At 37.4% G+C, this 71,090-nt stretch overlaps 7 protein-coding genes and 1 non-coding gene across 8 annotated transcripts; 6 read left to right on the top strand and 2 right to left on the bottom strand.

Annotated features, from left to right (window-relative positions):
* The first annotated feature begins 20,792 nt into the window (after window positions 1-20,792).
* On the top strand, window positions 20,793-22,975 carry LOC149012704 (trimethyltridecatetraene synthase-like). Its single transcript, XM_089160072.1, has 2 exons — window positions 20,793-21,973; window positions 22,102-22,975. Exons 1-2 carry the CDS (start codon window positions 21,068-21,070, stop codon window positions 22,729-22,731), a joined length of 1,536 nt encoding a protein of 511 aa, XP_089016198.1. The 5' UTR covers window positions 20,793-21,067; the 3' UTR covers window positions 22,732-22,975.
* Window positions 22,976-42,543: 19,568 nt separating this feature from the next.
* Window positions 42,544-44,749, top strand: LOC149012703 (beta-1,2-xylosyltransferase XYXT1-like). The gene is made up of 3 exons (XM_089160183.1): window positions 42,544-42,693; window positions 42,889-43,377; window positions 43,464-44,749. The coding sequence occupies exons 1-3, from the start codon at window positions 42,552-42,554 to the stop codon at window positions 44,636-44,638; spliced, it is 1,806 nt and encodes a 601-aa protein (XP_089016309.1). The 5' UTR covers window positions 42,544-42,551; the 3' UTR covers window positions 44,639-44,749.
* A 1,808-nt stretch (window positions 44,750-46,557) lies between these two features.
* Window positions 46,558-48,807, top strand: LOC149012702 (beta-1,2-xylosyltransferase XYXT1-like). Its single transcript, XM_089158885.1, has 4 exons — window positions 46,558-46,912; window positions 47,016-47,117; window positions 47,275-47,373; window positions 47,461-48,807. The coding sequence occupies exons 1-4, from the start codon at window positions 46,765-46,767 to the stop codon at window positions 48,645-48,647; spliced, it is 1,536 nt and encodes a 511-aa protein (XP_089015011.1). The 5' UTR covers window positions 46,558-46,764; the 3' UTR covers window positions 48,648-48,807.
* A 2,116-nt stretch (window positions 48,808-50,923) lies between these two features.
* LOC149012701 (alpha-1,3-arabinosyltransferase XAT3-like) lies at window positions 50,924-53,024 on the top strand. The gene is made up of 3 exons (XM_089160123.1): window positions 50,924-51,351; window positions 51,475-51,573; window positions 51,704-53,024. Exons 1-3 carry the CDS (start codon window positions 51,225-51,227, stop codon window positions 52,882-52,884), a joined length of 1,407 nt encoding a protein of 468 aa, XP_089016249.1. The 5' UTR covers window positions 50,924-51,224; the 3' UTR covers window positions 52,885-53,024.
* Window positions 53,025-53,050: 26 nt separating this feature from the next.
* On the top strand, window positions 53,051-53,122 carry TRNAC-GCA (transfer RNA cysteine (anticodon GCA)). The gene has a single exon. It is a non-coding gene; the product is annotated as a tRNA-Cys (tRNA).
* A 2,089-nt stretch (window positions 53,123-55,211) lies between these two features.
* On the bottom strand, window positions 55,212-56,931 carry LOC149012699 (ultraviolet-B receptor UVR8-like). The gene has a single exon (XM_089160122.1). It carries the CDS (start codon window positions 56,853-56,855, stop codon window positions 55,398-55,400), a length of 1,458 nt encoding a protein of 485 aa, XP_089016248.1. The 5' UTR covers window positions 56,856-56,931; the 3' UTR covers window positions 55,212-55,397.
* Window positions 56,932-58,973: 2,042 nt separating this feature from the next.
* LOC149012698 (uncharacterized) lies at window positions 58,974-59,809 on the bottom strand. Its single transcript, XM_089157649.1, has 2 exons — window positions 59,260-59,809; window positions 58,974-59,062 (listed from the first exon to the last, which is right to left on the bottom strand). Exons 1-2 carry the CDS (start codon window positions 59,807-59,809, stop codon window positions 58,974-58,976), a joined length of 639 nt encoding a protein of 212 aa, XP_089013775.1.
* Window positions 59,810-66,680: 6,871 nt separating this feature from the next.
* Window positions 66,681-70,654, top strand: LOC149012697 (pentatricopeptide repeat-containing protein At5g66520-like). Its single transcript, XM_089158952.1, has 2 exons — window positions 66,681-68,257; window positions 68,914-70,654. Exons 1-2 carry the CDS (start codon window positions 66,711-66,713, stop codon window positions 69,419-69,421), a joined length of 2,055 nt encoding a protein of 684 aa, XP_089015078.1. The 5' UTR covers window positions 66,681-66,710; the 3' UTR covers window positions 69,422-70,654.
* Window positions 70,655-71,090: the final 436 nt, after the last annotated feature.

Below are 71,090 nucleotides of genomic sequence, written 5' to 3'. Positions count from 1 at the left end.
TGTCCACAGTTAATTAAGAGTACTACTGTAACTTGACAAAAGGGTAAATAAGTAAAGAGATAAGTATAAGGGTATTTTGGAGTTTTTGAAAAAATATAAAGATGCCACATCATCAGTTAACTAACGGAACTTAATGGTAGGGGGGCAATAGTAATTATAGACAAAGTTGAAGGTTGGATTAGTAATTTTGAAATGTACAGGGGATACAGTAGTAATAAAATCAAAGTACAGGGGGCCAATAGTAATTATCCTAACAATAAAACCTTTTTAAATTATAACTTGTGCCATGATTGATTGTCTTGAAATTGGGAATTTGTTTTGTGAGAATGTTAAAAAAAGTTTCCTTTCTATGAAATCCGTCTCTTTTTTGAGTTGGTATTTAGTTGATATGCAAAAGAAATACCTCTCGATAAATATAATCATATTTAATCAACATTCTAATACTTGATAAATATTTATTTAATTTAAACAAACTTTGTACATTCAATTGGACATTCATACTTAATTCTTCTAATTGTCTCTTATAAGTATTAGAATGATTATTTGATCTTTGAACTCATGCTCAATTTTTCTGATAGTCTATTCTAACTAACTAGTAGTAATATGATGATTCAAACAATATTTAATGTTAAACTATATAACAGGTTGCGGTTTGGGTTCGGATTGGTGCGGGCTCTACCACCCTCAACCCAAACACAGCCTATTATGGCTCAGTTCGGGCTATAACGGGCTAGTTTGATTCGGTTTTAACGGTTCAGATTGTAAATTAACACCCCACTTGGCCACTTCTTTAGGCACTTGTGGCAATATTGTGGGTTCACATGGTCTATAATTCTCACCCTTTGCAATTTCTTGTAATTCATATATAGAATTGTGATACGTGACAGTTAATAATCTAATGTTCAAAGTTAGAACCCAATTAAGACCTAAATCTGATAAATCCCTAAAATTAACTCTAAGAAAAGAGGAGACACCAAATTAGAAGAAATTTTAGAAATTCATTAGATTCAATTTTTAATTGGGTTTTGATTGTAACCATTGGATTATCGACTGAAACGTGTCACAATCTTAAATATGAATTACAGGCAATGCAAAGGATAGGAATTGTATAAGATGTGGCATATCGCTGACTTAATTAGTGAAGATAGCCATTTCTGAAATCTGGTTTTTAGTTATGATATTATGGACTTAGCTAGCTGAGATCCTCAGAAGAAACTCCAAAGAACCCACACCACAGTCTCCACCAGACAAAGAAGAGAGCTGCTACTACCGGTGCCACTTGGCCAGCCGGTGTTGAACAAATACAAAAGTGTCCCAAGTTGGGGAAGCCTGCCACTGTTTAAAAAACCCTTCTCGCCCACCTTTCCTTGTTTGTCGAAAGGTATCATTTTCATAAGATAAAGACAAGCAGGTTTTTGACTAAATCACATTTTGGATTTTGATAAGGGTATTTTAGAAATTAAAAAAATATATAAACAGTGATTTAATGGTCTTCGCAAAAATGGATTGGACTAATGTATCCAATGAAAATCCAACAGTGGGGTGTCTTTGTTTCTCAAACATAAAGTGAGTTGTTGTTGCTTGTAAGCCTCCATTTTGAAGTGTCCATGCAATTTGCTATTTTTTCCCCAAAATTTTACATTGCAATACTTTTTCTAAAGCCAAAATTGGGTTGGTCTCTGTTATTTTAAATATTACAGCTAGATCGTTTAAGACATTATAAATTTGTAGTATGACCAAATTACTCCTTAAATGTGTGTTAAAATGACTCAAATTCTCTTCAATTTAAATATTATTTTCAAAGTTGATTGCTAAACTTAAAATTACAAATTTACCCATATATCCAATTCTCAAATAACTATACAAGTGGTGAAGGAGGTTCCTTCAACTTGCTGAAAATCACCCACCACTGCCCCATTGCGAGGAACCACTCACCACAAAAAATTAAAAAAATTAATAAAAAGGAGTTTCTTACGTGTAATTTACTTAAGTTAGGGTGAAATTCTTGTTACTTCCTTTAAGTGGATTATATTACATGTAACTCAATCTAATAATGTGTAAATGTGTTTCTAGAACAGTGCTTCAAAGGAGGTCATGGGTGGAACCTCCAAGTCTATCACACCTTGCACCTTCCCTTGGACCTGTAGACCTTAATCACTATTACTGGTCAACAATGACCCAAAAAGAAAAAAAAAACACCCACTGCCACTGACTAAGATGGACGCGTAATATTAGATTAAGGGAGTCAATAAGAGATTTTTTTTAATATTCTTTGTAAACCATTCAAATCAAATAGGGGTGTCAATAAAAACCTATTGACCTGGCTCGACCCGATTTTTTCAATCCGAAGGGTGGGCTTGGGTTACAAAATAATGAGCCCTGATAGGGTTGAGTTTGGTTCGAGTTTTACCATCAAGCCAACCTAGCCCAGCCCAACCTGACCCTATGTTAGTTAAGTTTAACTCTAAGTTATAGTAAAGCTATTTAATATCATAAGAATCTAACATTGCAACATTACTTAGCAAAACACACCTATTGCAACAAAGAGGATTATGGGTTTGATTTTCCTTGGTGATAATAGTATTTATTTTGTTTTCCACTAAAACTTAGTGTCAATGTCAGGTTAATCAAGGCTAACCCCACCTTATCAAGGTTAATTAGGGCAGGTCCTGTTAGGGTTGGATTAAGATTGGAGATTTTCAAACTTTGATAGGGTTGAGTTGGGCTTGGTTTCAATTCAGGCTTTAAGGTAAGGTTAGAGTTCAAGATTAGCCCAACCCAACGGATCCGTTGACATCCCTAACATCAAGCTTGAATGTTTTCTAAAACGTGTGTTTTTTTGGATACATGATGCTAACATGAAACATAATTAATTCTTTTGCAAGCACAAACTGAAAAAAACTCAGGTAATATAAAAATCAATAGGATTTCCTTGAAAAGCACACGCATTCCAAGAAGTTCTTTCTGGGTTTTTGTTGTAGATGATCCCCAAATGCCTCAAAGAAAATCACAGATTTTCACATTGATAAATCAAGAATTTGACATAGATTTTTGGGTGGGTTTGGAGTTAGAATTGTTTCCTCGGGCAGATTTATTTATTTATTTATTTATTTATTTATTTATTATTATTATTATTATTATTATTATTATTATTATTATTATTATTATTATTATTATTATTATTATTATTATTATTATTATTATTATTATTATTATTATTATTATTATTAAGATTTTGGTGGTGGTTTTGGGTGGTAGGGTCGGTAGTAGATGATTTTTAATACGAAAGTTTTCTACCCGGTCGGGTCAAACCGGCCGGGGCTCCGCATACCATACAGTCGGGACAAGAACCAACCAACGTGATCAAGGCGTAATGTACGCTGGACCAATATGGTAACCGTTCTCAATTAAGAAGGTCAATTCAGTTACTGATCGAGCGAGACCAACAACATGGAGGCATAATCCCAGGAGAAACAGCAGCCTCCGCTGGATAAACTTACCAAATATATAAAAGGTAACACTTACAATATAAGAAAAAGAACATACCCTTCCGTAATCATCCAATACATTCTGAACATAATCTTGTGTAATCCTTGCACAGGACCTTAATCTGTTCACTGTCTGACTTAGCCATCGGAGGAGGTTGCCCGGTATTCTAGCCGGCCTACATCTAACCCTTTTTGCAGAACTCATCGTCTTCGACATGAGGGGAGGTTTAGTCGAAAACAGCATCCATATAATTGTAACACATCAATTTCTAATGAGAAGAAAGGGGCAAAATTTCTTTACTCACCTAAATTTTTAGATAATTTTATAATTTTATTTATTTTAATTTAAAATAAAGTATTATGATTATTTTATATCTGATGATGTTAGTGTTAGTTTGAGAAGAACTAGACATAATATTTGTAATAATAGAAACCCAATCTAATTTTAACCCCAAGATAAGTGACTACAATGTAAAAATTTCTCTTTTCTTTTCTAGACTAAGATTTGCCTCCATGAGCTTACGTGCACCTTATAACCATTTAATATACAACAAAGCTTTGCATTGACCCAACGAAAATTCAAATCCTTAACCTCATATTATGAGGGCTTGTTTAACTGAATAAATTTAGTGATTCTAATCCAATGGTTCCTAAAAAGATTCTCTCTCCATTACATGCTACATGACCCACCAGCCAATCTCTCATGTTCCATGCACTTCTCGTCCAAAATTCAAAAATCTAGACGAATTCAATTTCTATTACGTTTCAGGAAGAAGGTAGAAGACTTTGTCTGTGCTATAAGGAGTCAATAGAAACTTATAATCACAAAGAACAAAAAATGAAAATCACCTTCAAATCAATCAATTTTATTTTCTCGATCATATAATAAGTGATACACGAGACTCTCATGGTTCCATGACAAGAAAGTATCATAAAGCATACAGGATTTCTCATCAATTTGACACGGTGGCCGGTTAGCTAATCATCTAATGTTTTTCTAGAAAATACTAAAGAAGCTTGGTTTTTACCTTAACAAGTCCAGATTGACATGGGTTGGTTCTATTTTAGATCAGCTTGGTCCAAACTTAGGCCAGTTGGAGTCAATTTCAAGGTTTAAATGAAATAAACGAGCTTGGTGACGACACCTCTAATCTAGAGATGTACTTCCTATGTGAAACACCAAAATCATATCGTGGATATTATATTTTATAGGAATAACTGTTGATGTCTCCTTATACTATAGTTTAATTACTAATCGAACCTTGCTCTTTATGAAATTATTATCTGCCCCTTATTTCTAAGGGTGTTAAGAGATTATTAAGTTTGAGTATATAATGTTCATTTTGCCATTTATTAGAGTCATGAAGCCAAATATAATATTACTTTCATTAAGAAAAACTATGTGAAATACCAAGTTTACCCTTATATGTTCTAGTAATTCAATTTCAAAACTTCAGATCCTAATGAGATGACATAAAGGATAAATAAATAACTACAAGCCTTAGGATTATTTTGAGTTTTCTTGAAAACTACAGATATACTACATCATCAATTAACTATGAACTTAATAAAAAAAATGCATTAGTAATTTTAAGAAATTTCTAGGATTGAATTAGTAATTTCATAAATATTTAAGAGATAAGATAGACATTTTTATTTTCCTTTTCTTAATATGTGCACAAACCTGGAAGGCTATGTGCCTTGCCACAAAATTTGGAGCCAATACTAGTAAAGCTGGAAATATTGGAAGCCATTCCAGTTGATAAATGTTACATCTTTAATTGCCGAAGCCTTCAAGAATTACGTATGGCTTCTCTGGAGGAATTACGACTTTCCCACTGTAATAGAGATAATAAATTTGGAGTCATAAAAAGGTCAGGATAATGATGGTTCTGAAGACCAAAAACCCAGTTGTGAAATCAGAAATTGCTAAAGAAAATAAAGAGAGAGAAGTTATTAAGCTATTACAAATAGCTTTCAGGCTTTACAAGGATCTGAATCCACTGTTTATTATTTGCAGGAACACACTATTCAGCTGCGACACTAATAGTCTGAAAATCTCCACCACCAATGTTGGGAGAAACAGTGATGACCTTGGCAATTAAACCTGCTGCATTACTTAATTTCCAGACCCTCAAGATTGAAAACATGAATATAATGAAAAGTAATGATCGGTAACGAAAAGATTTGGGTGCAAAAAGAAGATGGTGGTTGACAGGAAGAGATGCTAGAAGTGAGTGATATCTTAAGGAACCTAGTTCTTCCAAGATATATGATAGCTTCAAAGTTTGGGAACGTTCAATCTTTAAAGGGTCAAAAAGATTAATCTTTACTGAAGGAAGTATATGAACTTCATAATCTCATTGATGAATACATACTATGTTTAACATAAGAAGGTATAAAATATCAAATTGGGATGCTGTCCATCTGCTGTTGTTGGGAATCATTTTCATCAACCCAGTATCTTCTGGGTTTTATTGTAGGGTCTAAACAAGTCTAAATGAACTAACAATAACAGACACAGGGCCATGTTCAGAATTTTCAAGATCATCAAGAAGGACTAATTATGGGTGTCTAATTATTAAAAGAAGTTCTAGGAGCCTTCTCTGAGGCAGGATCGAGCATTGTCTGGTATTTTGAGGGCTAAATTAAGTTTTCCCTTGTTTTGTTGTTGTCTGGTATTTTGAGGACTAAAGTTTCTCCATTATTTTGTTATTGTAAATGCATACCATTTAGTTTGGAAGGGGTCAAAACCAAGTAGGGCTATAACTCAATTTTCTTCTTCCTCTTCCTTACAGTAAAACTACCACAGAGGTTGACTATGGGACTTACCCTTTGGGCAAATCTTGGTCTTATACATGTATGTATGTTTTCTCCATTTTTCATATTTTTGCTATAGAGTCTTTTTAATCCAAAAAAAATTAATCCAAGCCAAGGAACGAAATATCGCCCGCTTCGCTACCCAGCAAAACCGGTGCCGAAATCTTTGTAATATTTCGCCCCCCAGTTTCGGGGGTATTTTTGGTCATTTTGAACTCAAATTTGATGTCTATCCTAATTTGATGCAAATATGTAGTAAATTTGAATTATTTCCTATAAATATTTCCATTTAAATTCTCCTGCCTAGCCACATTTAACATGTAACCTTCTGAGGCCTAAATCATTCAGACATACTTGGAATGATTAGAAGAATCTATTACAAAAACCCTTCATAATTTAAATTGTTTCTATAAATTATTTTATGTATATATTCTTTCCTAACCACATTTGGCATGTTGACTTTTGATGACTAAATCACTAGGATATAGTTGGTAAGATTGCTAATTAATCTTGAAGATTTTGCTATAAAATGTCTTTCTATCCAGAAATTATTCTATGTAGATTCTCCTCCTAATTATTTTTAGCACATTACCCTTTGAGTCTTGAATCATTGAGATAGAATTGGTAAGATTGGGATAGAATCGCGAGAGAAATCGCCTAAAAAGTGCAAGAATAACAAAAAAAAAAAAAAGATATTTTTCGATAATATCGCGATATATCGCGAGAAATCGGCAATATCCTGCTATATCGAATCTCACCAGGTGTTTCGGTTCGCTGAGAACCGAAACCACTGAATTTCGGCGATTTTCCCTTCCATGATCCAAGTCGAGATCCTCTAACCATGAGGATAGAGGACTATGGTCCACTAGGGCTGCAACTGGGCCGGGCTTTTGCAATCCCAAGCCCAGCCCTATATGGTATAATTTGAGCCCATTCCCGCCCTGGCCCTAGTTCAGGGCCAATAATTATTGTCCCTGGCCCTAAGCCCTACAGGGCCAAGCCAAGCCCATTCCCGCCCTAATTGGCCCTAATTGGGCCGGGTCGGGATGGGTTGGCCCTGATTCCCTGATTGGCCCTGTCCCTGGCCCTAATTGGCCATGTCCTTATCCCTGACTTTGATTGGCCCTATCCTTGGCCCTAATTGGCCCTGTCCCTGGCCCTGATTGGCCCTGTCCTTGGCCTTAATTGGCCCTGTCCCTGTCCCTGATTGGCCCTGGCCCTGATTGGCCCAGGCCCTAATTGGCCTTGTCCCTAGCTTTAATTGGCCATATCTTTGGTCGTAAATATCAAATGAAAGACAAGTAGTAATTAAAATACATATTAAAGTAATTAAATACTTAAATTCCAAACTCAATTCTGGAAAATAAAATATTAAAGATGTTAACAAATAATCAAAAACTTAGATTCAATATGTATTTAACTATTTATACCCATTTAGATTTTAGAGAAATAGAGAAATCCAAATTTCTAGGGTTTTTTAATTTGCTCTCTCTCTCTCTCTCTCTCTCTCTCTCTCTTATTCTGTTTTTTCCTTTGATTTTTTTCAGCAGCAAAGAGTTAAAATTATTCATAAAATAGAATAAGTAGAAAGAAGAATTGTAATTAAATTTTGGCATATTTGAAAGTCAAGTCAATTATAGAGAATGTCACACAAACTCTTTTTGTAAACTTAGAAACATCAGAGATTCATAATTCAAAAGGAATCTGATAAATGAAAATTTTATCTTCAAAGTCAAGAATTTAAGCCGTAGGTAGGTATGTTTTCATTCACAACTGTTCAATAAATTGATATCTTTATTCAATACAAAAAAAATCATATTCAAAACCTTGTTAACAAGTAAATCGACAATAATTTAGTATTCAACAAAAAAAAAAGTATTTTTTTCATAGTTAAAGAAAATGATGTTTAGTTACAAACATAGCTATATGTTTTTAATAATTTTTTTTTGAAATATCACAGTAGATTTATTAGATATTCATGATGAGAAGTTGGGGTATAGATTTGTTAGATATTAATTCTTTATGTAATAGTTTTTATTATTTATAATATATTATCTCGCCTTAGTCAAAAAACAAAATTCATATTTTATTGAACTAAAAATGACTTTGTTGGACAAATAAAAATTACTTTAAAAATAATATAAAAAGTGAATTTATAGTCTAATATGATCAAAGTGACTAAATATCAAAATCAAGACTCATATCAATGTTAGTATGAAGATCAGGGTAAAAATCTAGTACTGTAGTACATGATCATCGTCAAATTAATATTAAGATTAGAGCCAAAATTAGGGTCAGGATCAGGGCCAAAATCAAATAGATGCTTATTACATTGGTAATGAGGTTATAGTTTATTTTTATTAATTTTCTACAAAACATGATCATGTTTTTAAAATTTGACACGTGTCAGTATCCACCTATATGTATTACAACTAATTCCTCTCCATGTGGGTGGAGGGTCCAGAGTCTTTAGACTCAAATCAGGGCCAGAATCAGGGCCAAAATCAGGGCTAGGATCAGGGCCTGGGTCAGGGCCAAAATCAGGGCTTGGGTTAGGGTTAAAAATCAGGGACTGGCCGGGATGGGCTGGGCGGGCCAAAGAGTAATCCCAGGCCCGCCCTTGGCCCTAGTTCAGGGCCAGAATATTTTGGCCCTAACCCGCCCTTAGAGCCAAAATCTTTAGCCCAAGCCCTATTCGGGCTTAGGGCGGGCTTAGGGCGGGACAGGGCCGCCAGGGCCAAACTTGCACCCCTATGGTCCACCTTGACTTTTTCTTTTAGTCATCTTTAGACCCATCACAAGGACTAGGGCCCATAAGCACAAATTGGTGGGGGTTAAGGTTGGGAGGGAAAGGTAAAGAGGGATGGATGTTTGAACCCAAGACCTCCTTGAACTAATTGCTTGTACCTATAAGGTTGCCAATATTGTCCTATAAACACATCACATAATTAATCCACTTGTTAGTGTTCAAAAGTAACTTTTTCCTATGAGAAAAACATATTACCACTCAAATAATCCAACCATGTTACTATAAGAAAGGAATATAAGTTCTTCTAATGAATCTTTTAAACTCTATCCTTAGTTCGCCAAATTCTTATTATCAGGTGGAATATTGACATTGATTACCAGCCCAATCGTGGATGGATAGAGACAAAACTAAGGATTAACAGAAAAACCTAGATTTTTTTTCCCCATTATTAACAAAGATAAGCTTGACTAATCTAATTGGTATTTATCAATTAATCCATTCCAAAGCTAAATATGTTAATATCATAATTTCATCATTAGAAGCTAAATAATATATAGAGTAAATTACACGGCACCTGCTATATTTGGGGCAAAATTCTTTACCACCCACTATTGCCTCATAGATTACATGGTACTCATATGTAAATTACAAGTTACTCACAGTTAATTTTATATTTAAAATGAATAATAAAATTATCTAAATGCCCTTCCTTTTATTTAAAGCATTTAAAATTTTAATTTTAAATTACATAAATACCCTCTGGGTAAAAAATGACGATAATAATCCCAATTTTATTAAGCAAATGACACTAATATCCTCTCTATAAATTTACTGATTCAGAAGTTGAAGTCAAATTACGAAAATGCCCTCCCTTAAGCAAAATTACTAAAATAACCCTTTACCTTAACAAGGCCCTAATACCCCAAGCATACCCCGTCTCTCTCGCTTTGCAACTCATCTTCTCCGTCACCTTAGCCACTCTCGCAGTACCATCTTCTTGGGCTATAACACTTATTCTATTACACTCCACCCAGCCATATCTGGTCATACTTGAATACCCATGCTGTGAGATGATACACTACAAGACCAAGGTTCAATGTCAAATCCATACTACCATACAACGTAACATAATCAAAGGACAAGAATAAATAAAAGCATAGAGTACTAATCAAGAAATCAAAATGTTATTACAATTATACAATTATCCATGAATTAAAGTTAAAATCATTATCTAAAGTTAATCAAATCTAATCATTAGAATTTAAAGTAAAGAATTGTTTGTAGCGGAATTCTAAGTTCTTTGATGGAAGACGACATCATCTCTCCTCTAAAGGTGTAAAGGCAAAAACTTAACATAAGGCTACAAGGGATGCTATTGTCTCGAAAGACATTGTCGGATCTTCATTGGTACCTAGCTCCATGAGAGTCCACCTCCTCGCAAGTCGCTCCCTCATAGTACTCTGCCAACGACGGATCCTCCATTTGAATGGAGTCCTCATAACCTGTAACAAGATCTAAAAACATATGTATACAAGGAGTGAATTCAATAGCACTCAATGAGGTCAACTCTACTACATATCAAGCATCATTCAAAATTCTCCAAAACAAACATATATGAATATAATTATAAGATGAATAATTAAATGAATATGCAATCATGCTTCTAACTCTAATCATGAAGTCTCTATGGTAGAACGCATTAAGCTATACATCAGCCTCTTCTGGGCGGTCTCAATCACTCTCCCTCAACAAGAGACGTCTATTGGGTTCTCCACGGTTGTTGGGTCAAGTCACATCAATCTATAGTTGGGGAATAGGTCACCTCTCTCTCACATTACCATTTGGCATGAGAACCAGCTCGTGTCAAGAAAACTCTAGGCCTAATGCATAGTCAGATGGTCACATACTACATATGGTCTGGATATCATTGCTCAACGAGAGGCATCTGTTAATCTGATATCCTTTTCCACTAGAAATGGGATCATCAACGGGAAGCATCTGGTTGATTCCATTTCTCAACCACACATGTATAGTCCGACGCTCTCGTGGCTTCTCCATTGAAATAGCACATCGCGCTGGAAGTGACACGAGCCCAAATTCTATACATATTCAACTTTACCATCTCATGATAGTAGTGGGCTTGCTTGATGCTCATATGACCCAGCCACTGACATCACGGGTTAACTGACATCAGTATCCCTGCTGGAAGGTAGTAGCACTCATGGGGTTACCTAGCCAACATAACTAGACACCTAGTATCCATGTACTTAGGTCTAAGTGCATATATGTATAGAGTCACCAGAGTAATAAGCGAACCCACAATCCTAGTTGCCACATAAGTACAAGAGGACAAAGTCCTGCAATCAAATCCACACATGCACATCATTCTCATATAACAATTCATGAAATTTGAAAATATAAACAAATATAAAATAACATTACATTTCGTTTGCGCAAAGTTCCACACAATTTATAATAGAGTACACGATAATAATATGAATGAGAATTCAAAAAACACCACAATTACACAAGATATGGTTAAGTATTTTCCTTACATTTTCAAGTTAATAAAGCTCTTCGAAGTCCCAAAAAGTTCACCAAAGATTGTGCAATTAGATCCAAAATAACCCTAGTTACATGAAAAAATGAATTAGTAACAATTGGGAATCAATCGGGGGTTAAAAGAGGGCCAAAACACACATCTCGAGTATGGACGGTTGAATAGATTTACAGGGCCAGTTGCATAGCCTTACAAGGCCAGTTGATCAGTCAGTCAACCCCCCGCCAAATTGGTCATGAGCAAACTCTGATTTTGGCTCCGATTTGAGATCAATTCAAAACGGGACTTTCGGGTCTTTAAATTAATGGTATTAGGGTCCCCAAAGTGCCATCCCAATTAGGTCTCAAAAAAAAAAGCCCCAAATTTGGCTCTTTGTGTCTGCTCGCGGCGTCTCAAAGAGTTTTGAATTGGTTTGGAATTCAAAGATTCACACAACCAACTCTCAAAAATGTTGGGAGACACAAAGAGAAACAAGGAGAAGCATTCAATACAACGTAACAACTTCAACAACCAAAACCCAACATTCATTGATAATAAGTACCATCAAAACTAGATTAGAGAATAGGATTTTCAAGAACACTCACATTTCTAAGGGTTATTGTGACTATCCGAGCTTCAATGAGCTTCAAGGAATCACCTAAATATGTTGGATTTCTCCTCTCCTAGGTCCTCAACGCCTCTCTAACATAAATAATGCATTTATGAGGAGTGGAACATAAAATAGGTTTTTTTAAACCCAATTTTCCAATTTTACCCCGAATTGGGAAAGGGGCGGTTGATCTAGCCTGGTCAACCGGCCCTTGAATACCCCTCATTCGGGGTTCGAATCCAGTGACTCCTAGTTGGTTTGAAAGGTCTTTTTAGGGCCTACACATTGGTATATTTACGTTGGCATTTGAATCTTCCTCCATCGGTTTTTAGGCATGCCAAAATCTTTTCTTAAAGCCTTCATGATTGACCTTCTTTCTCCTCTTGAATTCTAAGAGAGTGGCCGCTTTATCATTCACTACCATGGGGTCCATTTTTTAACTTTCGGGCTTAACTCTAATGGTTCATAGTTATCGTCTACTCGAGGCTCCAAGTTCACGATCCTGAAATCTAGGGATTTCACATATTCCATCAACTCCATCAAGTCTTACAACAGTCTTCTCTTCTTCCTCTTCTTCTTCTTCTTCTCTAATTAGTTGGTTTTAGAAGCTTTCAATCAAAGGAAGATAGGAAAAAAGAAGTACATGGGTTTACAATTAGACATAAAAACGGCATATGACAGAGTAGAATGGCCATATTTAGAAGCAATATTGGTAAGACTAGGTTTGATGATAAATGGATTTCCCTGGGTATGAATTGTGTTTCCTCTATTACTTACAAGCTACTCATCAATGGGAATGTTAGTAGTGTTATAACTCTTAGTAGAGGGATTAGATAAAGGGATCCCATGTCCACACCTTTGTTTATTCTGTGCGCAAAGGATCTCAGTGCTTTAATTGGACAAGAGGAACAAGTTGGCCAAGTCAATGGTATTTCTGTCAAAAACATGGCTCCTCCAATATCGCACTTGCTCTTTGCAGATGATACACTATTTTTTTTAGAAATAAAACTTGAGGCAGTATACATTTCAAAACAAGTCTTCAAAGGTACTATAGAGGTAGTGGCCAAGAGATTAACTTGGATAAATCAAGTTAAGTTTTTAGTCCAAACACCAATCCCGTTTCAAGAGGTGGTTTTCTAGAATTTTAAGAGTCGCATATAAGAAAAAACCTACCAAATATCTAAGGCTTCCACTAGAGATTGGAGTTTCAAAAACAAATACTTTTGGGTATCTAAAAGAGAGGGTAAATAGGAAATTGGAAAGCTGAAAGATATGATTGTTATCACACTTAGGGAAAAAGGTGCATTTGAAGTTCGTAGCTTTTTCTTTGCCACAATTTGCAGGTGCCCATTCCAAGATACCAAAAAAAAAAAAAAAAAATACTCATGAGGACTTTAGAAAAAATTCAGCAAATTTCTACTAGGGTGAGTGGGGCAAACATAAAACCCACTAGGTAAGTTGGCAGAGACTGTGTTTCTCAAAGGATAAAGGGGGACTGGGGTTCAGAGACCCACAAAGACAGAACATGACACTTTTGAGGACTTTAGAAAAAATTTAGCAAATTTCTACTAGGGTGAGTGGGGCAAACATAAAACCCACTAGGTAAGTTGGCAGAGATTGTATTTCTCAAAGGATAAAGGGGAACTGGGGTTCAGAGACCCACAAAGACAGAACATGACACTTTTGAGGACTTTAGAAAAAATTCAGCAAATTTCTACTAGGGTGAGTGGGGCAAACATAAAACTCACTAGGTAAGTTGGCAGAGACTGTGTTTCTCAAAGGATAAAGGGGGACTGGGGTTCAGAGACCCACAAAGACAGAACATGACACTTTTGACAAAAGTAGCTTTCAGACTTTGGAGTGAACCTGAGACATTGTGGCCTCGTTTCACCAAGACAATCTATTTTCTCCAAACATAATTATATCAACCACTTTGGGAACCAACCAAGTTGGGCGTGGAGAAGTATAATGGAGGGGAAAAAGATTATAGAGTAGAATTTAAGATGGAAAATTGAGCAAGGCAACCAAGTCAGATTATGGGAAGATTGATGGCTTCCTAATGAGGTTGGGGGAAAGCTTCAATTTCCTAAACCTCAATGATGTGATCTCATCTAGGTGGCATACATTATAGATGAATAGAACCAATGCTCAAAAGAAGACCTATTAGTAGTCCATTTCCATCCACTTGATGCAACAAAAATATGTATGATTTAACTAGGGCTTTTCCTAAGAGAAGATTCTCAAGTGGGGGGGGGGATAAGAAAGGTAGATTCTCAATCAAATCTACTTATCATGCATTAACAAATAAAGAAAATGGCCATAGCTCAGAATGAAGGAATCACCACTCAAATCCCTACTTGGAAGACCATTGCAAACAATACTTGGTGCACAACCTGGAAAGAACAAACACTACCAAAAGTTAGACATTTATTATGGTGGATCTGTGTAGAAGGACTCCCCATGGGAAAAGGTTTACAAAGACGAAAGATGATAAGTTGACATAATTGCCATAGGGGGTGTTCAAAGGAAGATGCATGGCATTTTTCCTTGGCTGTAACTTTGCGCTCGCAGTTTGGTTTGCGATTGCCTTTCCTATTGGCCATTAGACTTGCAATATTTCAGAGTATATGATTGGATCGAAGGCCTCTGCAAAATGGCTCCAAAAGAAAATGGGAAGGAAGAAGGTTTGTAAGTTTCTGTTTCTTCATTGTTTGGGAAATATGGCTCACGAGGGATGATTCAATTTTCAAAATAGGACAATGGTCTGCACTGGAGGTAGCGAATAGGGCAGCAAAACTTTGTGATGAATTGTGGACAACAAACAAATATGGGCCAATGATTAGGCCCAACGACATGCAAATCTTGAGGCCCATGGTGCAACTATAGAGCCAAGATGGTATAAGCTAGCAGTGATGCATCATTCAACCTAGAAAAACAGGTAATGGGTTTGGGCTATGTGATCTACAACTCGAATGGGAATATAACTGAAGTAGTTTCCAAAGTAGCATCATTTGAGTCTACGATTGTTGGAGAAGCCCTGGCATTACATGCTACAATGTTAGAGATGCTTGGCGAATGTATTGATTGGGCCATCTCTAAATCGAACTATTAAGAACCCATAGGGGTGCTTCAACAACCCTCTAGGATCCCTTGCGCAGAGTTAGATCCAATAGTAGCTGATATTAGGCATTTAAAATCCTATTTCTTAGATTGTAAGTTTGCCATTATTCCTAGGTCTTGCAATGTTGTTGCTCATGCCCTAGCAAGGAAGGCTCAATCGATTATGGTGTGAAATCCCTTGGTTTTCTGACCCTTTAACCCATTGGTTTCAGAACCGCGAACCCGAAGTACAAGTAAGCGACAACTTTGGACCATACGAGTTAAGCCCGAGTGTTCAGAAATCGAACCTATGTAGGCGGATGACCACGATGAAGACCCGATCACTCTAACATATTTCAAAAGAAGAGAGAAGATCAATTGTGAAGGCATAAAAAGGAGGTTTTGGCATGTTCGTAAACCAATGCTAGAGGACTCAAAATTCGAGGTAAACTATACCAATGATCAGCTCTTGAAAGGACCTTTCTACCCTCCGAAGCCCGTTGCAATTGGCCTTCTCATGAAGGAGATATAAGACCAGTTGGTCGGAGGCGGTTGATCGACTAGACCAACTGCCCCTACCCAATTTTGGGGTAGATTCAGATTCCAGGTTTTAAACCGTATTTTATGATTCTCTAACCCCCACAAATGCATTCTTTATGCAAAAAGGAGGTTAAAAACGTGGGAGAGAAACGAAGCTCGTGATCTTGAAGTTTCTTCACTCCTTAGGTAGTGCCGAAGAGCAAAAACGAAAGAAAATCGCGCAATAAGGTAAGGATTCGCAATAACCTTCGCAATCTCTCTTTTGAATGCAATAAGATAGGATCTGTTGCATTGTTGTGTTGTTTTCATTGTTGGGATTCATTGAATGCTTCCTATTGCCCTATCAATCCTTCCCAATCTTTGTGAGAATTGGTTCATACAATCCTTTGCATTTGATTCGAACCTCTCAAAAGACACCCGTAGGCATCCATGAGAGCTAATTTTGGGGGTTTTCATTTGAGAACCAATTGGGGGTGTTTGAAAGGTAGTTTGGGGAACCTAATACCATCAAATTGAAGACCCCAAAGTTTCATTTCAAGCGGAGATCGAATCGGAGACAATTTTACGATTTTTGGCCAGAGCCCTATACTGGACGATTGACCAGGACCAATCAATCGACGCTATATGACCCAACCCCCTACCCTTTGTTTGGTTGTGTGTTTTAGCCCCTTTGATTCCGAATAATTCCCGATTGTTGTTCATTAAATTTCTATAGTTTCTAAGGTTATTTTAGGTCAATTGCACTCTCTTTTTTGTGGATTACTTTTGGGAATTGGAGAGTTGTATAAGCTTGAAAGGTGAAGAATATACTCAACCATGTCTTGTATGAATGATGTGTTATTTAAATCTTCAATATTTTGATATCTTGTAATCTCTTATAAATTGTGTGTGACTTTGCTCGAATGGAAGGTAATGATTGTTTGTACTTGTTCTATTTCAAAATTCATAAATTTTTGTATGTGAATGATGATGTGAGAATGTGTGGGTTTGATTTTAGGACAATGTCCTCTTATACTTATATACCAACTAGGGTTGTGTGGGATACTCCAATTACCCTAGTGACCTTATATGAATATGCGTATAGACCTAAGTACATTAATACTAGGTGTCTAGAAGTGTTTGACTAGAAAACCCTATGAGTACTACTACCCTTCCGATAGGATATTGAAGTTGGTTAACCAGTGATGCCAGTGGCTAGGTCCTGTGTGCATCAAACAGACACACTGTCGTCATGAGATAGTAGAGTTGCATATAATAGATAATGGCTTGTGGGCACTCAAGATTGGTAACCAACCCGTGAGAAAACATGGAGAACATCCTGTCCATTATATGTGGATGACCATAGGGTTAAGGGATGATAATCCAAAAGACGGCTCGAGTCCCGTGAGGAGTACATTATTAGGTGAAAAGGATATCGAACCAAAAAAGCACTAGGCATGAGGGGATATATCTGGATCAAATGTAGTACGAGACCATATGACTATGTATTGGGCTTAGAGTTGTCCTTGACACACGTCAAATCTCATGCCAAACGGTGAAGTGAACAGAGTGATAACCTAATCCCCAGCCATGGTTGATGTGACTTGACCCAACTACCACGGAGAACCCAAAATACGTGCTTGAGTACTGTGAGAGAGAGTGACTAAGACTGCCCAGAGGAGACTGGTGTTCAACTTAATGCGTGTCTACTATAGAGATTTCATGATAGAGTTAGAAGAATAACATAATTTTTATTCATTACTTATATTATCATCATTATTTATATTGCGATCATTAATCTTATGTATGTGATGTGAGAACTTGAGAATGAATACATGATATATTATTGAGTTGATCTCATTGAGTTCTGTTGAACTCATTCCACTATATGTATGTCTTTTTTTAAAAAATTTTATTACAAGTTATGAGGACTCTATTCAAATGGAGGATTTGTGCCGGCAAATTATTGTAAAGAAGTGACTGGAGAGAAAGTGGACTCGCATGGAACTTCGTGCTGATGCCAAGATTGTACCTATTGAGCTGGGTTCTAGTGGAAGATTAGTTAAGTTTAATTCTGCTACAAACAAACAATATTCCTTTCTTTTAGACTCGATGTTCAGGTTTTGTTTTCTTTTGGATTATATTTTAATCCTAGTTGAGAGATAACTGTATTCTTTTTTATAATTCAATTTATAACTTTAAATATTGATTATTCTTTATTCTTGTCATTTGATTTGCTATATCATATGATTGTATGGATTTGTTACTGAACCGTGATCCTGTAGTATATGACATCCATGGGTATTTGGGTATGACTGGATCCGGCTGGGTGGAGTGTGACATATGGGCTCGACTGATTGGCAATGCTCCACTCTTTAGTTGGTGGCACTTTGCTCCCCTTCCTCGGTTTCGCCCATTGAATAAAGGAATTTCTACCCAAAAAAAGAAGACTCAGTTAAATGGGAGAGAATAAAGAAAAAAAATTTACAAGTTTTGAAATAGCTGATAGTAGGATTAAAAGTGGGCACATGTGCATCATCCAAAGAGTAATTGGAATGTCCAGTATTTGACTGGATAAAAACCCTCAAGGAAACATTGGGCAAAGGTACATGATTTTATGGCGAGTATAATTGAAATTATTTTAGTTTTGTATCATCACAAGGTTGCTCAGTTGATAATGACCAACAGGTTTTAGTAAAGAGATGTTATAATGGTATATAACATCCCATCCTATGTGATGCGTCCAAAATCTGCTCAGCCTTTAGATCAATGATGGGTGACCTGCAAAACAATCGTCAGATGTGGCCCGACTGTTGGGGTCGGGAATCCTCCTCCGAAGGCTAAGTCAGTTAATGAACTAATCACAAAGGTTCTGGCTAATGGCAGAGTTAAAGTATGAATATGATTATTGAGAATACGATTGAGTTACCTTCTTTGTACGTAGGTTGTGATTTATATATATAGTTTTTACCTTTCACTCTCGACCGTCAGACGATTGCTCACTCCTCATGGTAGTTGTAACCGTATATAACTCAATCATGTATCCCGAATTTCTCAGGATTGTGCTTATCCTTGGAACCGCAGGGTTCCTTCCTCATCACGCTATAATGAGCCGATCAGATGGCCGAAACCGACCGTGGGATTAGGCCATCTTCAACCGGGGTCAAACACTGAACCGAAGATGAATCCGGTTCAGTAATATTTTATCAATATTTTATCCACAACACTGTGATATGAAAGAAACTTAGGAAAAGAAAAAGCCAAAAGTAGTTCCAGTAAAATACGATCAGTATCTTTACTAGAGTCATGACAACTTTCACAAGTTTTCTTACTGAGTCCATTTACGTTTTATAACATATATTGAAATATATAGCTGAGTTTCGCCCCTAGTTTCAAAGAAAACTCGCTTAACCACACATCAGAAGGTGTAGATCATTGTGTGGTCAAGAACAAACTATTTTAATGGAATAAACTTAGTGATTCTAATCCAATGGTTGTTGAAAAGATCCTTTCTCCATTTCATAGTTCCATGACCCACCAGCCAACTTCACATGTTCCATGCACTTTCAAGTCCTTTCAAGTCATCCAAAATTCCAAAATCTATTAGAAGTCAAATTCTTTTAAGTTTCAAGGAAATGGGTAGAAGACTTTGCTTGTGCTACAGAATGGAATCAATATGAACACCTTCACTACCATTTCCTAGCTACCAACCCACAATTCGCTATAAAAAACCTCACAAGTGTCACAACTAACAAACAAGGAACGGGTTGTTGGCGAAGGGAAGAAACGAAGAAAGAAAGACTAATGAAATTTTCCAAAGTAGGAAAAACAAATGAAAATTTTCAAAATAAGAAAAGGAAGAAACACTAATGAAATTTTCTCAAGCGAGGGAAGACCCTCATTGTTTGTTTGTTGGAAGGAAAAAAATTATGACATTAAAATACCAACAACTATAGACGTTATGTCGCTTAGCAAAAGAAAAGAGACACAGGGCCCCATGCGCTAGTATCATTTAGCTTGAGGCAGGAATAAGAGGGCGCTCTTGTGAAAGGTATTTCTTATTCTAGATGTCACTCTTAAATCGGAACGACTAAGAAGACTATCTCGTCTACAACCAGGAAAGAAATGAAATCAAACCCGTGAAGAGCAATCACCATCTACCAAATTAATGATCATAAACATTAAATCATAGGATTTATATATACTTCGATGAAATTAAGGAACAATCCTGAATTTTGATGAATAAAGTTTGAGATAATTTTCATTTGAACATTAGAGTACTAAATTTTTATTTTTATTATTATTATTATTTTTATATGTAAGGAATAGAGACATTACATATGCATGCAGGGACCTTGCTTGGGTCATGCGCATTAAATGCGCATGACAATCAGCCAAGCATTTCGGGAGGTCAGATCGGAATTTCGGTGAAAATTTTGATCTCGATCGAAATTTCGGCTTGATAATTTAAGGCGCATGACCCATTAAAGGCGCATGATCCAAACAAAATTAATGCAGTAATAAATTATTTAGGTCCGGACCATTTCATAATTGGTCTCTAAGCAGAGGATCGTAAATGTCTTCATTCTGATGTTAAAATTATTGGATTGATTTGACATTCAATAATTCATCATAACTCTTTTGAAAATAAAACTTTTTACAAAATGAAAGCATAGAGTAATATGGAAAACTTATATTCATAAAGTAGAAAATTTGTGAATCACATTTAAATCAATCAATTTTTATTTTCTCGATCATATGGTGAGTGATACACGAGGCTCTCATTATATCAGGAGTAAGGACAAGAAAGGATTATAAATCATACAAGACTGTTCATCAATTTGACTTGTATGGGGTCCACTCTTTCCATGTGAATCAAATTTATACATGTTCATACACCTGTGCAACACATTATCTATTGTTCTTTTTATAATTTTTCTTTTTCTTCTTTCGGGTATAATTATTTTCTACATTCAACTCCCAGGACCCAGATCTTTATGCTCAACAGAACTTTCTGTTCGTCAATGTAGGAATTTTCAATTGATGTTCAGGGAAATTTCCTTAGAGATGATTTGATAGAAAAAAGATTATTAAAATTTAGTTAGGAAACCATGAGGAAGTGAGATCCACCTTTTTAACCATATCTTTCACTATAAATTCCCCTCCAGTTTGAGCTTTTCCTCTCAAATCATAGCAGCCACCACAAAACACAAAACCAAGCTTGAATCTCAGTTTTCATTTCAATGGACTTTGAAAATCTTTCATGGTCTTTCCATGCTGTAGCATGGGTTACAGCACTAGTTCTCTTCTTAGTTTCCGGCCACCTCCGTCGCCGGAAACTGAACTCCCCTCCAGGTCCAAAACCATGGCCACTCATCGGCAACTTCAACCTCATAGGTGCTCTTCCTCACCGTTCACTCCATCAACTCTCCCTCTCCTATGGACCCTTGATGCAAATTCACTTAGGTTCATACCCAGTTCTTGTAGCTTCATCAGTTGAAATGGCTAAATCAATCCTCAAAACCCATGATCTCAAATTTGCTTCCAGACCCAAAACAGCTGCCGGAAAATACACTACTTACAATTATTCCGACATAACATGGTCTCCTTATGGTCCTTACTGGAGACAAGCCCGTAAGATGTGTCTTATGGAGCTGTTCAGTGCCAAACGTCTTGAATCATATGAGTACATTAGAGTGGAAGAGCTGAAGGGGCTTCTTGCCGGACTTTTCGCCTCCGCCGGAAAGACTGTAAGTCTCAAAGATCATCTTACTAATGTTAGTTTGAATGTTATAAGCCGGATGGTGTTGGGGAAGAAGTATTTGGTTAAGTCGTCGGCATCCATCGTTTCGCCGGAGGAGTTTAAGAAGATGTTGGATGAATTGTTCTTGCTTAATGGAGTGATGAACATGGGGGACTGGATTCCATGGATTGATTTCATGGATTTGCAGGGCTATGTGAAGAGAATGAAGGTTTTGAGCAAAAAATTTGATTGGTTTTTAGATCATGTGATTGATGAACACAAGGAGAGGATGAAGAGTGTGGAGAATTATGTTGCAAAGGATATGGTTGATGTGTTGTTGCAGCTTGCTGAGGATCCTAATCTTGAAGTTAAGCTCCAACCAAGTGGAGTGAAAGCATTTACTCAGGTACATTTTTCATCTTTCGCAATTCTCCAATGTAATGATTCAGGCCCATTATTCATCTTTTGCAATTCTCCAATGTAATGATTCAGGCCCATTATTCAACCCTGATTGTGTTTTTATTTGATTTATAGGACCTGATAGCTGGAGGAACAGAGAGCTCTGCTGTGACTGTGGAATGGGCATTATCTGAGCTCTTGAAGAATCCAGAGGTCTTCAAAAGAGCTACAGAAGAGCTAGATAGGGTGATTGGAAAGGATAGATGGGTTGAAGAGAAAGACATACCAAATCTTCCATTCATTCAAGCTATTGTTAAAGAGACAATGAGAATGCACCCAGTGGCACCAATGCTAGTACCGCGGATTGCCCGAGAAGATTGCGAGATCAATGGTTATGATATTCAAGAAGGAACTCGAGTACTAGTGAATACATGGACCATTGGAAGGGACCCTGAATTATGGGAAGCTCCAAATGAATTCCGACCGGAGAGATTTAACGGGAAGACGATTGATGTGAAGGGACAAGATTTCGAGCTACTACCATTTGGATCTGGAAGGAGAATGTGCCCGGGGTACAGCCTTGGACTCAAAGTGATTGAATCAAGTCTAGCAAATCTCTTACATGGGTTTGTGTGGAAATTGCCTGACCAAATGAAGCCTGAGGACTTGAACATGGAGGAAATTTTTGGGCTCTCTACACCTAGAAAGTTTCCTCTAATGGCTGTTGCTGAACCTCGACTTCCTTCTCATCTCTATTCTAAGTGATAGTATTCTAGTGATGTGTGTGTTTGGTTTGGTTTTTTCTGTGTTTTTTTCTTCAAAGTGCTGAGTCTAGTGGCCCTTAGGCAGGGAAGGGGGAGGAGGACCTGTTTAGTCTTAGTATTACCACCTCTCTTGCAGTTTTGTCATTCGAAAACCTCGTTTGACTTATATCTAATGTGATGAACATCTTTTATATTTCTTATCAAATGGTAACAAATAAATAAAACAGAAGTTGTCCTTTTGCATAGCTACTTTGCTTTTGTCATTTTCTAATAATGGTGATGGGGTGATTTTGATTAATAAAAAAAATGCAACTTTTTGTTCCATTCTATTCTTATTTTATATTATCTCAAACTCCCTTCTCAAGTTGCTTTTTGACTCGAACAAGAAGGTAATAAGTACACTTTAGCCCTCTGTACTCTCTTGACGACTTTACAATCACAAACTATAGGGGCCTGGTTCCACAATTCACCCTCCACTCAAATTTCAAACTTTCGTCTCCTCTCCCCTGGATATACGTGCTCTTATTCCTTTTATATTTTGTTCCGATGAGTATGTAGAGTAAACACTCTCTGGGGAATGGAGCGTGCCGTGTAAAACTTTAACATTCTAAAACACGTTGGAGAATGAATCATGATCTTCTCCCCGTCGGGGGAGCACAGAGTGCTCCACATGGCTTCCCCTGACCATAAAAACCAGTGGGTCTCACTGGTAAAAAAAAAAAAAAAAAATTTTATTTTTTCTAAAAAGTGTTTTTCACCGTGGGCCCCACTGATGTTTGTGGTCAGGAAGCATCGGGGAGCACTTTCGTCGGGGTCGCTGATCCGGACTCAAAAGAACTAAGCGATTATGATCTGTTGTAATGTTGGTTTTTTTTCAGGATGCAATTTATTGCAGGGTCTCATTAATTCAGCAATACTAATGTCCAACCACCTCTTAATATCTCAACAACCAACATTATCTCCAGCATCAATCTCTTACTAGTTTTGGTGGTGTTTTGTGCTTTTTCATCGTTTTCTTCCATATTTCTTCACATATGATAAGTTTTCAGCTATTCTTCACTGTCGTTTTCTGTGCTTTCGTCCTTGTCGTTTCAAGCTCAAGGTTACTTGTTCAAGTAAGATAAATCCATCTTCTTTAACGGTGCCTTCAAGCTTTCTTCTTTTTTTCCCTCTGCTAGTTTTAAGGTTTAATATCAGTTAACCTCTGCTAGTTTTCTAAAAGTTTTCATGTTTCCTATATATCTGTTGCTTGGTTCTTACTGCCTAGTAAACGGTATATGGGATCGATCTGGTAAATGGTTTAGGGCGTTGGCAGGCCGAGATTTCAAAATCGAGATTCAAACAAAATTCAAATCGGAGAATTTAAAATTGATGTTGTGTGGAAGAATCGGATTCCTTAAAACTTTTGATCGCGGTTTGTGGGGCATGTCTTTTTGACTCCGGTTTCCCCCCCTCCTTCCGTTGGGCTCGTTTCGACGGTTTTACCCGGTTTTCCGTCTGTGGCCTAGTTAATGTTAATTTTTTTCTGTCCTTTTCATTCCTCCTTTTCAATCGTTCTATTTCTGGTCAGAGATTGTGAACTTCTGCCATTAAGCACTTTTTCCCATGCTAGTTTTAAGGCTTAACATTTGTTAACCTGTGTTAGTTTGTTAACGTTTTTATGTTTCCTATACACATGTTGATCGGTTTTATGTGCTGAGTGAATGGTATATATGAATTGTTGGGTTAAATTGCCTCCGTTATGACTTTTTTTTTCCATTTCTTTTCTCTGTTTCACTCGTTCTACTTCTGCTCAGTTGTTACTCAGGAATGTGGTGAGGTGTGGAAAGTGGGAGTAGTTGCAGAAATCAAACAGACGTTCAAATGCGGGGCCAATGGAATACGGGGAATCATCGGAAACCAAGCTCGAGGGTCAGTATGGAGGGGTTCAACAATAGCCTCGACTCTTCTTATCGGGCTAGATCTTCTTCTAAGGGATCGTTATTTTGGATCTACAAGTAATGCTGGAGTTTTCAATGGAGGGGCTGCAAATTTTACTGCTAGGAGTTTGGCGGCGAAGACACTCTATGGCAGGGTTATCTCAAATCGGGTTGAACAAATGTCAGATATATGTAGACATTTGGTGGAACTCTGGGTTCCTCTTGGGGTGGTGGACTTCTCAGTGCTAGGCAAAAATGGGTTCAAAGCAATTTTCAGTTCTGAAAATAATCGAAATGAAGTGATTTCAATGTCACCATGGTGGCTCGACAGAAAGCTACTTCATCTGGCGTTGGTGCCGTTTCCGGATGAGAACCAGAGGGGCGTTTTCCACCTTTAGCAGTTTGGGTGCAGATGAGGAAGATTAGGCTGTACTGTTTTGATTATGGTTTGATTTTTAGAGGGAAAGTTGTGGACGTTCAGATGGATACGGGGGTCTTGAAATTACTAGAGGGGACTGCTAGGATTAAGAGCATGCATGATCTTAGTCATCCTGTGAAGCTGTTTGGTCAGGTAAAGAACTGTAGAGATGAATGGGTTCATGTGGAGCTAAGGTATGAGTTACACTTGATCTGTATGTCTTGTGGGAAGGTTGATTATACATCTCTCAAGTGTCTGTTGAAGGAAGGGGATGGGAAAAATTATTCAGCTCAAGAAAACATCTATAGGGATCTAATCACACATCCTCTACGTGTGGGAAGTTCCCAGGTCTTGACAATACTGTGTTTGGAGCGTTTATTTGAGTTACATACTGTTGTAAATAGATAAGATGAAGGGATGTGCTTTGATCATGACAAGAACAGGCGTGAAATAGTGGGAAAGGATTGTCTTTTTGATAGTGACAAGGGCAAAAATACTTTGAAGATCTTTCAAAGGAGAAGGATATGGGAATCGGAGAATTGGAGTTGGCTTCGGTCCGAAAGGATGTGCATCAATAAGGGAAGGGTTTAAAAAGACGGAATTCGGCAGGGTTGAAAAAGAAGGATGAGATGGTTCTTAATATTAAAATGAGGAAACAAGGAAATGAAAGTGGAACTGAAAAGATTACGTTTCATTCGAAATCGGTGAAAGGTTCTAGAGGTGATATGCGGGGAAGACAAGGGAAGGAGATCTCAGACCTAGGGGGTGGTTCTTTTGGAGTTGGTCCTAGAGTGGGGGATGTCCTTTCTGCTGATGTTATCAAAGCTTCTAAGGTGCAAGATGAGGCTTTTGTGCATGTAGGTGTGTTTGATCATCTACAAGAAGGTTGTAAGGTGAATGAGGAGGGGAACAAGGGGTTTCTGAAACAGTGAGTCTGGTCAACCAGGGGGTGACTAATGAGTCTGTACAACTGCTTCTTAAGAAATTGGATTAGCTAGAAAAAGTTACCATTCATTCTCTCAATACTCGGTCAGTGACGTTGGTTTCCAAGTGTGATTGCCCTAAGGATGAATCAAATTATAGTGAGAGGTTTTTAAAAACAAAAGCTGGAACCAAGGATGCGCAGACTCAAACCGAAGTGTAAGATGGTCTTGTAGAAATGGTTGTTGAAAATGCAGATGTTGCTGACCCAATTCTTGATGAAGGTTCTCATATGGAGATCAGATTGGATGATAATCCTATCATATTGGCCTCGGAATCACGTAAGTGACAAAGAACGTCTCTGGATTGTACGCAACTACCACCACTAGAACGCTTTAACATGTTTTTTGATTCCTTGATGCTGGAATCTATGGAGCCTAAAACTCTATTCTGGTCTACTTGGGGCTCAATGGAAGCTCGTTATCTTCACAGCCCTAATCCCTTTGTACCTATCTAGCAGATGGATCCAAATCAAGAAGTTTCTCTTGGTGTGTTTCAGAATATGATAGTCGAATCGGCAGCTGGCATCCCCCAAGTTTTCCCATACCACAAATACTCTGAATTTTTTGACTTCTGCATTGTTCTGTTTATCTCCATTCTTTCTATTTTGATGAGTTGGTTGCATAAATTACATCCTGTCTCTAGAAATAGGTTCTTTGCTTAAATTAGTTGTTAGCTTACAATGTCAAGCTATCCTGCCTTAATGTTGGTTATTTCTCAGTTTCTATGGTGGTGTAATGCTTTAATGTTGGTTATTTCCCAGTTTCTTTGGTGGTGTAAGGTCTCGCTCGTTCATATGTTGTATTCTTGTATACACTAAGTTGTTCTTTATCAAGTTGGAGTTGTGTTCTTGGGGTGAGAGATGGTGGAAGCAGTTGACTAAGGTTGGATTGTTTCCAACTCAGTTCTATTATTTTGTTGTGATTATGAAGATTCTTGCATGGAATGTGAGGGGTGTTAATGGGAATTTTACCCAAAATTGTTTGGCGAAAATTGTTAAGAAGCATCACCCTCAATTAATGTTTCTGTGTGAGACCAAATGCAGGGATCATAAACTGCTTGTTCAATGGAAAAAAAAAGTTGTTTCAGGAGTATTATATTGTGCAACATGTGGAGAGTTGTGAGACTAAGGGTCTTAAGGGTGGACTACTGGACTCATTGTCTTAGCAACCTTAGGTCTTCAAACCGATGTCTTATACTATGATTCATCAGTTATTTTTATTCGTTTTAAGTTGAAATCCTGTTTTGTGGTGGCTGGTTTCATTTATACCCCTCCACAGTATCTCAATTGGAAAAAGTTTTGGGAAGCCCTAGAACCATTGTCCAATCTATTCAATATCCTTTTTTCTTAGTGGGTGATTTCAATGAGATTTTGTGTGCTACTGAAAAACTGGGGGGACCTTTTAAGCCATCTGGGGCTTTTGTTGCTTTTAAGAACCTTTTACAAAATGAACAATTGTTGGAATGGGATGCATCGAGATGTCCCTTCACTTGGACCAATAGACAAGCTCTGCCAAATTTGGTAAGAGAAAAGCTAGATAGGGTGTTTTCTTCCCCGTCATGGGTGGGTAAATTTCCAAACCCAAGAGTCCTCAAACTCCCAGCAATGGGATTTGATCACAATCCTTTAATTTTGAAACCTTTTCCCAATAAAATCTTTGAGCAGAAACTTTTTTATTTTCAAAATGCACGGTTCTCTCATCCAAATTTTGTGGAGGATTTTAAGAGTGCATGGGTTAACAATGGTGATATGACCCTTTCTGGTAAGCTGGGAAACATATCAAGGTTTCTTAAAAAGTGGAATAAATCGATTTTTGGTAAAATCGATGATTTGTTTCATAGGGCTTTGCTGGAAATTGAGGTGCTGGAGAATGAGAGACTTCCGGACTGGAACATCATTAATCAAAAGAAGCAAAGTCTGGACTAGGCCCTGCAAGCGGAGGAAATGTTTTGGTTTCAAAAATCGCGAGGTAAGTATATCTCGAATGGGGACAGAAATACGAGATTTTACCATTTGGCAAGTAAAATTAATCTTCATTATAGAAAGATTGAGACAATCAAAGCTAATGGTTATGCTTTCTCGAATACAAGGGATATAGCAGAAGTCTTTGCCAATCATATGAAAGATATTTATCAATCCTCTAATCCCTTGGATCCGGAATTTATCAACTGTCTTTTTCCTCCAATTGAAGGTCCCTTAGGGGAGTTAGCATCATGTCCGGATCTTCAAGAGGTAAAAAATACAGTGTTTTCCCTAGGGCCCTTCAAAGCACCAGGGGTGGATGGATTTAGTGCTTTCTTCTTTCAGAAAATTTGGGATTTAATTCAACAGGAGGTGGTCAAATTTGTCCAAATGTTTTTTCTCAATGAGTTCCTTCCACCTGGAGTAAACCATACTTTACTTTGTTTTATTCCCAAAAAAGTGAACCCAAAGAAGTGCTGGATTTCAAGCCTATTAGTTTGTGTAATGTTTCTTATAAAATCATTTCAAAAATTTTGGCTAAAAGATTGAAACCTCTTCTTCCAAGTTTTATATCACCAAATCAGGGTGATTTTGTGGAAAATAGACAGATTTCTAATAATATTTTCATTGCTCAAGAAAAATTTCATTTTGTGAAAATGTCTCGGTCCAAAGTCGGGTTTCTAGCGCTAAAATTGGACATGTCCAAAGCGTATGATAAGGCTAATCGAAATATTATTTTAAATCTTTTCCCTTTTTTGGGTTTTGATGCCAAGTGGTGTTCACTCATTAAAGCTCTAATTTCCTCACCTACATTTTCAATTAAACTAAATGGGTCTCCTTATCAGTGGTTTTCTAGTTCCCGTGAACTTAGACAAGGATGCCCCTTAAGTCCTTATTTATTTCTCTTAATTATGGAAGTGTTATCTCGGTTACTTGATGAGTACAGGAATTTGAATCTTTTGAGCGAGATTGAGGTTGGACAAGGAGCACCAGAAATATCACATCTTTTCTTTGCGGATGACACATTTCTTTTTTGTAAGGCGAATAGGGAGGAAGTTCTCACTTTAAAAGCTATTTTAGAACTTTTTTCGAATGTAATAGGCCAGGAAATTAATCTGGAAAAGAGCGTGGTTTTCTTTAGTCGGAGTGTCTCACAAGAAGATAGAGTTCGTTCATTAGCCATTCTGCGAGTACTAGAAATCAAGAAAGAAATCACTTATCTAGGGTCTACTCTATTGGTAGGGAGAGGAAAAACTCAAAAATTGCAATCAGTTTTGGATCGAATGGCAAGAAAAATGGCTGGATGGAAAGCAAATAATTTATCTTATGTAGGGCGAGGGGTTCTTATGCAATCAGCATTGCAATCAATGGCATTGTGTCAAATGCAATGCATTAGATATCCTAAAAGTGTTTGCACGAAAATTGATGCAATTTGTCGGAGATTCAGGAATGGGAAAACAAGGGAAAAATGACATTTGCATATGATTTCATGGGTGAAATGCTGCCAAAGGAAAGAACAAGGTGGACTAGGTTTTAAGAAGATGGAAGATTATAATATTGCACTTTTACTCAAAAAAGGATGGAGGATGATTACCCAACCTCAGGCACTATGGGTCAAAGTTTTGAGAGCCAGATATTTTAAGAACTCCTCCATTTTTTATCCAAAGGTTCGAAGAAAGAGATGATCATGGTCGTGGAATAGTATTGCCAATATACTACCACAATTAAGATCAATGATTAAGCAGAAGGTTGGGAGAGGAACACAAACTTTGTTCTAGTTTGATCCATGGTTACCAAGCCAACAGGATAGGCTATTTTCAAACCAGGATTTCTCACTCTGGCCGAGACAAAGCATGGTGGCAGACATCGTCAGCAATGCGCAAATGACTGAAAGGGAAGTATTTTCTAACATTAATAATTTGATTAATGTTTCTAATCCAAATTCAATTTTTCCACAACTACCTGTTCTAGTTGATGAGGATGATAAGTGGATATCTAGATTATATGCAAGGGGAGATTTCACGGTCAAATTTGCAATGGCTGAAATAGAAAAAAGAAGATCACCTTTAATGACTGAAATGGAATCTAGGTGGTGGAAATTTATGTGGAAATTATCCATCCATCCTAAATTCCTTGTTTTCTTTTGGCGTACATTAAATCATGGGTTACCTGTCCGAGCTACAATTGCTCAATGGACAAACATCCAATCAGATTGTGTGTTCTGTGGAAGGGAAAGGGAAACTATTTGGCATGCTTTGATTTCGTGTGATTGGACAAAAATAATCCACGCGGCTGGTCCTGTAGGTTTAAGAACTGAATATTGGGTTGATACATCAGTCTCAGGGATGTGTCAACAAATTTTGTCTCAAATGGGGGGGGGGGGAAATGCTACATGGATTCTGGTTATCTTTGTCATTTCTTGCTATTTTATATGGCAGGAATGAAATGATGTTGTCTTTTCAAACAAAAAACTTTATTCAACTTCGATTGTTAATCGAATCAATTATTGGGTGGGGTTGATTCCACCTAAACCAATTGTGAACGGGATTAAGAGGGAATGGCAAATTGATGAATTTTGTAATAAGAGGCAACACAATGAAACACAAACCCAAATATTCCCTCTTATTGCACTAAATACTAATGTTGTATTCATGTGTGCATAGATTTATAACAAACAGGTGAATGCAGATGGACGGAGCATGGGGATTGCGGTAGATGGACATATATAGTCTTTCAATTTTGATATGTTTAATATTGATGATGCGTTGGAAGCAGCACTAGTTGGATTGCAAGAAGGATTCAAAGCTGCGAAAATTTTGAAACTCGGAAGTAAAATATGTTTGGAGTAATCAGCCGGTGCTAAGGAAACTATTATCTAGACCTTATCAGCTAACTTGGCCCTTCTCTGTAATAGAAAAGGTGATGCAGATAACCACTAGGAATGTTGAAACTTCTTTGAAGAATTCCCAACCTCTCAGCTTCATTCTAGGATAACCAATCTAGCGGTAAATGCTACGATGGGATATATAGACTATAATGAACTGCCTAACTATATGTGTAATTGTTTTAAATAAATATATATAAGTGTTTTTACTATAAATAAAAAAAACTATAGGGGGGGCTACAAGTAAAAAATAATAAAACTTTTGAAAAAAATCTCATCACCTAATCTTGTGTGCCCCCTGTAGTTTGTGGTGGTAAAACAGTCGGAGAACATAGAGAAAACTCCCTCGACGGAAAGATGATCAAGACTCGAACTTGCCCTAGATGTCTTAAGCTTTGGTTAAAGAAAACAGAATCAAACCTTACATTATTAAAACGATGAAAGACTTACATTATGTATATCAATCGCATTTGTTCTGACTAGTAAGGATGAGTGAGCATCAAACATTTACAAAGATTGTGTTTCTTAACATAACATAAGAATTTACTCAAAAAAAAAAAAATTAAAAAAAAAAAAAAAAAAAAAAAAAAAAAAAAGAAGAAGAAGAAGAAGAAGAAGAAGAAAAAAAGAGAAAGAAAGAAAGAGAAACAAAAGTAAATTACCCAAAACCCTACATGCTACATAGGAAATTTTCTTTGGTGAACCTGGGGAAATTTTAGTCTCTTCCCATGGTTAGAGGTATGTGCATCTTTTACATGCCTCATTTTTTAATTTTTTTTATTTGATTTGTTTTTATATTGTGGTGTTAATAGTTGACTCTGACATTGGCTTCTACCAACAATAAACTATGTTGGACCGCATCACACACATATTCCACATTATAGACGGCAACTAATTCAACTTTTGCTTCTGAGAGACCAGACGGAGGTCGATTATTTTTTGCTAGCCGAGAAATGAGGAACACAACTATTCTCAAGTCTCTATAAATGCAGATTTGTAAACGATGGTGATGCAATTGGCAAATTAAAATTGTAAATGAAAGAAAAACTATTTAAAAAGCGTTGAAGTTAGAAAAAATGAGTGAAAGGAAAATGCCTTCACCCGTCAATGGTGGATTAGTAAAGCGGTTAAAAGCCCAGACTTCCATGGGGATATCTTGGGTTCGCACTCATCCGGCGACGTTTCATTTCCAGTATTAAAAAAGCACCAGTAAAAAAAAAAAAAAAAAAAAAAAAAAAAAACCCACCTTAAACCTTCACCCACGACTATTAATTAAGGGCAATTTGGGATTTTAAAATAGATGTAACAGCGAAGTACTACTCAACTGAAAAAGTTAAATCTAAGAAGAATTTGTCCCCTCTGTCAAATAAAGAAGGGAGTAATTGTTATTATGTAACTAAGAAGGGGGTTTAAGTATTATTTGATTAAAGAAGGGGACTAATTGTCATATTTTGGTCAGTCTCTTGGAACGGAAATTTATCAGGTCCATTTCCTTGTTAGAAATGGACCATCCATTTCCTTGTAGATATGTGACATGTGTCCCAACATGTCATCAAATAGTTGAAATCCATTTATAAGTCACATTAAATAATTGATTGATGTAACCTGTAAATGAATTTTCACCATTTGATGTGGTGTTATGACACATGTCATACATCTACAAGGAAATGAACCATCCATTTCCTTGTAAGAAATTGACATGATATTGATCCCTCTTGGAACCCAATCCTGGTAACCCATGGCCCACACAAAGACTGACCCCGCAAGGAAAGCACCTTGGGAGTTTTCGCTTGCCCAGTCCATTGGGTTTAAATGGAGGCCCAAACCCATAGATGAGAACGGATTAAATAGTTTGGGCCTGACTGTATAATAGGCCCAATAAGGTGGGATACCTTTTATATTCATGTCTCTTCTTAAGGTACATTAGATAGTAGCATATATGAACATCTGTGAAGGCCCACTTATCATGTCAAAATTTTTATCAGATGCTTTCTAAAGTTTTGGTGAGTTAGTTGTGTGTTTGACTCTTGAAAAAAAGATTAATTACACTTTTAAGCCAAATGGGTCTCAATGACCACATTAATTGGTTGACAGTTATGAATGCTCTACATGTATATTTTTACTAATTACTCTTAAAAGATGGTGGAGATGAGATCAATGTGTTGTTATAATATCTACTCAACCACCCCAACATATGAACCTACAAGAATGTGCTTGACGGTGTTGGTCGAGTAACGCCTCCGACAAGCTAGGTAGCAAAAAGACAATATCCTGAGAACAAGGAACTCAATGCAGACCTTGAAACCAAAGAGAATAATTTTAGAATGCTTATCTTATGAAGGTGAAGGTATGGGGTATTTATAGCTGACGGAGTGCAGTGAGTGACTTCAACCTAATTTACTCAAACACATTCAATGTGGTGCTGTGATCATAGGCACCATCTTCTCTAGCCCCAAAAGCCCACATAACCAAACACCCTTTGTCATCCGTGTTCGTCTCTAATTTGCCCTCTCATTGTGGTCCTCTCCTCTCCTGGGTTCTAATTGTGGTCCTCATTTCATGCCATTTTTTGGTATTCAATATTGTATTTTGTTAAGAGTACCGGTTGCACATGCTCTTGTACCATGTTAAGTTTCAGATTAGAGAAGAAGATAAAAGAGAAAAAGATGAGGAAGACAACTCAAATTTAGAGTGGTATACCTAAAGTGTGCAACCTACATCCACTATTGAATGGGTCCTCTCAGTTATTTATTGATCGAGATGGTATATCTCTTATAGAAGTTTTACAGAAAGTCCTAGATTTATTAGCTTCTAGATCTAGGATTCGTTTTACATTTGAATTTACTAAATTCGCATCACAATAAGATAGTTAGTACATAACTTTCTTGAATTTGAAATTCGAAATTCAAAACAATTCTTGAACAGATTCTCACCTCACATTATTGAAAAATGAAATTAAACTAACAGTATTGGCATTTGTTCTGAACTAACATTTGAAAAGATCAAGTGTTGTTACAAAATCCTATTCGACCATCCGAACGTGTGAACATGTAAGAACGTGCTCGACCGCGTTAGTTAAGTAATGCCTCCGATGAAATAGTCAGCAAAATGACAATATCCTGAGAACAAAAAACTCAATATAAACCTTGACACTAGAGAGAATAATCTTAGAATACTTACCTTGTGACTGTGAATGTATGGGTATTTATAGTTGAGGGAGTGTAGTGAGTGATTTCTACCTAAACTCTATCATTAGATCTTTATTTGATTGTAAGGATAGAGTTGTATTCGTATTGTGATTGTTGAGTCTCGTTCGGACTCTATAAGTGGCCATTCTAACTTGATTGAGATTCTTATTCCTTATTTTGAGGAACATGACCATTGACGTTGCTGATTTTTTTACTTTAATCATGGTTTGACCATGGTTTGTTCGAGTTATCTTGGTATTGGTCGGATTAAGTATGCTTGCTAGGTTTTATCCATATCATAAGGTTTAAAGTATCAGCATCGGATATCGTACACTACAAGAAAATGGACCTACAGCGGCATTTTGAAAACGCCGCCAAATGTTAAAAAATGCCGCTATAAAGCTTCCCCGGCGCTTAAAAACGCCGCAAAAAATGCCGGCAAAACCAATGCCGTATTGTTATAGCGGCACTAAATAGAAATGACGGGGATGGTTACTTACGACGGCACTTTTAACGGCGTTTCTAGGAAACGCCATCAAAAGTTCTTGTTGTGGCGTTTATAGGAAACGCCGTTAAAAGTTCTTGTTGCGGCGTTTCTAAGAAACGCCATGAAAGTTCTTGTTGCGGCATTTCTTATAAACGCCGTTAATAGTTCTATTGCGGCGTTTATAATAAACGCCGTTAAAATTGTGCTGCCGTGATACGTTGTTAATTATGCCGGCATTTTGTAAAACGCCGGGATAGGTTTTTTAAATTTAAAAAAAAAATCGTTCCAAAAAGCCAAATTCAATTTTACAAATGAATATTCAATTCCATCCATCCAAATCCAATTTTACAAATGAAAATCCAATTCCATCAATCCAAATTCAATTTTACAAATGTAAATGAAGTCCATTAGGTTAGATCCCTTGACAGTTTAAGTGGCCTAGGAAGAACTACATTTAAATGGGAAACTCTGATGGTGAGCAGAAAATTAACAGAATCAAACTCTGATAATGCCATATGGTTATCACAGTTCAACGTTTTTCTGTTTGGAATCTTATGATCAACATGACATCATTGGCATATTTCATCACTCACGAGCTACATATAAATGATCCATCCGCCAGATATGCTACTGAAAAAGTTCCTGTGCAGCTTGTGAAGAACCCAATGAGATCCCAGGGACATGTATCATCAAAAAATCTACTTTAAGCAGGTTTGCAGTGGACACTGTAGAGAGATCTATCATCAGAAAAAAAAGTTTAAAGTCAATCATATTAGAAGTTCCTTCCAGGGAGATCCGTTTCATATCAACAACATCCTAACAAGTAGGCAATAATATCAAGTAAACCAGAAAAACTTGAATACAACTAGCTAATACCAGCAAGCGACATTTCAGAGATAAGATTGAAACTGAAAGAGACTCACATAGCTGGAATTGGACATGGACGAGACATCTCTGCTTACTAATGCATGGATGGGTATTCAAACTCTTCTGTGTGATGATAACTTGAAGTCACAATCAAGACTCAAGATTGGATAGATTCCCTGCAACTCCATCCATTACCACTAGTTACTACTGACCCACAATAATTGCAACAGCCAACATTATATCTCAAATCCCTTATCTTCTCTAGGAAAAAGCCACTGCAACTAGCAGCTCAATGCAGTCACAAGGCACTACCCCAGCCACAAAATTATAGCACGGGAGCAGAGAGAGAGAGAGAGAGTCAATCTTGACGGGTAGTAGATAGAAGGTGGTGGGTCTGTGACAGGATTGGGTGACTTAACCCTAATGGCTCAAGGAATTTGACTTTGTTTGCTCTCTTCTTGTACTTTCTTGCATGTTTGGATTGGGTGATAATGACTCCAGGAATTTGACTTGGTTGCTTGTTACTTGCTTATTAGGTATTATTCTGTTCTTGTGCTTTCTTGCTTGTTTCGTAGTTATCCTCTCTAGTTATGGTTTTGTCATCTACTGCACACTAAACAAGAGAGTGTATTCAGCACAGAAAGGAAGAAAATATGAAATTCATGCCATCTTAAAACCAGTAAACTTACGATCCATAGGTGAAGGAAAAAAAACACGGCTGCTGTCTGGGTAACAAGAAGTTGCCAATGAAATTGAATAATTCTGATTCTCATCTTTCAGATAAATCTTTTTGGATTTTTATATTATCGAAGGATAAATTTTCAGATCCCATTCATTGGATGCCCACACGAAAGCAGGAGCAGCAGCCAAGTTCTGTTCGAAGCACATTCACATGAACAGACAACAAAATGGTTAGCCAAATTTTTAACAGGATTTGGGGAAGGAATGAAGATGGCATTCATGGGATTATCTACCTACCTGAAAAGACAACCAACAGTATTCTGTAACACCATACACAAAAATTCTAGCACGCTTGATGAGATTCATGAAGGGAAATATACGATATACGACATTACAAGTCCTATATCAATTATCAACCCGCACATTTAAACTATGACCAGAGAAGGGGGTGAGAGAAATATACGATATACGACAGCGTTTCACACGTTACAAATCCTATACTTTGAGAAACATACGACGGTGTGTAAAAATTCTATACAGCCCTGCAAAGAACTATATGATATACAACGCCGTTAAAAAGCGCCCTGCACAAAATGACCTACAAAAAACACCGCTATATGTTGCTATACAATGGCGTTTTTATAAAACACCGCTATATGTTGCTATACAACGGCATTTTTTATGAAATGCCGCTATATGTCAATATACAGCTGAAAACGCCGCTATATCCTTATCCAAAATGCCACTGTAGGCCCATTTTCTTGTAGTGGTATCAGTCAGGTAAGTTTAAAGATAAATTGTTTTGTCCAGTATTAATTTTATCATACTAGCCAATGTATTTTAGTGCAATCAAATAAAGAGATATATTGATATATACCGTACCGGTTGTCTCTAATAGGGTTATGTATCATATGGTAACGTGAGATACTTTAAACCTTGGATGAGATGCTATCATTAGGTTTATGTTTAAGAATTTATGATGAAAAAGGTTTATAAAATAATCTTGGTGATGATAAGAGAACTGTTTTTTTTTTTGGGTTTGTTAAATAAAAACTTCCATTAAAAAGAGATTATTGCTGAAAGCAATTACAAATAGTATCTATTATACTACTACAATCATCTGGGTAGGCGCAAAGTGCACTTTTCAAAAGCAAGGAGCCGGGTTGAGACCTTCCATTTTTGTTGTGTTAGCCAATTCCATTAATCTTGGCAATTCGTCAAGAGGCCACTTTTCTGTTGATGGCCATGATAAGAGCTTTGTAATCCGATGATGGTTGGTCCAAATTTCATCTATTTTTATCCTCCTTTCAATCACTTTATCCATCCCTAGTTGTAGGGCAAAAAGTATACCCTCTAAAATCTATCAGTCTTCTTTTTTTTTCAAATTGACGAACTGTAGGTGTCCGTCTCTGTATGTCCCAATGCTCCAACCTGTTACTCCTAGCTGCTGGTGAGGTGCCCCTACACATATCAAAATATTTTGATTAAATTGAGAAATATACATGCACCAATTCCTTTCTAGTTCATCATAAGAGAACTTCCCACACGTCTTAAGCGTCAATTAAAAATAACAGATTCAGAACTTACACCTTGAAAAGATGAAACTAAACTAATCTTATTAGCATTGGTTTTTATTTTTGAGGGTTGGATTAGAGGTGATGCATGTCAGCCACGTCATATATTTATTTAACATACAAAATATTAACAAAAATGGTTTTATTGCATGATATCGACTTAAAAATCAGCAACATTAAAAATTAGTATAATTACCAATACATGGGTGATGAAAAGTCAAGCCAAAACCATACATGGGGAAATTTTCTTTCCTTATTCTAAAATTGTAAATGAAAGAAAATTTATTGAAAAAATGCATGAAGAGGAGATTCCTTCATCTGTAGATTTTAAAATACATTTAACATTAGAAGAGGAAATGGTCTATCCACCTCCACTCTTTTTGGTCCCTAGATTCCAGGTGTATTCCCAGCATTCACTTCATTGGGAATTTCCCCTATGTAGAGTGCCCCTCACTGGATTGATTGATTGGACAAGAAAGAAATGGAACACCACCCCATGCGTGTCAATCAGTATAGTTTTGGTACGGTACCAACTTTGAATACAAAAAACTAGAACCGTACGGTATAAAATTTACACGGTACGATTTTGACATTTACAAAAATTGTTCGATACAGTTTCGGTACTAAATCGGTGTAAAAAAATAGTTTAAATACAATATCTAGTGCGGTACAATTTTAGTACGAACTAACCCATACCATTTTTGTTATTAATTCATTAAGATCCTAATGAAATTGCAAGCAAACAATCAATAGAATCTGATAAATCTGATATTAATAAAGACAAAGCAAGTAAATCTAAAAAGAGGTGTGAAGGACAAAACGAAAGACTAAAACAAGGAATTAGAATGTTTTAATTATAAAATTACATTTATATCCCTTAATTTGGTACAATTTCGGTACATACCGACGGTATGAATACCTAAAACCAGTACTGTACTGTACCGAATTTCAAAATTTGGTTTCAATACATACCATACCGAAATTTGAACGGTGTAGTTCGGTACGGTTAAAAGATTTCGGTACGCAATTGACACCCTTACACCACCCTCATCACTTCACTCTTTCCTATACCTGTGGGTACTACCATCCAAAGTTTTCCCATTATAGCCCCTCAAACCGAAGATTCTTGGGTAACTGTAAGCCCACAATTCTCTCTCTTTTTTGGGTAGCAGTGACTTTGCCTTTGCCAGATCTATGACCGGATGGTGTTGTGACAAAGGCTCACAGCATCAAAACTTTCAGATAACTTTATGCCTCTTCCAGTTGCACCCAAATTGATTGGAAGAAAATATGATACATCTAGACTCTCACCAAAATAAATAACTTTATTTGGAGAGCTTCAGATGAGGCAATTCCAACTCATAAAACACTTTTTGATAGGAATGCATGCCCCTTCCCTTGTGTTTTTTATGCTCAAACCAAGTGGAAACTATTGCACATGTGTTAGGCAATGCTATTGAGCTTCCAATTTGAGACAAGACATATTTGAATTTGGGAGAAATACAATTATGGATTGCATGCAGTTTATTGATCCCAAATTTAAAGATTGGGGACAACTTGAGCTAGTCTATACATTATGGAGTGTATTATGCTGGGTTATATATATGGTTGGCAAGCAACTCTTTCTTTTCAATGGCAGCCTGCCATCTTTTCACAGTTTGGTGTTCTTGTCAAGAAGCTTGTTTTTTATGCTAGCTAAGAACTTCATTGAGACTAAATGTCACAAGTACATAACTTGTTACCCTAACACCCCCAAATTTGAGTTCTTCAAGGGGTGTTCACTGCCATTCTACTTAAACCCGTTTAAGAGGGGGTGGATTTAAACATACAAAGCGTGTTGTCCTTAATTATTAATACTAACATCCAAAAGTGATGTAGTTAGAGCCAATGGCTAACAGCGCTTCGGCAGTAGATCAAGTATCTTCTCCTCATTGCACCATACTTCATGGATAGATTGATTTGAAAGATACATCTAATTTATTTCGAGCCTTAGACATCCAATAAAACCTTCCAAAAAATTATCAGAAATTAGACTCCATGTTGCTAGGAAACGAAAGTTTTCTTTTCCGAAAAAGCCTAGACTCGAGGTAATTAAGTTTAATTATGAGTTAAAAATTCTTGCACACATTAAAATAGAAGAAGTAAATATTATTTAAATCACATAAAGCAACATAGATGCAATTATGAGCATTCATATGGTCATAGTTTATGGGGCTGATTGGTGTGACATTTCCCCCTTCTAAGTTAAGGTGCTCAATCCAGTTTTGTATACTGAACAAAACTATGTTGGGGTTTGGGTGCTCCGTATTAAAAACCTTAGTGTTTCGTTCCTTTCACACAAAATAACAAGTTATTGTGTAAAAACTGGAAAAAAAAAAAAATCAGAGTTCTGGTGTCATGGACAAGAACTAGTGCACTTCTGATCAGCGCCTCATTAACTTCTTTTCCTCCTCAGGATTGCTGCAAGATACATGTTGATGCAAATTGGAACCATGGAGCAATATCGTTTTGGGAGTTGATGGAGGTTTTCTTGTCGCTCGTACGGTGGCCTTTTATGAATTTTTAGATATGACATTGGAGCTGGAGTCTACTCATGATGCTTTGTTTTTTTGCTGCTTCTTTGTAGTCTAGCAGTTATTTGCCTTAACGCCGATGTTGAATCTCTTGATTGGACGAATCAGAGTTTGGTAATTGATATTCTAGGCCTTCTTCCTCCTCTTTTGAGTTTCTTTAGCTTATTTAGATTCCTAAGTCTATGAACTCACGGGTAGATTACCTTGCAAGAGGGTCAGACTTGTTTAAATTGTCTCATGTATGGTAGATGAGGCTACTCTCTTGGTGAACCTCAACTCTTTCTACCTCTAGAATTTCTTTTAGAAAATTTAATATAAATTATAAATCTCTTTTCGGAAGAAAAATAAATAAAAACTAATTTACTGTAAAAAATTATTCGTCATTTTTGTTAGGTAAAAATAGGTGTAACTAAGATAGAAAGTACTGTAATTTACCCTTTTTTAATAATAAGAAATGAGATAGTTAAATAACCTCCTTCTTTTCTTTTTTTTTTTTTTTTTTTTTTTTTTTTTTTGGGGGAGGGGGGGTGGTGGGGTGGGGAGGGTTAGAACAGCCCTACTTAAACAATGACCCTACTCCAGATTTGCAATTATGGTTGCTACTGTTGAGTGCTGGCCACTTTGGTACCATATCGAATCACTGGGGCACGTCTTTGAACCCCACCTTAGTATCCCATGGGCCCTTACAGACTGACCGCGAGGAAGGCGCCGGAGGAGTTTCCTCTCGCCTAGGCCATTGGGTACGTTTAAATGGTGGCCCAAATCCATTGATGAGGATGGATTAAGTTTTTTGGGCTTAAGTGTCTAACTAGGCCTAATAATTGAGATTTATACAATTTTCTAGCTTGGGTAATTTTTATTAAACTCTTGAGGTTTGGTTCAAGTGATTTTTAATTCAATTAAAATGACACTTTGCATTTACCTCTCCTGTGGTATTAAAAAAGATCAACTGAGAACAAACTGTCATTTTTATGACCACAATATTGTTAGATTTATTTCACCGTATCTCTTTATATGCATATATAACCAAAATACCCTTTAGACAGACGTTGTATGGTTTTGAATTTCGGTAGTTTGTTGTTTAAGTTTTAAAACCTTTTATTGTCAATGGATCTCTCCTTAAAAGTACATTAGCATCAGCATCTTTACTATGTAAATGCATTAAATCTTCTTCTAACTTCAATTTCATTAATGGAAACCCTCTTATCTTGTCAATAATTCTATGAGATGCTTACAAAAGTTTTGGTGAGATGCTTCCATATGTTCCATTTCTTAATTATCTTCTAAGCATTCAGAATTATTAACTTCCTTGCAATCATTAGCCAAAAAAATAAGAGACATAGACAAAGCTAGCTATAGTTAGTGAAACGCATGGTTTTCGAATCTTATAACCAGACGTGGAAAATTAGGCAGTGTTTGGTGATATCAGCCCCATTTACCAACTCTCTATTATATATTTGACCCTAGAGAGAGAAAGAAATCAGAAATGCATGGTTTTAAAATCTTTAGTCTCAAATGTTAGACGTGGAGAAGATTCGGTTGTGTTTGGTGATAGCAGCCCTAGTTAACAACTCTATCATTTTGAATAGAATGATTCTTCTAGAGGACATAAAATCCAAAGACCAAACCACATCATGCATGCAACTAAACACAAGAACTAGAGAGAGAGAGAGAGGGTGGGGGGAGGTAAAACGTTTATCTTTTCCAAGAAATATGCATGGGGGCCACTGAGGACAAACATTTTCAAAGCTCCAGCTACTAAAGTCTTGTTTGGATACCTATCTTTCCATAAATTAAAAAGTCCCGTTTGGTAGGTATTATGACCCATAAAAGTGTCTATTATGATCCATATAAATGTGTAAATATTTAATAGGAAATGTTTTACACACTTTTTTTCTAACATCTCTAGTTGATCCATTCCTTTCAACTAGAGAGAATAATGGTTGGCAGCTCATGCTAAAAATTGATAATAATCAAATATATTAACACTAGGGGAAAATTGTAGTTAAGTTATAGCAATTCTTGTCTCCTACTCAACCACCTGGGTCCCTTTTAGCCCTGATTTTATTGAAATCAAAATCAATCCAGATACTTAATCGTGGATACCATTTAGCAAAATGGAAACCCACAACCTCACCTTACTCTCATGGAAGCCTGCATTTTCCTACTTAAGCTTGTGTAATCAATGCACTAAGGCTTAGCTCTCAATTTAAATATCTTCTCATCTTCCATTTTCGGAAGTAAGCATTTGGAGTATATAGAAAAGCTTAAAGAGCTGTGTTGAAGATGACATATACTGCAATTTTCTCCAAAAGCTTCAGCAGGCATGAGCAGAAGAAGTTTGGGTGTTGGGCTATCATTGGTTCCTTCATACTGGCATTGAGCTCTTTCTATCTTCTTAAGCCCTTTCTGGGTCCTCTGCCAGTCTGTGAGTGATTTTTCCTTCTCTTTCTTGCGTGTAACTATACTGAAATATAATCTAGCTATCATTTTTGTTCATCACACATCGAGTAGCCATCTTTGTTTGGAAGCCTTGAAACCAACATGAAGCACAGGAAAGCCATCTCATATTGGTTTCTGTATCAGATACTATTTCTCTTACTAGTCATTGTTGATTTTACAGTGAATTTTCGGCTGTCAGTGGACACTGGCCTTATGTTAGCGGTGGAGGATACAAGCAGTTCTCTGCTAGCAAACGTTAGCAGTTCTAGGCCATTAAACATAATCAGTTCTCAAACATCAGACATTCTCCTCAGTTCTGATCAGCAATCAAACAGAAGCATTCCTCAGCAGTCACCCACTAGCAGCTCTCAACAGTCAAATATAAGCAATTCGCATCAATCAAACACAAGCATTGATCAGCAATCATACGCAAGCACCTCTCAACAGTCAAACAAAAGCATTTCTCAGCACTCAAACACAAGCATTTCTGAGCAGTCAAATGTGAGCAGCTCTGTACAGTCAAACATGAGCAGTTCTCAACAGTCCAACAAAAGCAATTCTCAGCAACCAAACGCCAATATTTCTCGGCCATCAAACATTGGCAATTCTCAGCAGCCAAACATAAGCATTTCTCAGCCCTTGAACATAATCAGTCCTAAGTCATCTGCAGGTAAGATATCTATTAATTCAAATCTTGAACTTGCATACTAATACTTTATGATAAGTTTCATGTATATGTTGTATGTTAAATTTCAGAAGGGGAAGTGAACTTGAAACAGAAGAGAGAACCACTTTGCAATGCTGTAAACCCCAGATGTGACATTTGTGATGCTGAGGGTGATATCAGGATTCATGGAAGATCTGTCTTTGCTGCTTCATCTCAGCGAAGTGTTTTGGCAGGAAATGAATCGTGGACTGTAAAACCTTATGCTCGAAAGACAGACAAAGGCGCGATGTCGGGTACGAATGAAATCTTTGTGAAAGACATTTCAGCTCCTGAAGAAGCCCCAACTTGCAGTCTAAATCACAGTGTTCCAGCCATTGTTTTCTCAACTGGAGGATATTCAGGAAACCACTTCCATTCATTCACTGATGTAATCATTCCTCTCTTTGTTGCTTCATCTCAATTTCATGGGGAAGTTCAGTTTGCCGTCACCAATTTTCAGCAACGTTGGATTAACAAGTTCCAAACAATACTCCAACAACTAACGAAGTATGAGATCATCAACATAGATACAGATGATAGAATTCATTGCTTCCCAAGAGTTATTGTTGGTCTTAAGCAATACAAGGATTTGAGAATAGACCCTTTAGATGCTTCAAAGGGTTACTCCATTAGAGAGTTCAGACAGCTCATCTCGAACGCCTACTCATTGAAGAGATCAACAGCAATCAAGATTGGCAATGGAAAGAGAAAGAAACAGCCTAAGCTTCTGATCATATCAAGGAAATGGACCAGGGGATTCCAAAATGTCAATGAAATTGCTGAATTGGCTAGAAGTTTGGGGTTCAAAGTAGTTGTCTCTGAGGCTTCTACAAATTTGGAGAAATTCTCACAAGTTGTGAACTCTTGTGATGTGATGCTAGGGGTTCATGGAGCAGGTCTCACAAATTTCTTTTTCCTTCCAACTAATGCAATTCTGATACAAGTGCTTCCTTGGGGTGGATTTGAATGGTTGGCTTCTACATATTTTCAGCAACCTATATTGGATACAGATTTAAGATACCTGCAGTATCAGGTAAAGGAAGAAGAGAGCTCTCTAATACAACAATACCCAATTGATCATCCAGTCTTTAGGGATCCCAAGTCAGTACACAAGCATGATTGGGCACAATTTAAGTCTATATACTTAGAAAAGCAAAGTGTAAAGCTTGATTTAGGTAGGTTTAAAGCTACATTATTAGAAGCCCTGGAGCTTCTCCATCATTAGGCTGTAACATTTTGTTTAGGTCCAGAAATCTTTTGAGCTTTAATTTAGCCAAAGGGCAATAATTAAGTTGTAAATTTTTTATAGTCAATCATTTCTTTGCTTTCCTCATTCACTCTCATGCAACCTCATTTTCAGTCTTGGAATGATGTGTTTGTCTCTGAATAGAGTTTTGGTTTCTGGGGGAAACTGGGGCATGGTTGGGTTGAAAGTAGCTCACAAGCCCAATATTAGTTTATTGATGTAGTCGGCTACAGCTTTCGCAACCTAAGGTCAAGTGGTGGTTGGACTACCCAGGTGTTAAATCTTTGAATCAGTACTCTAGTATTGAAGGAAACCTAAAACGATATGATTAACGACCAACGTATATGTGAGAAGACAAATGTAATCATATATATGTTAGTTTAATGGGTTAGTTGATTTCATAATCAAAAGCAAAGAGTTAATTTCAATTGTTTAGGTATCCGACGTCGGTCATCACCGACATAATTATAGCCTCTTTAAGGTAGTCGTTAATCATCTCACTTGAAGTTTCTTAATCTCATGTTTACTTAATTGGAGAGTCAATTTCAAGTATTCCTATTTGCCGGCTCTTGGAGCTTGCAGTTGGTCCTTACATTCAAAACAAGGACTGCAGCAGCGCAAGCAAGTTTGAGCCATGCCCATAACCATCAATTTTGCTCCAGGCCTGTGTTATTTGTATTTTGGGCTAACCCAACTGTAGATAATGGAGTGTGTGGATCTCGTTCATTAGGTATTTCAAACAAGAGGAACTTATTCTTTTTACATTAGGTGAAGCCAGTGCTAGAGGTTACAACACAAGTATAGAGAGAAGGGAAGATCTTACTCGTTCTAAAGAAGGTAAACCAGTGCTGAAGGCTTCAACACAAACAAAGAGGAGCGTGGGGGACTTGCTCTTTTATATTTTGGAAATATAAAACCAATCCCCCTTCTTCTTTCTTTCAATATAAAAGAATGCTTGTAAAAGCTTCCCCTTAATTGAATATAGCAGTTTTAGATCTATTTTCTTTTAGATCATGTCATATGTTTGGACAACACGACCTGAGTATGGGCTTCAATACAGGGGCCTGCTCTGAAAGACAAGTTTGGACTTGATTTGGCATATCAAAGTTGACCCTGACGTGGTCCTTGTGGGGAAAAAATTTAGTTTGAAATTAAGCCTTTTAGTCTTCTATTTGATATATTAGCACATTGTTGTTGTGTACAGCGGAAGATGTTTTCTCTGGTCCTTCTGCCCAACTTGCACCATAAATCATGATTTCAGCAAATCTGGAATCCTTACAAGTTACCACTTTCCAGCTTCTACCAATACAATTTTTTTACCCATAGAAGAATCAATCTGCAATACAATATTAAAATATGTGATCCAATAATCCTTACTAGCAATAAAATTTAAAAAACATTCTCAGCCTTGGATACCGGAACTTGCCATGTGATTTCTGTTCACCCATCAATTTTGATGAAGAAAAAATCAAAAAGATTTTTTTGGGTAAGAAAATCAACAAGATTACAAAAGTGTATTATTATTGAAAATGGGACTGGGGTGGCCAACAAACATCAAATACAGTCCAAAATGTTCTTAAAAGAAACCAAGTTCAAGTGATGAAAGAACCCTATAACCAACCCACATATAAATCCATTATGACCCGTATGGTGGAAATGACTTATTGAAAGGTTCTGATAATTTCAAACAAAGTTTGGTAAGGTAGACCCCAAGAATAGATTCGTCCCATATTAATGAAACCCAGAAATAATATACTCTTTCCAAGAGTTTTAGTTGATCCATTACTTTCAACACTGAAGAGAATCCATTACCGACAGCTCATTCTTCAAATTAAATAACATGCATGGAACCCAAATCAACGCTGTGGAAATGTTTCTCCCTTAATCATTTCAATGGACTTAAGTAGTAAAGATCACCTAACATGCATAATACATTGAAAGCCTCCCCAGAATGGTAACTATAGCTACTTACTGCAATTTCATATAAAGAGGTAGCCAAGCAGGTGCAGGCAATTCACAATGGCTTAATTTCAAATTCTCTTCTCTCTCTCTCTCTCTCTTCCCAGCATTCAGTATAGGAGTTATTTTCTCGGAGTTACAATAGAATGTCAAAGATGACAAGCACTAGAGTGGTTGCCAAAAGTTTCAAATGGTATGAGCAGAAGTTTGGATATTGGGTTATTTTAGGTTACTGTGTTCTAGTGTTGAGCACAGTCACTGTTCTTAAACCTTATTTGGATCCTCTACAACTTTGTAAGTTATCCAGCCTTTGTTCCTGTTCTTATATTTCTGCAAACCTATGATGCATTGTGTGCAGGCATCTATAGACTTTCTTACTAATTATGTATCTTCACAGCAAATCTGCAGGTGTCAATGGGCACCGGTGATCACACTAAACTAATACTTGAGGACACAAACAGTTCTCAGAAATCAAAACAAAGCAGTTCTCAGCCATCAAGTAAGATATTTCTGTTAAATAAGTGTTCCAATAGAGACATGCTTGCTATATCTATGATTTCTCTCCCACTTTCTACTCTTCTTAATTAAGTGTTCTGACCAGTTCTTGTACATCGTGTAAGTATCCAAGTTTCCTTACCAATTATATATTTCGACAGAAAATTTGCAGGTGTTAAAGGGAACAAGCCACACTGAAGTAGTAGCTGAGGAGTCAAAAGGTTCTCAGCAATCAAATCTAGGCAGTTCTAAGCCATCAGGTGACTAAGATTTTTCTGTTGTGTTTAGGAGTCTTGTTGGGTTTGTTTGAAGCTTCAAGATATTTAATTTCTTTTCTTGTTCTCCAGTTGAAGTTTCAGGTGAAAAGATTACTTTGAAACAAGAGAGAAAGCCATTATGCGATGTTTCAAACCCAACATTTGACCATTGTGATGTTGAAGGAGATGTAAGAATTCAGAGCAAATCTTCCATCATCTTTGAAGCTTCATCTCACTTGGGTGCTATGGGAGGAAATGAATCATGGTTCATCAAACCTTATCCTCGAAAGGAAGACCAGAATGCAATGCAATTTGTTAGGAAATTCTCGGTAAAAGCTACTGTGAGTCATGAAGAAGCTCAACCTTGTACTGTACATCACAGTGTTCCGGCCATTGTCTTCTCAGCAGGAGGATACTCAGGGAACCACTTCCATTCTTGGAATGATGTCATCATTCCTCTCTATGCAACTTCAGCACAATTCCATGGTGAAGTCCAGTTTCTTGTTGCCAACTTAAATAAATATTGGTTTAGCAAGTATCAAACCATAGTAAAGCAACTTACCAGGTATGAGATCATCAACATTGATACAGATGACAATGTTCATTGCTTCCCCAGGATGCTTGTTGGTCTTAAGTATTACAAGGAGTTAAGAATTGACCCGTTATCTTCAAATGGGTACTCCATTAAAATGTTCAGGAAGCTCATGATGGAAACCTTTTCACTGAAGAGATCCACTGCAATCAAGATTGATTCTGATACACAAGAGAAGCCTAGGCTTCTGATCATTTCGCGTAAAGGGTCTAGATCATTTATGAATGTTGATGAACTAGCTGAAATGTCTAAAAGCTTGGGATATGAAGTGGTTGTCACTGAGGGTATGACCAATTTTGCTGAATTCTCCCTTGTAGTGAATTCTTGTGATGTGATGCTAGGGGTTCATGGAGCAGGTCTCACAAACCTTATTTTCCTCCCTAGCAATGCAATAGTGATACAGGTACTTCCTTGGGGTGGATTTGAATGGTTAGGTTCTAAATCTTTTGGAGAGCCTGCATTGGAGATGGGTTTAAGGTACTTGAAGTATAAGATCAAGGAAGAGGAGAGCTCTCTCATACAACAGTATCCTCGTGATCATCCAATCATTAAGGACCCTCATTCGATTCATAAGAATAACTGGGGATTGTTCAAATCTGTATATCTGGATAAGCAAAATGTAAATATTGATGTGGGTAGATTTAAAGCTACCTTATTAGAAGCACTTGAACTTCTCCATAACTAGTTTTTAGTGTATTTTTTGCATACTCATGCCAAGTCTAGACTTGAACTTGGATTTGACATAGAGAACCAATTGCGTCTAAATCTTTGTATTTTAAATAACTTCCTCTATTTCTTTGAATCATAGCATCATCATTTGAATTCACTTGTCATGGAGTAGAGTTTGCAAGCCTAAAACGATGCAAAAAAATAATTGGAAATTCTCATCCAAGAGTCACTTAACAAAAAGATTTATGGTGTTTAAACAAACGAAGACTCTCTTTTTTCCTAGGGGGATCTAAGATTCCTCTGGGCTAGCTTACATGTATGTTGACTACATCCTTAGAGTAGCTTTTTATATATTTTTTAAATATACGGTAGTGCTTTGTCCCTAACTCCAATGATATTCGAAGTACAAGGCATTGCTTGAGCCAACCCCTTGAGGTTAACAATGTGTCTCTTTGAGGCTAGAGAAAATGAAATTGCAATAAAATCATGGCAACATTATATAGGTTCAACTTCACAAGTGATGGGCTCTATTCCACCAATGGAAACCTCCTTCATGCCCTTTTGTCAAGGTGCATGTAGACGCAGCGTGGAAGGAAAAAGAAAAGAAAGGTGGAGCTGGAATTTTTATTAGAGACAGCAAAGGTAGTCAATCCCAAGTTTGGCAGATCAGCTCCTTTGTTCTTTCATTCGGTCTTGGAAGGGGAAGCATTAACTATGAGAGAAGGCCTCCAATATGTCCTCAGTAAGTGCTTCGACTAGGTGGTTGAGTCAGGTAAGTCAGTAGCTGGTTAAGATTTTAGAGGGAACTTCACAAGCATGTCTGACAGAGATCAGCCCAATTGTTCAAGACATTTTACCGTGAGCTCTAAATTTGAGCATTGTAAAATCTCATATATTTCTAAGAATGCTTATGTAGTAACTGACTTCCTAGCGTGGAAGGCTCCTTCAGATTTTTGCCCAAAAGATTGGCCATGTTCCACCCTGTGGATGTTAGAGCTTTCTTTGGCCATGTCTCATGCTCATCATGAAAAACTACTAAGTTATGGGGGAGGGGGGAAAGACAATAATTACCTAAATAGTCATACTCCTTTAGCCCTATCCAAAGGAACTTGCTCATGCAGGAAGAGTCTTGTGCTTCATTTGCCACACCTGCTACTTCCAAAGTAATGTTTTATTCATCTCTCCATCCATGACATCAAGATCACCTTCAAATCGATTTTGCTGATATTTTCCAATTTAACCATGGGTTGTATGTTAGATTCCATTGTACCATTTCAGATAAGATTTCTCATCCATTTCTTTATCATCTATATAAATTTCAAAAAGGTCAAACAATGCATGACTATGATGAGCACAGAGTATGTTACTAGAAAAATTAATGTTGCTCATCTCTAAGTTGACTCTGTACCCTAAAAACCTTAATGCATTTGCAAAAAAGATTTTTAAGTTCTCAACATGTTTAATTGAAGTACTAAAGTAGATGAATACATCATCAGCAAAGAGAAGACAAGATGGAACTGAAGCACCCCCTAGGGCCCTATAAATTAAGCTGTTAATTTAGAGTACACATTCGTGAAAAAAAAAAAATAAAATAAAATAAAATGGAAGAAGAAGAAGAAGGAATTCTTCATGTACGCAAATTCATCTATAGCATTCAGACAAAGATGTCTCCTACATGCATGTGGATTTCATGTATTCTTATCTTTCTCATGATTATACAAAAGTTTATAAAAACACCAAGAAAACCTAAAGACAAAGACAACTGTCCAAATGCTATGGCACCACACATATAATGCCATCATTTTCTCTCTTACTGTTTTGGATAAATATATTGCATAAGTTATGCATGGATGTAAAGGGTTTCACAAATACTATTTTAAAAATGAATAAGTTTCCAGCGTAGGCCACTTGGAATAGTCTGGTGGAGAAAAAAAAAAATAAAACCTCTACATTATTGAATGAACTAGAGCATTCAGGAATCATTGAAAAAAAGTCCAAAATGTTCTAACCGATTAGGACTTAAATCAGAAAATAAAAGAATCACCTAACCATAAATCATCTAAGCATACTAAAAATAATAATAATAATCCATGTAAAACAAATTACGTGTAAATTTTGGATGCCCAAAATGCATTATAAAAACCAGTTTGGTACGGTAGCCCCCAAGAAAAGATTCCTTTCTATTAATGAAAGGCATTCTTTCAACTCTTTCCAACTGCTGTAGTTGATCCATTCTTTTCCACCAGAGAGAATTCATGCAGACACGCAATGCTCTTAAAAAAAAAACTATCTGAAAACGAACCAAAATTGTAGAAGTGGTTCTTCCCCAGTTAACTACGTTCTGAGTCCGCCATTCCAATCATTTCGTCAAGTTGCAAGATCAACCGACACACATAATGCACTGATATCATTAAGAAGATTGAATCTTAAACCTCAGCTTACCATAATTTATGTGCAGTGGTAGTTGCGCATTTGTATCATATAAGCTGATAGAGACAATTCACAATGGCCTACTTTCAGTTTCACTTTGTGGTCGTTCTCCCTTCTGCTAGCGCTTCATATAGGGCTTGTTTTTATTAGGCTTCCATTACGAATGTTGAAGATGAAGAGAAATAAAGTAGTTGCTAATCTGCTTGAATATTGGGCAATTACAGTATATCTCATACTGGGTTTCTGCATCTTCACTCTACTTACATCTTATTGGGATCCTATAACAATTTGTAAGTTATCTGGTTCTTGTTTCTGTTCTTACATTTAATTTTTCAAAGTTAGTAGCTTGATCAGTTTCTATACATTTTGCAACTATCTCCAAGTTTTTTTTTACTAATTGTGCATTTTGGCAGCAAATTTGCGGTTGTCGATGGACACTGGTCTCTCTGAATCAGTAATTAAGGATACAAACAGCTCCCAGATGCTAAATATTAGTAGTTCTCAGCCTCCAAGTAAGATATATTTTTCTTTCTAGTCTGAGTTTATAAACAAGAATTGCAATAAGATTTCTGTTAGGGATTTGTTGAAGCTTAGATACATATACCTGTTAAAAATTACATTTTTCTCGTTGTATTTTTGAAGTTTCAAGTGGAGAGGTAGTTTTGAAGCAGGAGAGAAAGCCATTTTGCAATTTTTCCAACCCAAGATTCGACATTTGTGATGTTGAGGGAGATGTGAGGATCCATGGTAATTCTTCCACCATCTTTGTTGTTTCATCTCAAATGGCTGCTTTGGAAGGAAATGGATCATGGAAAATCAAACCTCACCCTAGAAAGGGAGACCCAAATGCAATGCGTTTTATAAGGGAATTCACAGTAAAAGCCATTGTGGATCATGAAGAAGCTCCACCTTGTACTGTATATCACAGTGTTCCAGCCATTGTCTTCTCAAATGGAGGATACTCAAGAAACATCTTCCACTCTTTCAGTGATGTACTCATTCCTCTCTATGAAACTTCAGCACAATTTCATGGTGAAGTTCAGTTTCTTGTCACCAATTTTGAACCTCATCTGATTGTCAAGTTCCAAGCAATACTGAAACAACTTTCTAGGCACCAGATCATCAACATCAATGCTGACAATGAGATTCACTGCTTCCCACGTATGATTGTTGGTGTTAAGTTCTACCAAGACTTGAAAATTGATCCATTAATTTCCAATGGGTACTCTATGAAAATGTTCAGGCAACTCCTAATGAATGCCTATTCATTGAAGAAATCTACTGCAATCAAGATAGTCCCTCAAACACAAGAGAAGCCTAAGCTTCTGATCTTATCACGAAAAGGGTCTCGACAATTGACGAATGCTGAGGAAATAGCTGAAATGGCTAGAAGCTTGGGGTTTGAAGTGGTTGTCTCTGAGGGTATGAAAGATTTGGAAGAATTCACCGGGGTGGTGAACTCTTGTGATGTGATGCTAGGTGTTCATGGAGCAGGTCTCACAAACATGGTTTTCCTTCCTACCAATGCAATACTAATACAGGTACTTCCTTGGGGAGGATTTGAATGGACGGCTTCTAATTGTTATGGGAAGCCACCTTTGGGGATGGATTTGAGGTATTTGGAATATAAGGTCAAGGTAGAAGAGAGCTCTTTATTACAACAGTACTCTCCTGATGATCCTATCATTAAGGATCCTCATTCAATACATAAGGGTAACTGGGCACAATTTCAAGCTATATATATGGACAAGCAAAATGTCACTATTGATGTGGGTAGATTTAGGGCTACCTTATTAGAAGCACTTGAGCTTCTCCATCAGTAATTCAGATGTATTTTGTTGCAGACTTCTAGTCCTTTTCAATTTGTTTTCTTCTGCCCATGGTTGTTCTCATTCACTCTTCGTTCCAGCTGATCTCCCTCCTTGAAATGTTGGGTTTGAGTACTAAATCTTTGAATAAGTAAGAATTGAGCCAGGGTAAGGATCACAAGGGTCCATAGCTCAGTGGTAGAGCATTTGACTGCAGATCAAGAGGTCACCGGTTCGAACCCGGTTGGGCCCTTCAAGCATTCATTTTTTTTATCCAAAAAAAGAAAAAGGGCCAGGCTTCGGGTGGACCAAGACATGTTCTAACCCGGTTGGGCCCTTTAAGCATTCATTTTTTTACCCAAATAAAGAAAAAGGGCCAGGCTTCGGGTGGACCAAGACATGTTCTAACCCGGTTGGGCCCTTTAAGCATTCATTTTTTTACCCAAAAAAAGAAAAAGGGCCAGGCTTCGGGTGGACCAAGACAAGCCCAGGATTGGTTCATTTACTAGATTGGGCTTTAATCTTTTAGCTAAGACTAGGTAATTAACCTCTTGGACAGTGTTTGGTTAGACTAGATTAATTGTTGATTACACATTTTTACCCCCAAAAAAAATATTGTTGATTATACGTGAATAAGGGAGCTTTTGGACAATGAGCTTCAGTTGGGCCGGCCCACTGAAGGCCCACAAGACAATAGTTGGATCTACCCAATAGGCAATAGACCTGCTACAGATGAAGCCCCTATAGTCTCTCTTTTTCTTTTTTTTTTTTTTTTTTTTTTTTAATTTTTTTAAGGGGGAATGAATAAAAAATATAATATAAATATCCAAAGGAAAAAAATATAATATAAATACCCCCAAAGGGAAAAGAACAAAAAAGACCCCTGGCTTTTTTTTTTTGTTTCTTCCGAGTAGTAATCTAGTATTCTATTCAAAGTGGGTGGCAGAGAGATAACTAAAGTTTCACCAACCACTGATTGAAAAACGGTTATTCTTTCAGGTCTGAAACCGAGGCCTAGGACATCCATTACAATATTAAAACTCCTAAAAATATAAGAGGGGTACAATATTCAAATTTATCCAAAAGAAAAGAGATGTTCTGAATCAATGGATCCAAACTCGTTGGTGGGAAGCCTGGCTATTAAAGCTTAGGAGAAGGCAATAAAGAGCTATAAAAATTGAGGTAACAATAATGAGTATGTTCTTTAGGGTATCAGCAAATGATCAACAATGGAGGTAGGGCAATCTAAAACTAACATTGATGCAAATGGTCTTTCAAGTTGGGTTGAGAGATCTAAATTTGGTAATCCATCTATTCAAGTTACGGTTAATCCAATCTGCAAGATGTATGCATAAAAAACAACTTTCTTACAGAGTTCATTAGCAAGTGGCATTTGAAGGCCAAGGCTAACCAACAATATGTATTTTGTCTCAAACAACTAGGAATGTCTAAAAGTCAGTCAAATGAAAGCAATGGCTCTCAACCAAAAGGGGGCAAAAAATAGGAGGGGAATATCTTCATCATAGGAGCTAAAACTATAGGGGGCACTGGGAAAGAAAACATATATTAATATATAACATAATTGCTATAATTGAATTTGATAATTGTTATAGTTAACCTATATTTGATGGTTCTAACCACTATTGGTTGGACGGTCTAACCACAATCGACCCGAAGACATCTGAACCAACCATACGTTGAGCGGTTCATAAACAAGATAGCATATGAAAAGTACACACTAAGTAATGTGTACAATATGAATCATAACCAACCTCCTTAAAGATAAGGATAAGGCTTTTGATTAAGCCGGATAATTCGAATTACTCTCAAAGTCCAGATCAGACTCCACAACTACAATCCAAGTAATACTCTCTTGCCAAATAAAATTCCTTTCCCCAGGAAGTTAACTACAATTATAAAGTTTCATTCGAACTCCATTACTGTACAATTAAATACCTCTCCGAACATTTATAAATACCTACTTCTTCTCATTAACAGATACCTACTCTTGGATTACTCTCTCTAACATTGAAAGCTCTACAAGTAGTTGTTTTTCTTTATAAAGCTATGTGTTTCTACTAACTTGATAGTCAGAGACGTTCCTCGACCAATCCAGTTGAAAATGTTTTTTACAGGTTGTTCACTTACACTTACAGGTTTTTGGAACAACAATAACAATCCTTATATTTAAAGACTTATATCTTGGAAGATCAAAAATTCATGGTAAACACGTTTGGTTGGACTAGTTCAACTGCATTCTACTTAAAATAAAAAAATAAAAAAGAAGAAGTTCATCTGCATTGATATTTCCTGATCGCATACATGCCTGCCACCAACCTTTCATCATATCTTATTTATCTTAATTATGCAGGCGACAACAATTCAAATAAATAAATAAATAAATATTTTACAATATTTGACCTGAAAATTATTTATCCAAAACCCACTAAGAGATTCTAAACGAATTGCAAACACTAATGTAAGAAATACTGAACTTGCCAAATTAGCTTCTTGCTTTCTGTGGAAGGTCAAGGATCTTTCTCTGGAAGTATGATCTCAGTTGGTTTGAGGCGTCCTTTCAATGAAGCATGCCCAAGTTGTGTTCTATCATTGTCTCCAAACCCTAAAACAAGGCCCTTATTGGTGACTACAACAGTGTGATACATTCCTGTGCTTATTTGACAAACATGGTGACTTCTTAAGTTCTCAACAATTTGAGGTTTCATAACTTTCTCAGAAGAACTCTTATCAGAAAACCCTAGACTACCAAAACACATCCAGCCAAACCCATAAACTGAGCCATCATCCGCAAGAACTAGGGTTTTTCTCTGCCTTGCACAAACCTGTACAGCAAGATGACCTTTAAGGCTTTGCACTAATTCTGGAATCATCTTGTCACTCTCATCTCCATGACCCAATGCACCACAGTAACCTTTGCCCCATGTATAAACAAACCCACTTGAATCAATCCCCACTACATGCTCATCTGCAGCAGCAACTCTAACTACATAAACACCTTCAAATGCTTCAATCTGACGAGGTTGGAACTCATTTTGTTGTTGTCCATGACCTAAACAGAAATTAGAACCTGAACCAAATGAGAAAACCTCCCCATCATCAGTTACTGCTAGAGAGAAACTTGCACCAGCAGAAATCTGAACCACACAACCCATGTCCTCTGAATCAACAAGTTTAGGCATGGGTTCAGCTACTATATCACCATGACCAAGTTGGCCATGGGTGTTTATCCCACATGAATAAACTTGACCTTTCTCAGTTAGAAACATAGTAAAACTGAGCCCTGTTGCAACCTGCTTGCAAGAAACTTCCTTCAAAGTTTCAACCATTTTAGGCCTGAAAATGGATTGACCTACTTCTTCTCCATGACCACAACAAGAATATGAATTATCTCCACAGGTGAAAACCTCCCCAGATTTCATCACAAAAGCTGCATGGTTATGAGAACCTGAGACATAGCTTACCTTGTGTGATGACACTGGGAAATTTATTTGGGTCAATGCACTGCAAAGTGAAATACCATGACCTTGTGCAAGAACACCATATTGGTTGAACCCACAACAGTATGCAGTGGAGTCTTTGATCAATAACGTGTGGTACCTTCCTGTGGCAACCTGGATTTTGCCTGAAGAGGTCTCAACCATGTTAGATGACTGTAGCATTGACTGCAAGAATCTCAGCACACGTTTCCAATTTCCACCACAACGATTGAAGACCTTGTTTGAAGCATTTGAAGGGAGAGAAGCAAATATAGGATGTAAACTACAGAGGTGAAAGGCAGCGAAATCTACTATAGATCTGAAGTTTGGAGGGAATAGTCCATGATCTGTGCTTCTCCCTCCGAAGGTCAAACATGATTGCTCCAGACAAGCAAGATCAGTTCCACTCAGTCGATTAGATTTCAGAATCTCCAGAATCAAATGAAAGGGCAATTGTTGCAGAGATGGTAATTGATCTTGATCTGCCATTTTTGAACTCAAGATACCCAAAGCCCAGGGGATGCTTCAAAGTGTTGAGAATGATGATGGGAAAGAACGATATATATTGAAATAAGAAAGACACTTTGTTGTTAACTTTTAATATCAAAATCTTATATTGCAAGGAAATCTTATAGTCGAAGAAATAGATTAGATTATTATTATTTTTTTCCCTTGTAATATCAAATGATGAGGAGAAATCTTCTCCTTGAAGAAAGAGATTGGGAATTTGAGCTTTTAATATCTAAATTTTTTGGAGATATCTTCCTATCCAAGCAAAAAGTGGAGTTCTTTATTTTTATAATGTTTTAAAATAATTAAATTTAGAATTTTCGTGTTGACTTCCTTTTTTTTTCCTTTTTTAAATAAGTAGGAGCAATAAACCCACCGGATTTTTTTTTTTAAGTCGGATCCATGGTCCCGTGTGTCGGCGATATACGGCAATTATTCGAAGTGTCGCTGGGGGGCGACACGAAACCCCCCTCAGCGATGCGACTTTCACACTTTGTCGGCGATAAATCGCCGACGATCGACTATTCGAAGAGTCCAGCGACATGGCATCTCTGAATCGTTTTTTCCCCTAGAATCTCCGCAAGAGACTAGAGCAAAGAAAGGCAAGAGAAAACGATGTTGTTCAGGCTTACTGGTGTGGTCTGGATGGAAGAAGAGGGCGAGGAAGGAGATGCAGTTTCTTGGACTAGGGAAAACAGTGGCAGCAGCAGTGGTGTTGGAGAAAACAGGGATGGCATGGTTCATCTCTCTACGTTCAAATCGATGATTGAAGAGGACTGGTACGTTCACAGTGGAGGAAACCCATCTCACCATGGCTTTCAGAGCATCCAAAACCACCAAGATATGAAAGACCTCACCTTCTCTTCAATCCTACTGCAAGTCTGCAACTGAGAATCTGCTGCTACAGACTCTTCGTCGTGCTCTCCATCGTCCGTTTTTAACCTTGACCCGTCTCAGGTACAGTCCTTCTTCCCTATGAAATCCTGCTTGTCTTCGCTGCTCAATGTCGTTTGCAACAACCCATTTTTGAGAATGTTTTGATTTGGGTTGTGAGCCTGGAAAGGGAACTTGAAAAGGGAAGTTGAACACGAATTCTGTTGCTTTGATGAACCGAGGAATTGGGGTTTGAGTTTTGACCGAGTTTAACAGCTTAAGCCCCCTCATAAAGTCGGGCGACATGTCGCCCGTGTCTCCTATGTTGCCAGGCACCGACACGGCGACATCAAACAACATGTCGGACCATGGTTGGATCATAATAATGAAGAAGAATTTATATATAATGCACTTCTAGCACAATGTTTACAACCTCTTATGTAGAGGTATTAGGTAGCAAGCTTAAGGAGATTTTAAATTTGAACCTCAGTCTCTTCACATGTTTTTTCCATATGGGTATTCCTTCCTTAATTTATGAGTGCAGCAACAGAGAAAACCGATGTCATTCCTTCACTTTCGAATTTTGAGTCCTTCCCTTTCGAATTTTGAGTACATACAAATTGCTTGTCCAAATGGAACTTAAGAGAAAATCACAAAGGAAAAAACAAAAGAGATAACAAGAACTTTATAAAACAATTCTCTATAATCTTTAAAATGACATGCAAAAACATTATTCCATTGACACTACGATGAGCTTATCAGAAAACTGCACCCTTCTTACATTTGATGGAAACTTGGATTTCTAGGCTGAGTTTGGTCAATACTTTAGAATAAATTTGATGTCTTGAACACATTTTGAAACGAGAATATCCCAAAAAAAAGGGAGAAAGAACATCATGGGTATAATGTGTCTCCCTGTGTTCAAATACAGGTTCATGCTAAATGATCATTGCTCCCCAATTGAAATGAGGAACTTATTGGGGTCCAAGAGTCATTTCATGTCTCAGTGTCGAGCTACCCAAGTAGCATCCTCTTTCCCTTGGAAAAAAAAATTCTAAGTTTCAGAACATTATCTAGACCCAGAATCTATTCTAACAATAGACATAAAACAGCTTCAATATGTATGGCAACAAAACAAGCCACATTTTTCTTCTCTTGATGGATGCATTTTCTCTTGCTTTCTCTTTCTCCTCTTTCTCCTTTTCCCTGTACAACTGCAAAGTCTCATTCCCTTCCATAAGATTGCCTCATAGAACAAGCTACAGCTTGTGCCCAGTGCCTCAACTTTGTCTTAATTTGTTGTGGTTTATCCCCTGCAAAAGTGTTGAAATCAAAACCGATCTCTTTGTATAGCTGCTCTTCATGAAAAAGGTTAGAGTTAACTTAGGGCGTTTTATATCAAATTTTCATTCACTTTCTGATCTTTTATTTTTTATGTATTTGTTATCTATTTTAAATTTTATTTTATTTAAAATAATAGAAATAAAAAAAAAAACCATTGAAAACAAACCAGGGTTGCAGATCTTCCATTCGGGCTCGCTCCTTGGGCTATCTATGGAGGAAGATGAGCTTTTGGCAGAACCCAATGGAGTACCAGTGACGTCCAAAGACGAGGAAGAAGCAGAAGAGAAGCGCCTATTGACGGCGAAATAAAGATCAAGAGCCGGCAATGTCTGACAGAGGGTATGTCCATCTTCCTCGTTAAACCCAAAACCAAGCTCAATAGACCCCCTGAGCTCACAGAGATCCTCATCCGTTAAACCAAGCCCAGCATCTGACTCCTCAAATCCATTCCTCCGCCGGAAAAGAATCTGCTGGCGCCGCCGCTCCCATGCAGCATCGCGTGTCGTCTCACACATGGAAAGCTGCTTCGAAAGCCGCTTCTTGTTCTTCCACAATGGCCCAACAAGCTCCAGCTTCCCCAATTGCTCTTCCATCTCTTCTAATTCCGTCGGGGATGAAATTTCACGCGGCTCCTCCTCCTTCTCCTCCTCCTCTATTTCATCTGAATCCGAAGAGGGCGACATTTGACGTCTCTCTGGCTCATCCTCCCCCGCCATTTTGATTGGGAGAGGATGAAATTAAGAATGAAAGGAAAAACTGTTTCTGCTGTCACTCTTGTTCGTGGGTTCTTATTTTGCTCTTTCCTCTGCTTCTGAGAAGCTGAAGAGAGGGTAAAAAGGCGCAGAGCAGCTGAGCCGGCATAGGCCGGCAGTGACTGCTGCGAGTTTTAATGCAGGAGGGAGGGGGTTTAAGATGAAGGGAGAGGGAGGTAGTCACGCCCATCCGTTTAAGCAAGCTTATAGAAGTCCAGTCGTTCTTAACAAACTTTCCAACTTCTTTCCGAAGTATATTTGCAGACAAGTAGCTCTTTGCGGAATTTTGCCGAACATTTAGGGGGCATTTTGATTTTTCTGTTCTCTTTCTTCTCTCTCCTTTCATTTGCAACTTCTTCTTAAAGCTGCAACCCCGGTTTTAAACGTCGGATTTTTCTAGAATAAGTAGACGAGGCCCGGCCGTTCTCTATTTCTAAGGTTAGTAAAGTTTCCACTTTGCCGATTCCCCATGGACTCGGATTGAGTGTGGGCCCTACACCCACCTCAGGGCACTGGTCCCACTCCCACCTCTTAGGTGTGGGACCTACCCCTTAGTCAGCCAATTAAATCCAAGGATAGGGGATACCAGATCTAGGCCTCCGGTTAAACATGAAACAACTTCCTGTTGATGCCGTGGTCATAGGCAACAAATTTTTCGGCAAAAAGCATGTATATAGGGCCCAAACTATTTGACCGATATTTGTTGATGAAATTAAAAAAAAAAAAATGGTAATTTTCACTTGGAACTATCTCTCTTATTAATTGATCATATAGCTCTTTGACCCCTTTTTATTTATTTATTTTTTGCAACCTCCTGTTTTTGGATTAAAAAATGGGTAAATATCACTTACCTCCCCTCTTAATTGGACAAATAGCACTTACACCCCCTCTTAGTTGGATAATATCACTTACCTCCCCTCTTACCTAACAAATATATCAAACACCTCCCCTCTGCTAACTTTTTTGGTTAAATTTAACTTTTACCATTAAATATGTTTTAAAACCCCAAATCACCCTTGGCTAAAAATATTTTTTATTTTAAACCCTAAATCGCTATAATCATCCTAACAGTTGAAATACTAAATTACCCTCAATTAAAATATTTATTAAAAACCAAAACCCAAAACTAAAATCCAAATTATCTTTAGTTATTGAAAGCCCAACGTATAAATTTTTTTTCAAATTATCAAACAATTAAAAAAAAACCCAAAATAGTAGTACGTGTTTAACTTTATAAACATACCATTTTTTTAATTGCATTTTTAATTTTACTTGATAGTAGTACGTGTTTTTCTAATTGTTTGATAAAAATTAAAAAAAAAGGCATGTTGGGCTTTTAATAATTAAAGATAATTTTGATTTTAATAACTATTTTAATTGGGAGTAATTTAGTATTTTAACTGTTAGAGTGATTACAACAATTTAGGGTTTAAAATAAAAAAAATATTTTTAGTCAAGGGTAGTTTGGAGTTTTAGAAAAATATTTAACAATAAAAATTAAATTTAACCGAGAAAGTTAACAGAGGGGAGGTGTTTGATATATTTGCTAGGTAAGAGGGGAGGTAAGTGATATTATTCAGCTAAGAGGGGGTGTAAGTGCTATTTGTCCAGCTAAGAGGGGAGGTAAGTGATATTTACCCTTAAAAAATTTTGGGTATCATACTTTTACCAAGTAAGACAAAAGATAAGTGATATTATCTAACTAAGAGGGGAGATAATTGGTATTTACTCAAAAAATTAACATTTCACGTTTGTCTTACATGTGGTTAAAAATAAAAAATAAAAAAATGTTCCTAGTCTTTTGATTTCTTTTGTCAAATTTTTTTTTTTTAGTTAAATTTCTTTTGTCCAATTAGTGGTGTATTCATTTAAAGATCATTCCAATACCAAATTATTGACATCTTCTTACCTTTATTCAAGATATAAGAAAGTTGGAAAAAAAAAATTAGAAACGGCATAAGAACATTTTGGTCATATAAATTATAGTATATATTTAGTTGATTTTTTTTAAATATCACATTTTTAGAGAATTTTATGGACATCCCAAGATAATTGACCAAAAATATAGATACCCCAATACTATGCTAAATTGGCAATGACCCTCAAAGTATCTCTTAAAATTTTGTTAAGTTATGGCTAAATAATTTTTAACCAAAAAAAAAATGGCCAAATAATTTCACTATTCCCAAATTGCCACAGTACTTTCCTTGGTAAAATATAATCCTGAATTTCATCTTTTTTCTTTATTCATGACTTCAATCTTCTTATATTGTTCATCATTTTAAATTATACGATAAGATAAAGAATAGTATAACTAAAATACATTCATCATTTTTTCTAACCAACAAATGGTTCTAATGAGATATCGGGTGACTACCAATTTGGCATGGTTTTGGAGAATCCATGTTTTTCACCAATTATCTAGAAAAGTCTCTAAAAATTTTCATAACTTTTTTGAAGTAATTTTCATTTGGCCCTTATGATTTAATCAATGTCACTTTTGATTTATAAAAATAAAATAAATAAATTGACATTTTGCATTTGTCATCCTGTATCAACCTATTGATGAAGTGAGTGGTGTTTTCCTCCTCTGTGAGTGTTGTTAGTAGCACTGGTGAAAGTAGTTTTCACATCTGAAATTCTACATTATCCAATCATCATCAGTAAATTAGTAAGGGAAGAACTAGTATGGAACCACATAGAGCAGCTCGGGGAAGGGGAACAGGATTTCCTACACCGTCAAAATATCGAGAAGAAAGGTCATATGCAACTACAGAGCTTATCCTCTATGATGAGGAGGACCTGGAGATTGATGAAGAAATGGAACACAAAGGCATGGTAAAAGAGGAAAATACCCTGGTGGGGCTCATCACCTCAGGGAAAAACTATCGAAAGCAACCAGTGTATGAGGCATTGCCATTGGCATGGAACATAGTTAACCAGTCACCATTGCTTAGTTAGACACAGATTTATTCTCTTTTCAGTTCGAGCATACTCAGGACATGCTGAATGTAATTGAAGAATCGCCTAGTCCGTTGCCAGAAAACCCACTAATTTTTGAACTCTAGAAAGAAGAAAAGAATTGGACATTTAATCACATCGATTTTTTGTGCCAATTTCACAACATCCCATTGGATATACTAGACACAAAACTGGGGATCCAATTAGCAGGACTCATAGGCTCACCAAGACAAGGTATGTTGATAGATGGCATTCAAATGGGAAGCCGATCAATTACTTAAAGTGCCAAATCACCATCTATCGAAGAAAACCACTGAAACAAGTAATCCCTCTTTGCCGGAGGTCAAGTGCTTACGATGCTGTAACGATAAAGTGGGGAAATTACCATTATTCTGTTACCTTTGCGGAGTGCTCGGACATGAAGACAAAAGGTGCCCTACCCTATTCAGTGACAGGGAAGAAATAGAGGGAGACAAGGGTTCGGACCTTACCTCAAGGGAACACCGTTAGATCGAAGATTAATCGAAGAAGTAGAGAGTATTCATTACGGTGAGTCAAACCTTTTCCGGTGAAGGATGGAAGAATCACAACAGCAAAATGGAGAAGACGAGCCGATCAACCAACAATCTTAGGGAGGAAAAGATAATCGATCGGTTCCGATTGCTAGGGTTTTCCAAAATCTGCAAAATATGATTCATTTGGTAGTACAAAATCCTCTGTCAGGAAATTTTTTACAGACAACTGTTCCTTCTGTGCACCAAATCACGCCTAACCTCCCACCACATCAGCCACTGTTCCACGATATGGTCGGTACCTCTGCGGAAACACATCTCCATCTGCAGAATCACCTTTACACTCTTCTACAGTAGATGACCTCTCCCTCCACAGCCTCAACCTCTCACCACCAAAACCCTAATCCACCTTCCTCCGATTTGCAAAGTCTTCTTCTCTCTCTCCTACCCAACCTGGCAGCCGTGACTGTAACCCAAAATAATCCCCTTGATAACCCTTTATTGAAACCTAATAATTATCTAACCCAAAGCCCAAGCCCAACCCGCAGGCCCATCTCCCCTTTACAAACCACTACAGCCCACTATGAAGTACCCACTACCCATCTAACTAACCACACTAATGACCCAACCACAAATGGCCCAATGTCCACTCTATCCCCAACCCAACCCTCTCACAACCCATTACCTTGAAACCATATGGACTTAGTTCCTTCTACTTACCCATACCCACCTAGCCCACAACACTCACCAGTCTCTTCCACCTCTCACTCACCTGTTTCTTCCCCAACCAAATAAAATAAAATAAAAAAAGGCGCAACAAAGAGCTAAAAATTGAGAATTTGAGGAACACTTCTGAACTCAGTGAAGAGCAGTTACTACAGCAAGAAGCTGTGGTGTATGGTGGAAACCATCACCACGGTTCACAATAATAATTCAAAGTTGGAATTGTAGAGGATTGGTGGGTTCCTCCACAGTTCGAGTGCTTTTAAAACTCACCAAATAGAGGAGTCCAGACGTTCTTTATTTGATGGAAACGAAAGCTAAGTGCAAAAGAATTAAGAAAGTGAGGAAGCACTAGACATGGATTTTTGTTTCTCAGTGGATGCAATGGGAAAGGTAGGAGGTTTGGCAGTTTTCTGGAGAAAAAATATCCAATTAACAGTTAAGGAAGCTTCTCTTCGACTAATTGATTGTTGGGTAACACTACCAAAAGGTAAGAGCTTCTTTACCACTTTTGTTTATAGTGGTCCCTCTAAACAACTTAGACAAGAAGTTTGGAGCTCTCTACTTGAGTTAAGTAAAGAGAGAACAGAGAACTGGTTATGCACAAAAGATTTTAATTCTTTTTTAGCATGACATGAAAAGAGTGAAGGTTCATGTAGAGGGTTCAGAGATATACAACAATTCATAGATGTGGTTGATGGCTGCAATCTAATTGATCTGGGATCCCATGGAGCACAATGCACTTGGAGTTATAAGAGATTGGGAAGAGAAAATATAAGGATCAAGTTGGACAGAGTCATGGCTAACCTAGAATGGTTATTGAAGTTCCCTAAATAGCAATGTATGTGGAAGCAACTATAGCGTTAGATAATGCCCCTTTCACCATTGATACAGATGAAAGAGTATCAAAAGGCAAAAGACCCTTCAGATTCGAAGCTATGTGGCTTTGTAATCCATCTTTTGAGGCAGTTATATAACAAGCTTAGAACCGAACTAGAGAAGAACATGGGCCATCAATTTTGTTCAAGAAATTAAGCTGGTGCCAATAAGACCTGCATAAATGGAATAAAGAATGTTTTTGGGCATCTACAAACTAAAATTTAAAAATTGCAAAAGAAATTGGCTTAACTTCAAAATCAAAAGGTAGAAGATAACACAAGCTGTGGAGAACAAGTTGTCAAAAGAACTTGAAGAGCTCTTGAAATGTGAAGAAACTTTCTGGAAACAAAAATCTAGAATTGATTGGTTAAATGAAGGGGAAAGCAATACATCTTTCTTTCATGCAAGAACAATGATCAAAAGGAGATCTAGCAGGGTTCTCAAGCTTAAGCAAGGAAATGGTGCATGGTGCTCTTCAGAGGAGGAGGTCTATGAATTGTTTGAAGATTATTACTTAGACCTTTTCACATCGATAGAGGTGGAGGACCAACATATTGAAGTTGTCCTTCAAGGAATTTCAGCAACAGTTACTGAGGAACATAATATACATCTCATCTCATCACCATTGGAGGAGGAGATCAAGAGAGCGTTGTTAGATATGGGGACTCTAAGAGCCCAGGTGTGGATGTCCCCCCCCCCCCCCTTATTTTTTCAGAAATTTTGGGACCTAACACATGAGAAATTGTGCAAGTTTGTATCAAATTTCTTTCCTACAAGTTTCTTCCCATAAGGAAGTAATGATACTCAAGTGTGCCTGATTCCAAAGAAAGATAATCCAGAGGGGGTTGAAGACTTTCGCCCAATCAGTCTATGCTCAGTAGCAGTTATGGTTGTAACTAAAGTGGTAGCGACAAGACTACATTTAGTGCTTCGAGATATCATTCCAACCTCACAATCAGCTTTCATAAAAGGGAGATTGATCTTGAATAATATCTACAAAGCTCATAAGGCCTTTCATTACCTCAAGGGAAGAAAGAAAAGCAAATTAACTTTGATGGCACTAAAGTTAGACATGAAGAGAGCATATGACAGAGTGAAATGGCAATTTTGGATGTTATTCTTACAAAATTGAACTTCAGAGTCAAGTTTAGAGATATGGGGCTAAACACATTGTCATCGGTGAACTAGTATTCATTTTTTTATACCAAAAAAAGAACTAGTATTCATTTTTTGTGAATGGAGGGGAAAGACTTGAGATTATTCCAAAAAGAGGCTTGAGACAAGATGATCCATTATCCACAGTTCTTTTTGTGATATATTTCCAATGCCTCATCAACCTCATCAATCAAAAGGACCTTACACAATAAATTAAAGGGATCAAAATTTGGGGAAGGACATCATTTCTCACCAATCTTATGTTTGCTGAGGATTGCATCCTATATTAGGAAGTAAAGTTGGATAGTGCTCATACATTAAAGGAATACGTAAAGGTGTATTCCTATCAACTTCAAAAAATCTTCTCTTTGTTTCAACCCCAACACACCATTAAGGATCAAAAGATGGTTTTCAAAAATCTTCAAAGTCAATTATGGAGATGGACAACAAAAAAACCTTGGATTACCCTCGAATTTTGGAGTCTTAAAAGTTGAGTTATTGGGATTAACTTTAATCTATTTAAAATTATAGTGTACTTAACTTTATTCGGATAGTTTATCAGTTTTTAACAGTCTGAAAATTGTGAAAGTTCCCCCTTCCGAAAGCCTTCAAAATATTCAAGTTCTGATTACTCCATGAACAATTCCCCGAATACAGTAAGGTATTTATACTCAAAATCTCCTATTCTCTCGCTTCTGGATTCATGCAAGAACATGAGGGAGCTCAAGCAAATCCATGCCCAAATCATCAAAGAAGAAAACACATCTCCCTATGAGGCTTTATTCACAGCTGAAAGGTTAATCTCTTACTGTGCTGTATCACCTAATGGAAGTTTGGATTATGCCAAAGCCCTTTTCAATCAACTATCGAACCCAACTGTCATTTGTTGGAATTTTCTTATTAGAGGTCTTTCCACAAGTAAACGTCCACGGGAAGCCATTTCATTGTATCAAAGTATGCATAATAGAGGTTTTCAACCCAATAATTTTACCTTTCCTTTTGTAATCAAAGCTTGCACGGAATCCGGCATGACTTCGTTCGGAGTTTTGGTACATACCCATTTGGTAAAAACTGGTCTTGAAGCAGATTCTTATATCCTTAGCTCCTTAATTCGTATGTATGCAAACGGGGAATATCTAGATGCTGCAAAACAAGTGTTTGACATGTGTTCTGATAGAGATGTCGTTTCTTGGAATGCAATGATTGATGGTTATGTGAAATATGGTAAAATGCAACTTGCCTTATCTGTGTTTGAGAAGATGGTGTGCAGAGACGTGATATCTTGGAATACAATGATTAATGGGTATGGTACAATTGGTAATATTGAAGAAGCAAAGAGACTATTCGATGAAATGCCTGAGAAAAATGTGGTTTCTTGGAATTCTATGTTGGCTGGGTATGTCAAGTTTGGGGATGTAGAGGCTGCCAGTAGAATTTTTGGATTGATGCCTCGAAGAGATGTAGTGTCCTGGAATGCAATGATAGCATGTTACGCACAGAATGGCCGCCCGAATGATGCTCTCTGCTTGTTTGATGAGATGAAGGTTCTAGGTATGAAACCAACTGAGGCAACTATGGTCAGCCTGTTATCAGCTTGTGCTCATCTGGGTGCTTTGGATCTTGGGGTCCATTTACACAAATACATCGATCACAATAAAATAGCTATCAACACCATCCTTGGCACTGCTCTGGTAGACATGTATTCTAAATGTGGAAGCATTTCCGAAGCAGAACAGACATTCTGTTCCATAAAATACAAAGATGTTCTTGCTTGGAATACAATTATAGCTGGCATGGCCATGCATGGTCACGCCAACAAAGCACTTCATCTTTTTGCACAGATGCAAGTGGAGGATGCGGTGCCTGATGATATAACATTTGTTGCTGTGCTTAGTGCATGTAGCCATGCTGGCATGATTGCCGATGGTCAAAGATTATTGGCTTCTATGAACCAAACATATGGTATTGAGCCAAAGGTTGAACATTATGGGTGTGTCATTGATCTCCTTGCAAGGGCTGGCCATTTGGAGGAAGCTGTTAAGCTGATTGGGACTATGCCAATGGAGACAAATGCCAGTGCATGGGGTGCACTGCTTGGAGGTTGCAGAATACATGGGAATATTGACGTAGGTGAGGTAGCGGGAAAATGCCTTATCAACCTCCAGCCTAATCATAGTGGCCGGTAAACCATCTTTTCTTATTTATTTTACTCATATTTTAGTAACCAATCTAGTTTAGAAAATACCCAAAACTCAAATCTGACTTAATTGAATTCTAGCTATATGCTAAATGTTACCTCTAGTGTCACGATGGATAAGACTCTTTCATGCTACTGCCGAAGTTGGCCATCCTTAAAATTATAATCTGGAAGTTAACATCACATGGCAACTATGAAGTTTTTTTATTGGAGCAACATGGGCTATGGTGCTGGTGTAAGGGAAAATTTGCACACCTGTATGATAGGACTAGCAATTTCATGCATGTTGCATAGATCTGTGAATTGCCATGTTGAATGTTGACCCGATCAAATAATCAAACCATACTGTTCTTTTGTTCTCAGAACAAATGTTAGCTTGAGATGCCTTGAGGTTGTATGGTTATGAATATTTGACTGAAGGCTTGGGCACTGGATACCTCCCTCATATGGTTCACCAAGCATCCTGCATGTGCACCAAGTATGCTGATCCAAACAGTGGGTGTTTGGATCAGCTAATCTACCATGAAATTAAGTAGCACAAGCTGATCCTAGGAAAAGCTAAGTATGGGCTTGCCTTTAAATGGAAAACCAAAATTTACACAAATCAGTACTCACTTTCCACTTCTTTGGATCTTCAACAGCTATGTCATCCTTTCAAATTTATATGCTGCTGCAAAGCGTTGGGATGATGCGAGAAAGGTGAGGAACTTGATGAGGTCCAAGGGGGTTGCTAAACTACCGGGGGTAAGCATGATAGAACTGAAGGGAGTTGTGCACCAGTTTGTAGCTGGTGATCGGTCGCATCCAGAGTCGGATCACATTTATGAGAAGTTAACAGAAATCTTTACACAGTTGAAAAAGATGCTTGGGTATTTACCAGATACAGATCAGGTTTTGCTTGATGTAGAAGAAGAGGAGAAAGAACAAGCTGTACTTGTTCATAGCGAGAAGCTAGCCATTGCTTTTGGGTTCATATGCTTGGGCCCCCTGGATCCAATTAGGGTAGTGAAGAACCTTCGTGTTTGCAGAGACTGTCATAATGTGACAAAGCTAATTTCTAAGGTCTATGGTCGAGAAATTATAGTAAGGGACAGGAATCGTTTCCACCAGTTCAAGGATGGTAATTGTTCTTGTATGGATTATTGGTAGATTTACAAGATCTGCGTGTGACCTAGGAATCGTGAGCTGTTGGATAGTTGGCATTGCACTTTCCTCAAGCACCAAGTGGTATTTTCCAGAACATGGCTGCAGTCAATGTTCATATCAAACATGCATACCATTTGACTAACAATAAGAATGTCATCGAAGAACTGGCATGTTTTTATCCTGAAAAGCACCAAATTCTGTTTCTTGAAAGTTAAAGAGTACGCATTCTTCCGTATATGCAACTTATCATTGACTGCTGATGACAGAAATTCTCTTCTAAATGGTACATGTTAACTCAAACGAAGTTGCTGTATGGACAACGCCATCCTACGGAGCCATTTATGGTTTTCATATCCCATGCTTTGCTGCTGATTATGCAATGCTTCATTACATCCAGGTACTGAAGCCCTTTCCTACATAAGTTAATATCTTTCCTGGTCATGTGTAGTTTTTAAGACCACTTTCCTATGGGTCATCTGAGAAACACACAGGATAAGCCAAAGTCTTTCAATGTTGGTATGATATGCAGTGATAAGTAGAAAAACTTCTTGATATGATTTTCAGAATTTCTGGCCTGCATCTGGTGTAAATTTCAGGATGGCCACCTTCCGGCTGGGTCACTAATCTGGCTAAAATTAAAAATGATGGAAATGAGGAAAGAATCCTGATATGGACATAGGGGGCCTAGGGGCTGATGATTGATGAAAGCCTCTGCCTGCAAAGTGAAAAAGGGAATTGCAGATGATGTGCAATCACTAGGGTGGAAATGGTGCAGGGATGTAAAAATTTGAACATCACAGCTGATGATTACTTTACCTTGAAGGCTTAATCTCTATATGTTGATGTCTATAGATGAACTGGGCAGCATGAAAGTAGACAGAAAATTTGAGAAGCCAATCTGATCAGTCTGGTCAGAACCTGGGTGATTTGTTTCCTCTACATTCCCATGGTTAAAGGTACAAAGCATCTAAAAGTTATAATTAAGCACTTCATGCGGAGAGTACTAGCAGAGGGTTTGGCCACGGGCGAAGGTATGAGGAAAAGAAAGTTTAAGTTGGCTACATCATGGCTAAATGTGGAGCTGAAAATGAGATGTCTGAACACATACTGTTTGATTGCATTTTTGCACAAGCTACTTGGTTTGCTTCCCCACTTGGCTTCATAGGTGCTGGAAATCAAAGTGCAACAGTCTCAGAGTGGGTTGGGCACATTATGGAATATCCTTTGAAAGCTAAAGAGGACCAGTAAACCTATGTTGGTATATTTGGGTTGGGAGGAACAATGACTATTCAAGAGAAGAATTTAGAGACCTGAAGAAGTGGGCTTTCTCGCTTGGGAAGCTGCAGATGATTTCCTTAAAGCCAAAAAAAAATTCAGATCCCCAAGAGCCCAAGTAAGTAGCCACCAGCAATCATGGAGCCCACCACCTAGAATGGCCCATAAATCAATGTGGATGCTGGCTTCGATGCGAAAACAGGCCAAGCGGGCTTGGGTTTTGTGATTAGAAACTCGAGGGGGGGAACCCATTCTTGCTGTTTCTGAGCCTAGTGTGGCTCAGTGTGCTATCATGGCTAAAGCCCAGGCTTTTCGCACAGCTCTTTTGCATACTTTGGGGGAAGGAGTGGATATAACCTTTTTCGAGTTGGACTGCTTGGACCTGGTGAAGTTCTGT

Source organism: Hakea prostrata, chromosome 6, assembly GCF_041222555.1.
Source record: "Hakea prostrata isolate BN-2017 chromosome 6, UWA_Hpros_2, whole genome shotgun sequence".
NCBI classification, from domain to species: domain Eukaryota; kingdom Viridiplantae; phylum Streptophyta; class Magnoliopsida; order Proteales; family Proteaceae; genus Hakea; species Hakea prostrata.
Note: the sequence above shows the minus strand (reverse complement) of the source record. Positions and strands in the feature narration are given on the sequence as shown.

Bases quoted from the DNA above. Each gene is read 5' to 3' on its own strand.
- LOC149012701 (XM_089160123.1), top strand. From the start codon at position 51,225: ATGTTGAAGATGAAGAGAAATAAAGTAGTTGCTAATCTGCTTGAATAT. The intron at 51,352-51,474 runs GTAAGTTATCTG...GCATTTTGGCAG, and splicing joins TTGGGATCCTATAACAATTT to CAAATTTGCGGTTGTCGATG. The intron at 51,574-51,703 runs GTAAGATATATT...GTATTTTTGAAG, and splicing joins TAGTAGTTCTCAGCCTCCAA to TTTCAAGTGGAGAGGTAGTT.
- LOC149012698 (XM_089157649.1), bottom strand. From the start codon at position 59,809: ATGGCGGGGGAGGATGAGCCAGAGAGACGTCAAATGTCGCCCTCTTCG. The intron at 59,063-59,259 runs GTTTGTTTTCAA...ACACTTTTGCAG, and splicing joins ATGGAAGATCTGCAACCCTG to GGGATAAACCACAACAAATT.
- LOC149012702 (XM_089158885.1), top strand. From the start codon at position 46,765: ATGTCAAAGATGACAAGCACTAGAGTGGTTGCCAAAAGTTTCAAATGG. The intron at 47,118-47,274 runs GTAAGATATTTC...ATATTTCGACAG, and splicing joins AAGCAGTTCTCAGCCATCAA to AAAATTTGCAGGTGTTAAAG. The intron at 47,374-47,460 runs GTGACTAAGATT...CTTGTTCTCCAG, and splicing joins AGGCAGTTCTAAGCCATCAG to TTGAAGTTTCAGGTGAAAAG.
- LOC149012704 (XM_089160072.1), top strand. From the start codon at position 21,068: ATGGACTTTGAAAATCTTTCATGGTCTTTCCATGCTGTAGCATGGGTT. The intron at 21,974-22,101 runs GTACATTTTTCA...TTTGATTTATAG, and splicing joins GAGTGAAAGCATTTACTCAG to GACCTGATAGCTGGAGGAAC.
- LOC149012699 (XM_089160122.1), bottom strand. From the start codon at position 56,855: ATGGCAGATCAAGATCAATTACCATCTCTGCAACAATTGCCCTTTCAT.
- LOC149012697 (XM_089158952.1), top strand. From the start codon at position 66,711: ATGAACAATTCCCCGAATACAGTAAGGTATTTATACTCAAAATCTCCT. The intron at 68,258-68,913 runs GTAAACCATCTT...GATCTTCAACAG, and splicing joins CAGCCTAATCATAGTGGCCG to CTATGTCATCCTTTCAAATT.
- LOC149012703 (XM_089160183.1), top strand. From the start codon at position 42,552: ATGACATATACTGCAATTTTCTCCAAAAGCTTCAGCAGGCATGAGCAG. The intron at 42,694-42,888 runs GTGAGTGATTTT...TTGATTTTACAG, and splicing joins TCTGGGTCCTCTGCCAGTCT to TGAATTTTCGGCTGTCAGTG. The intron at 43,378-43,463 runs GTAAGATATCTA...GTTAAATTTCAG, and splicing joins CAGTCCTAAGTCATCTGCAG to AAGGGGAAGTGAACTTGAAA.